The 66,865-nt window shown below is 34.1% G+C and overlaps 4 protein-coding genes and 1 pseudogene across 4 annotated transcripts; 2 read left to right on the top strand and 3 right to left on the bottom strand.

The window, feature by feature from the left end:
* Window positions 1-1,420: 1,420 nt before the first annotated feature.
* LOC129309683 (mediator of RNA polymerase II transcription subunit 33B-like) lies at window positions 1,421-13,948 on the top strand. The gene is given in 13 exon segments (XM_054951352.1): window positions 1,421-1,907; window positions 3,357-3,467; window positions 5,467-5,814; window positions 5,989-6,056; window positions 6,059-6,304; window positions 6,421-6,512; window positions 7,164-7,524; window positions 8,012-8,222; window positions 8,726-8,840; window positions 9,007-9,168; window positions 9,435-10,101; window positions 12,050-12,256; window positions 12,438-13,948. Coding segments are annotated over 13 exon segments (3,975 nt in total). The 5' UTR covers window positions 1,421-1,647; the 3' UTR covers window positions 13,565-13,948.
* Window positions 13,949-14,797: 849 nt separating this feature from the next.
* Window positions 14,798-21,780, bottom strand: LOC129318966 (CSC1-like protein At4g02900). Its single transcript, XM_054963989.1, has 12 exons — window positions 21,188-21,780; window positions 20,662-21,006; window positions 20,371-20,520; window positions 19,987-20,122; window positions 19,564-19,665; window positions 18,960-19,085; window positions 18,728-18,808; window positions 17,138-17,478; window positions 16,487-16,732; window positions 16,070-16,394; window positions 15,760-15,993; window positions 14,798-15,572 (listed from the first exon to the last, which is right to left on the bottom strand). The coding sequence occupies exons 2-12, from the start codon at window positions 20,970-20,972 to the stop codon at window positions 15,306-15,308; spliced, it is 2,319 nt and encodes a 772-aa protein (XP_054819964.1). The 5' UTR covers window positions 20,973-21,006; window positions 21,188-21,780; the 3' UTR covers window positions 14,798-15,305.
* A 434-nt stretch (window positions 21,781-22,214) lies between these two features.
* On the bottom strand, window positions 22,215-23,623 carry LOC129318973 (EID1-like F-box protein 3). Its single transcript, XM_054964000.1, has one exon. The coding sequence runs from the start codon at window positions 23,602-23,604 to the stop codon at window positions 22,723-22,725; it is 882 nt and encodes a 293-aa protein (XP_054819975.1). The 5' UTR covers window positions 23,605-23,623; the 3' UTR covers window positions 22,215-22,722.
* An 11,640-nt stretch (window positions 23,624-35,263) lies between these two features.
* On the top strand, window positions 35,264-46,832 carry LOC129310299 (protein HUA2-LIKE 2). The gene is made up of 12 exons (XM_054952114.1): window positions 35,264-35,663; window positions 36,434-36,510; window positions 38,748-40,829; window positions 41,424-41,880; window positions 43,790-43,898; window positions 44,042-44,154; window positions 44,260-44,447; window positions 44,551-45,043; window positions 45,145-45,577; window positions 45,678-45,845; window positions 46,336-46,405; window positions 46,503-46,832. Exons 1-11 carry the CDS (start codon window positions 35,541-35,543, stop codon window positions 46,359-46,361), a joined length of 4,269 nt encoding a protein of 1,422 aa, XP_054808089.1. The 5' UTR covers window positions 35,264-35,540; the 3' UTR covers window positions 46,362-46,405; window positions 46,503-46,832.
* A 4,871-nt stretch (window positions 46,833-51,703) lies between these two features.
* On the bottom strand, window positions 51,704-59,219 carry LOC129301881 (cullin-1-like; annotated as a pseudogene).
* Window positions 59,220-66,865: the final 7,646 nt, after the last annotated feature.

The raw sequence follows: 66,865 nt of genomic DNA on the forward strand, positions 1-66,865 counted from the left end.
GTTCCATGCTAAATAAATATCAATCAAGTAATATCTCAACAATATTAAATACTAAGATTTGTTCCCCTGTTTGGTGCTGGGCCAAAATCCAAATGGTGTGTGCAAATAGAGTTACAGCGTATTATGTCTGTGAAAAAGGTACATTTAACCTTTGGTGTATAGACTCCTGATATATTTAAAATTCATTCCTACATGCAGGCTTCTGTCATGTTCTAGGTGAGTGCAGTGCCTATGAAGCAGAAGAATGGGCTGTGCTAAGAAATCTTAGGCTTGTTTGGGATTTTGGTTTCAAGAAAATAATATTGGAATCAAATTGCAAGGAATTGGTTGACCAAATTCTTACATCGTCGGATAGGTCCAAGGGAAGCAATGTCCTTGCTGAGATCACCAATATGCTTCAATGGAGTTGGGAAGTCAAAATTTTCTTTGTCAAGCGGGAGCAAAACCAAGTGGTAGACAGACTTGTTAGGGAAGGAATCATCCCTTCTTTGTTTGAGGTTGCTCCTACGTTTTTAAGGAGTTTAGTTTCGTCAGATAGCTTGGGATTTGAATCCCCTTCTTTATAATTTACTTTTAATGTATAGGGTGTAACCCTCCTTTTTGGAAAAAAAAACAAATTCATTCCGACATAAAATAATTTTTGGCCAAGCACTAAAAATATTATACTCCCTCCACGCCTTAGATAAAATTATACATATTGATGAAATTTATTAAATACATTTTATAATTTTACATTTTTAAATAAAAATATAAACATTTAAAAATATTTTTTTATTTAATGTTTTATTTGCAAAAGAATATTAAAAAGAGAAAAAATAGAAGGTAATATTAAAAAAATACCATTAATAAAATTTTATTTTTATTAAAATATTTTGTATTTTAGAAAGTCAAATCTTTTTATAGGTGTCTTATAATTTGAGGTAAAAATAGTATTAAATTTATAATTTTATTCTAAAATTATTTATAAATTTTATTTTATTTATTAGTCATGAATGTTATGGAACGAACAGTATTATGGACTTATGGTACATGAATCAGTATATATATATATACACACACACACACACTTCCTTGATTAAAAAATATAAGACATTTTTAATTGAATCTCACTCCATTTAAATAATTATTTAATTTTAAATTAATATTATATTTTCATATTTATTCCTATTAAACATCCACAATAAATATAAAGTCATTATTAATAGGAATACTTTTTAAAAAAAGTAATCATTATCTTTTAAAAGATTAAAAATGTCTTATATTTTTAAATATTTAATTTTTTAAAAAATATTTTATATTTTAAATTTAAATGGAGGGAGTGTATATTTTCAAACGGAATAGGAATATGTCTTGGATTTTGCCGTTGGGCAATTAGTTTCGTTGTCCTCAAAGAGGGACTGAACATGGAAACTAATGGGAACGAGGAAACGCGAAAAGGAAAGGGTTTGGAAGTCTGGACAGTGAGAGAGAGGCAAAGAGGATTCGTAACATATACGCGCGCCTCCAAAGATGACTTTTCCTTTTCAGTCAAAGTACATGCACAGTTGCGCACAGTTTCCATAGTATTTCACTTTTTTGATAGCGTAGATTGTGTTCTTGTCGCTCAGTGAATTGGTCAATTCGTGTTCTGTCTGGGACAGAAGGCGCATGGCGAGCATCTGGGACGGCGTTCTGGAGCAAACCAAGTCGGCTCAGGAGAAGAACACTGATCCTCTCCTCTGGGCGATTCACATCAACTCCGCCCTTAACGCCGCCGGTGTTTCTTTGCCTTCAGTCGAGCTCGCCGACTGTTTAGTCTCTTACATCTGTTGGGATAATCATGTGCCCATCACGTGGAAGTTTCTCGAGAAAGCCTCGACTATCAATATCGTCCCTCCTTTGTTCGTCGTCGCACTTCTTTCTGCCAGGTCCCTGTTTTGACATCTCTCGTATCGTTTTCTTATTCGCTTAATTTGTTTTTTAGTTTCTCATTTTTTATTTATTGTCATCATTTCTGCTGAGGTGGGCATGATTGTGTGGTGTTGGATTAACGAGTTTAGGGAATTATTTGGGCATGCGCCTTTGTAACTGAGGCTTTGCTTGAATTTTGTTGTTTTCAACTCCTGTTTCGCAACCTGGGGAGGGAGGGTGGACTTGCAGAGTATATACAATTTCAATTTTGGAAAAGATAGCGAATATGAATTTTACAGAAGTGAAAGGTCCTTTTTGACTACCTCGATGCTGAAAGCCATGTCAACTTTGAAAATTAACCCCAATAATCCAAGATGCTTATTGACACATGAACATTGGCTGGTAACGTGAACTAAAAATGCAACAATGAATTGTTTGATTTATGAAGAGTTTTTCTAAAAAGTTTTTTTAGGTGAACATTTTTTCTAAAACCTTATTATTTAACTGTTGTAAGCAAGAACTACCCACGATTACAAAATCAAATATTATAAGGATGAATGGATAATTAGAGAAGTTAATTCTTTTGTTTTCTTACAGCCATACCGTATGACTCCAACATGCTTGTCAAAATCATCCATGAGTTACAAAAATCGCCCAAAGAAGCCTTATATACGAATTCAGCAAATAAATTTATAACTTCTGCTGTAAAAAAAAAATAATAAATCCAAATTTTAAGGCCACGAGCCTACAATATTTTGAATTGGGTCAATGTATCATGATGTGGAGAGTGTCTAAATTTATATAGAAAATAAAAATTGAGAAGGGAAAGGTTGCTTGATGTGCTCGTCAAATGGTTCTTGTTAAGATTAATAAATATTGTTTTCACAAGGAATGATTGGGCCGACATTTTATATGCATAGGCCTTGGCATGTCCTCACATTTTAAATTTTTCTGCATTTTTGTATGTGTTGTATGATGTCTCTTATCCCATGTCTCTGCCTATGCTTCATATTCTTACATAATCTTGGTTGGAATTTGCTGCTGTACCACACTTCTGTTTGATTATTATTTGGATATACTTTCTGTTGCTATTTTTCATATTTTATGTATTGATGATTGCCACTTTTTTAGGCCAACAAAAGATCCTTTTTGTTCAATTCAATACTGTCTTGTTCTCTAACATTCTAAAAACAAAAATATGTTTCCCATTATCCTCTGTGTCATGTAATTCCATCTATATTCTTCTTTCTGCTTTATTTCCCATTGTAGTAGGACATTAGGAGCCCTGATGGGATAATCTTAACTAATCCTGCAAGGCATGGGATAATTTTCTAACCAGTTTTCTTGTTTACTGACAATCCCAGGTTCCTCAAACAGAATTGTTGCATGACAACACCCTGATTTCACCGATTTTATTACTTTTTCCCTACTGGTTAGTTGACATATATTGCTTTTCTTGACTACAGGGTTGTTCCAAACAGACTGCTCCAACCTGCAGCCTACAAACTTTATATGCTGTTCCTCAAGAGATATGCCTTTTCTCTTTCATCTCATATCAGTTGTCCAAGCTACGAAAAGTAAGGCTCATTTTTTACTAGATTTGCTACGAAAGAAAATTTTAACTGTTTAAGTTGCTTTTGAAAACCCCTAGAATTTAGAGATTCTCTTGTTATTACTTAAAAGGGAAGTATAAAGAAGATAAGAGATTAAAATATGGTCAAAACAGGTTTACTTAAGGGAGCTCCCAGTTGCCTCTGTAAATCCACTAGGGAACCTCTCTCTTTGGAAAACTTTGAACTAGAAGTCTGGAACTCGCTGGAAAAAAGAATTTCTAGCTTAAGAAAAATTTCTGGCATTTTGTGTCATCCTCGAAGATGGAAGAGTTGGAAGAATAGAATCCAGCTAGAAGATCTTATACTCCTTCCTACTACCAAATCGTCTTAGCAAATAGAAAGGAGACAGCTCATTTTCTAACTCCGAAAATACATAGCATAAACAGGAAGAGAAATAACGTTGTGATACCTTAGAGTCTCTATATGTCGTCGTGATAATTTTATTGATTGTCTCTGTCCAAGAAAAACTTCGCCCAAGATGGGGGCCTTAACCTTATCAAAAAGACTTGTGTAAAGAAAAATTTAGAGAAACCAGTTCTGATTTTTTTTTCTTTTAAAAAAACTTTGTGGATTAAAAAGTACAAGTAACTTTATTTTTTAAATTTTTGCAACACTGTTTGTCTCATGTATTTCCCAACATCTTTAGGCCATCTATATGACGAAGCTCCTTATAATAGTTTGGTTTACTTTCAAAAAGGTGGTTACTGACGGACTATGCATCTCATTGAAATCTTCCATATGTTTGTATATTGTTTGATGTTTCTATGTCAGTAAAAAGCTTATTTTACTTTTTGAACGTGTCAAGTGTAATTCAGATGATAAATCAGTCTCTTCATTAATTTTTATAGTTCTGGATTCAGTAGTTAGAATAATGTAACATAATTATATAGAGATAGATAGAGATGTGACATTTGATAGCTGAGAGGAATTTGCTGCAGACAATTTCTCAACGCTTCAAGGAATTACTTCATTTAACAGCTAATTTTACTTTTTAAATGTGTAAAGCATATTATATTCAGATGATAACTCAGGCTCTTACTTCATTATTTTTTATAGTTCAGATTTATAAGTTAGAATAACTTAACATATCTGTAGAGATAGACTGATACATAGAGATAGGACATATCTAGCAAGAGGAGTGGTACATTATGGTAGTTTAGAGGAACTACTAGACACCATTTAGTGACACTTAAACGTTGAAATAAATGCAGAAGTCATTAATGTGAAAGTCAAGGTATTTTACACACACCCTCTCCCACGCACTTAATGAGTGTCTTCAACTGGCCAAACTATGTGCAAGCCTGCAAAGGCAGTTAATTGTTTGTAGAGTTGGAAAACCCTGTTAAATAGATCTGATTGCTGTTCATCTGAAGCTATATGTTACTATTTTGAGCAAATCCTCTGTCAACTGCTGTCTTGGAAAGAGACAATATTTCTGAATTGATATCATATGACTTCTACTAGGAATGAGATATGTTTATTTTCATTATTGTTGGTATTGATTAAGCTAATGTTAGGTGGTGCTATCTTAAGCATATAACAAAAAATCACATCTGGTGAAGTTTATGGAAAGTGTAGTTTTTACCCTTTTTTTAATTTAAACATTGTCCCTTGCATACACTCGAGCAATTTCTCTGAGATTTGGTATTTCTTTTCATGCACACTTGATGGTAAATTATTGAGAATAACAGAATAACATTCCTAGGAGCTAGTAACCAAACAGAGTGATTGACAGACCTTAAGAGACTCTTATCTATAAGAAAACCTAGGGATTGGGGAACATGAATCTGCCTAAAAATAGGCCTTGCTGTTTAGTGGTCTCTCTCTCTCTCTCTCTCTGTGCGTGCGCTTTAGTCTTCTGGTTGTTCTCTCTCTCTCTCTCTCTCTCTGGGGGGGTAGGAGAGTAGAATTCTTGTATATAATTAAAATCTGGTAATGACTGTTCATACTGATGGTATCACAGGATTATGAAATCAATTGATGATGTTCTTCAGCTTTCCCAAGTGTACGGCCACAAGGAGTGTGAACCTGGAGTTATTCTTGTTGAATTTATCTTTTCTATTGTGTGGCAGTTGCTTGAGGCATCATTAGATGATGAAGGATTACTGGAGAATGTCCCAGAAAATAAGCCTACATGGCTAACCAAGTCGCACAATATGGATATTGATGGTCCTGACTGCTTCAGTGGAAAGAACCCTGATCAGAAGGATGGGCTGCCAAAAGCAAACACAGCAATGGCTATTGAGATTATTGGAGAATTTTTGCAGAATAAAATAACTTCAAGGATCATTTCATTAGTTCGTCGAAACATGTATGTGCTTAATTTAGAAATACTTGTTCAACTATCATGCACATATGATAACACTGCTAATGTAAGTATAACAGACAATAGTCTAAACATGCCTTTGAGTAAATCTCTAATTTAGACTTTAGTTTGTTCATGGAATGAAAGTTATTTCACATGTAAAAGCTTTGATTTTTATAGGCCACTGCATTGGGAGTCTTTCATTCATCAACTGCAGATGCTTGCAACAAACTCTTCAGTTTTAAGGAACTGAAACATTTAAGTCCAGATACCCTTTTGCATTTTCCTTCCAACATTCATAAGGTTTTATATCATGAATGCAAAACAAAGCTGGAGCTTAACGCTATCATGGCTGCTGGTTCGCAAATATCTTCTCCGAGCCATTCTCATGGTGATAATTGGTCATCACTGTGGCTTCCTATTGATCTTATTTTGGAAGATGCAATGGATGGGGTAGGACAAGTTACAGCAAATAGTGCTGTTGAAATTATTTCTGGTACGGCCATCTTGGTGAATTTTAGCATCACAATGCTTCCAGCAATGTGTAGCTAGAATTGATGAGACATTTAGCATCCAAAAAAAATTATTATTTAGTCGAATTTGTTATTGCAGGCTTGGTGAAGGCTTTACAAGCAGTTAATGGAACTACATGGCACAATACATTTCTAGGTTTGTGGGTTTCAGCACTACGGCTAGTTCAAAGGGTAAAATCTTATCCAGGCAAAGTTAATTGACTAAAAGTATTTGCAGTCACTAATTGTTTTGAGGTGGAAAGGAGATGTTAGCTATTTATATTATGAATTATGATTTCAGGTGACGAAAGAAGGTAATTTTTAATATTTTTCAGGCAATTGTCATGGGAAGAGGTTGGGGGTTTATGGGAGAAACTCACTTGATGAATATGCGCACATGTAAGATGTGGTCATATGATTCAGGTTGGGCCAAAAAAAGATGTGATATGACAGTCTATCATCAATATGGAAAGATGATGCAGAAGATTGACATTTTTAAGAAGGGAATAAAAATAAAATGATAGCTGGATTTAGGATAGTTTCAGATTGTGTTAGGAAGGAGTTAAACCTCTAATTACCTGACTAGATTTACTTACAGAGATTAATAGAAATGAGGAATGCTCTGGGTAGATCATATTTTTGAGTAATTGTTGATGAAATCAACAGTATTGGGCACTAGACTTTGTTTCTCTGTACCACATTTGATGTACAGTCTATTAGTCTTCATTGGTGGATTTACATTTGACTGATTCTTTAGTTCTTTGTTGAAAATGCACACTTAATTGCATGCTTTAAGGCAACCTTTGCTTGTTTTGAGACATCTTTTTCCCCGTTGTTCTTTAGGAGAGAGATCCAAGTGAAGGTCCTGTACCTCGACTTGATACCTGCATGTGTATGTTATTGTGCACCACAACTCTTGTAGTCGCTAATCTTATTGAAGAAGAAGAAGGTGAACTAATTGAAGAAGCTGAACGGAGTCCAACTAATCGACGAAAAGAAAAACAAGCTTTGGGAAAGCGTCGTGGAGAGTTGGTTACCTGCTTACAGCTATTGGGTGAATATGAGGGCTTACTGACTCCTCCTCAATCTGTTAATCAGGTAGCAAATCAGGCTGCTGCAAAGGCTATCATGTTTGTATCAGGACATGCAGTTGGCAGTGGATACTTAGAGTGTTTGAGCGCAAATGACTTGCCGATGAATTGTTGTAAGTAATTGCTTTCAATGTGGTAATGCGAAACTGTTAAAATTTAAAGTCAATTATCGAAGGAAATTATGTTAACATTTGCACTATCGTTTGAGATCTATCTTTTTCCTTGGGGTGGAGCTGGAATTAAACTATTTGAGGTTCCCAAATTTTTAAAAGAAAAAAATTTAAGGGATTGAATAAACAAATGTTGCAAGGAAATTATAACTAGTAACTTAGAGTAATTTCCTTCATTTTGTCCCCTCTTACAAGTTAGCATGTGTGTGTGTGTGTGTGTATTTTTGGTGAGAAGAAGGGTTTAAAAGCCCCAAAGCCCCCAGTTAATAATTTAGGTCTGACTATTGCATCTCAATTATTAATGAGGCCCTTGGTGTGTTTGTGTGTATCTTTACAACTCTTTTAATTGTTTTTTTTTTTATAAATTCACTTGGGCATATATCCAATACAGTTTAATCTTGTTCATCGCATTATTGTGATTTTCCTGCAGCTGGAAATCTACGGCATCTGATTGTTGAGGCTTGTATTGCTAGAAATCTACTTGATACATCAGCTTATTTTTGGCCTGGTTATGTCCATGCACGCAGCAATCATATACCTCGTAGCATTCCTGGCCAGATTCCTGGGTGGTCATCGTTGCTAAAAGGGTCACCGCTAACTCCTCCATTGGTCAATGTTTTAGTTGCAACACCAGCTCCCAGGTATGTTGCTTCCCCATGTATATTTTCTGTACTGGCTGCCTTCATCCACAAACCCAAAGAAGAAAATGCCACGGTATTTGGATTTGTTCTTAGAATATAAGGGAATTTTTCAGGCTGCACTGTATTTGGATTTGTTCTTATAGAATGAATAGCTTCTTTTCTTTTCTGGATGTTCAGATATGAGGATCACCCCTTCTGGTTGTATTTTATTCTTTCTGGTCCAACCTTTTCATCTCTAGATAATATCAGCTCAAGCAAGTTCTTAAAAAGAATTCACCCTGCATCTAATTGTGTGTGATGTGTAAAAAAGATAATAGAAGATAGGAGGGGGGGAGAGAGAGAGAGAGAGGAAAGGAAAAGTCAGTCTAACTGTGCCTTATATCTGGTCTTTAGTTTCACCCTTCCTTTTCCTGAATCTAGTCATGTCAGATTTTTTTTTTTTTTTCCGGGTATGTTGGCCATTGGTTAGGCAACTGAATTTAAGCTTATGGTTTTGATGCAAGCTTAGCAGAGATTGAGAAAATATATGAAATTGCAAGAAATGGTTCAGATGAAGAAAGGATTTCTGCTGCTGCCATTCTTTGTGGAGCATCTCTAGTACGTGGCTGGAATGTGCAGGTAATCCTGACACCAATTTTATTTGGCTTTATTCAGAAAATTTTGAAAGGGAAGGCTAGGTTTTTTTTTTTTTTTGTGTTAAACTTACAGCTATCCTCTTGCTCCTTCCCTTGTTTTTCTGTCTGTTTCTTTCATTCAGGTTTGTAATAATTATCATTATTTGCAGGAGCATACCATTATTTTTATCACGCTGTTGCTCTCTCCTCCAGCCCCTCCTAATTACGCTGGGACTGAAAGCCATTTGATCAGTCAAGCTCCATTTTTAAACGTCCTTCTTATTGGAATTTCATCTGTGGACTCTGTTCAGATTTTCTCCTTACATGGCTTGGTAGGTTGTATGCACTCTATATGTTTATGGAGACTATCCTTCTTTCCAGGAAAAAAAAAACAAAATAAAAGAATTATAAAAAACAAAATCAAGTTTCTGTATGTTTTTTCCCTTCATTTGAATTTCCAATTAATCCACTTCTAACTGTAGTATCTTTTTGCGCAACTAATGGAGGTTGGGCAAGTCACTGGTGTAGTAAATAACTAGCTATTATCGTGTGCAACTTTTTTGCTGATATATATTGTGATTCTGCCAACTACTTGCAGGTTCCATTACTTGCGGGTGCACTAATGCCAATATGTGAGGTTTTTGGATCATGTGTTCCGAATGGCTCATGGATGCTTGCTACTGGAGAAGAGCTCTCTTGTCATGCGGTGTTCTCTAATGCATTCACTCTTCTGCTCAGGTTATGGCGTTTTAATCGTCCGCCTGTTGAACATGTGATGGGAGGCGCAGCAACCCCAGCATTAGGGTCCCAACTAGGTCCTGAGTACCTTTTGTCAGTTCGGAATTGTTTATTAGCATCCTTTGGAAAATCGCCAAGAGATCGAATGAAATGCAAAAGACTATCAAAAATTATAACATTCTCTGCAGAACCCCTTTTTATGGAGTCCTTTCCGAAATTAAATTTATGGTATCGGCAACACAAAGAATGTATTGCTTCAACACGCACTGGTCTTCCAACTGGAGGACCTGTTCATCAGATTGTTGAAGCGCTACTAAGTATGATGTTTAGGAAGATAAATAGAGGTACTCAATCTGTGACACCTTCAACTTCTGGAAGCAGCAATTCATCTGGATCTGCATTCGATGATGCTTTGATGAAACTCAGAGTGCCTGCCTGGGATATCCTTGAAGCCACTCCGTTTGTGCTTGATGCTGCTCTTACAGCCTGTGCTCATGGAAGACTCTCCCCTCGTGAATTGGCTACAGGTTTTCCCCCTTCTCTAAGATGTTTCTTACTTTTTTAACTAATACTCTCTCCATCCCAATTTATAAGACAATTTTGGAGAAGATTTGTCATTCCAAAATATAAGATACTTTGATGAAAATAAAATTTCAGCAATAATATTTTTCCAACATTATCCTTCCCATATATTCTCACTCTTAAATATTTTCTCATGAATGAAATATTAAATGAAGAGTATTTTTAAAAGTTTATATTTTTGTTTTGAAAAAGTAAGGCTGTAAAGTGGATTTCAATACGCTTTCTTAGTATGTGTAATTTTATCTAAAAGTGTCTCATAAATTGAGATGGAAGTAGTACACCTGAAGCTTTGAAATTTACGACTCAAATTTCTATATTTACAACTTGAAGGTCTTCATTTTGCACTAATCTTTTCAGTTTTCACAAGGTTCTTAATTGTCATTCTCCTCTGATTTTTTTTCACTAGTTTTCTTTTTAAGATATATATTTGACCTACATTATTAAGTATGTCGCTTATTGTGGAGTGCGGTTCTCATTCGGTCTTGTAGCAGCAATGACCACATGCTTATTACTGTGATAAAACTTGAACCATCCAAATTTAAAGTTTTCAATCTGTAATTTTTAAATTATAAGTTTATGTTTTTTTTTTAAAGGAAGTGATAGCTATAAAACTATATTTTAAATTAGATTTTGCATCTATTGAAATGAAAAATTGTTTAAATATGAAAATTAAATTAAATTAAATTTGGACTGTCAAATTCACTTTGGATAGCCCAAATTGATAATTAACACTGATGAGAATGGGATGTGGTTCCCTAAGGAGTGAGGATGTCAGAAGTACTTTTGGGAAAGATGACGAGATTGGATGTGACATGACTGAATAACTTATCTACTGAAACAGGACCTTTATATATGTTAATTGTAATTATACTATAATCATTGAAATTTTGGTTGACCCTAGGATTAGGGTATAATATTCATGGGATTAGCAATTCCTTAAGTTGTGGAATTTGTTTCTTACTCATTTACTTTGTTTCCTGGGATAATTCTCCTTTGTCTGTATGAATACCAATTCACCCTTTTATAATCATCAGAAACTATTCTTTTCAGACCTTTATAATGTTCCAACTGAATTGACATTGAAACTGGGGCATTTTTGGTTCCATTTTCCATTTTCAAGTTGTGTTTTCTCTTCTGACAATTGCAATTACCTCTTCATTCAGCTGTTCGGAAGAGGTTTATTTTGGGTTGTGAGGAGAGTCTTGTAAAAGCATTAATCAATCTGACTAGTGTTGTTATATTGATTTTGTTGATGGCAAAATGAGTTCTTTTTTTGGTACGTTGGGCAATCATTCGCTGGCTTGAACATAGGTAATGGGATCTCTACCCAATTATTCATCCATTTAGCTGTAATAGTGTTCAGTATAATTTTGTAAACACCCAACAACAATAATGGTAAGCCTTATCTCATTAGGTATGATCAGCTATAGTAGCAAAACAGAGCCCAAAACACTCATAAATAATAATAATTAACCAGAACCTTTTGTTGTTACAATGTTAGTCCAAATGCAACAATTTTAAAATTTTCACACCGTTCACAAAACATTGATCAAGAGACGGATGGCCAAATATTAGGGTATTTAAAGATTGAGTTAAATGGCAAATGTACCTTGAAAGTTTTCCTTTAGGTGCAATTCGTATCAACTTTTAATTGGCACAATGTTTCCCTGGAAGTTTCAAAAATGGTAGCATAAGTTTGGATAATGAGCAAACTGGAATGCTAATGCCTATTTCTCCCAAGTTTATGTTTATGTTTTTTGCTGTCTAATTTATGTTTGCTTTTTTATCTCGGGCCTTAAGGATCTTGCTGAACTGGAATGCTAATGCCTAATTTCTCCCAAGTTTTTATTTATGTTTTTTGCTTTCTAATTTATGTTTGCTTTTTTATCTCAGGCCTTAAAGATCTTGCTGATTTTCTTCCAGCAACTTTGGCTCCCATTGTCAGTTACTTTTCAGCCGAAGTAACACGGGGCATATGGAAGCCAGCTAATATGAATGGAAGTGATTGGCCAAGTCCAGCAGTAAATTTGTCCATGGTTGAGCAACAGATAAAGAAAATTCTAGCGGCTACAGGTGTTGATGTCCCAAGCCTTCCTGTAGGTAAAATTTAGTTCTAGTTTTGGGTTATCTTGTTGATTTTTGGAGTATCAGAAATCCCTATATGCCTTTGTTAGAGAGATCAACTTTTTCTTTGTTGCATTTATGTCAATTTCACTCTCTGCTAGTTTTATGTTGACACTAAATTATTCTGTTGACACTAAATTGTAACTCATGCAAGCAGGTGGTAACTCTCCAACTACTCTTCCTCTGCCATTGGCAGCTTTTGTAAGCTTGACAATAACATATAAACTCGACAAAAGTGAGCGCTACCTTGTCCTGATTGCTCCAGCTATGAATGCTCTTGCTTCTGGTTGCCCCTGGCCATGCATGGCCATTGTAGCTTCTTTGTGGGTCCAGAAGGTGAAGCGTTGGAGCGACTTCCTTGTATTCTCTGCTTCTGGAACTGTCTTCTACCACAGCAGGGATGCCGCAGTTCAGCTCCTTAAAAGTTGCTTCACATCAACCCTTGGGCTTGGATCGACCTCTATTTATAATAATGGTGGTGTAGGGGCCCTTCTCGGTCATGGGTTTGGTTCCCACTTCTCCGGTGGGATGTCCCCAGTTGCTCCTGGGATTCTCTACCTAAGAGTGTTTCGGTCTCTTAGAGATGCTATGTTCTTGACAGAAGAAATTGTGTCTCTTTTGATGCTTTCGGTCAGAGATATAGCAAGCACTGGTTTGCCCAAGGGACAAGCGGAGAAACTAAAGAAGACCAAATATGGGATGAGATGTGGACATGTTTCTCTTGCCACATCGATGACACGTGTCAAGCATGCTGCTCTGCTTGGGGCCTCATTGGTTTGGATTTCAGGTGGATCAGGTTTGGTTCAATCTTTAATGAAAGAAACTCTGCCTTCTTGGTTTTTATCAGAAAACGGGTCAGAGCAGGAAGGCGGAGGAGAATCTGGACTTGTGGTTGCTATGCTTAGAGGTTATGCACTGGCATATCTTGCAGTGCTTTGTGGGACATTTGCTTGGGGTATTGACTGTTCATCAACATCACCAGCATCAAAACGAAGACCGTCCATTCTTGGGTCTCATTTGGAATTTCTTGCAAGTGCCCTGGATGGGAAAATATCTCTACGTTGTGATTGGGGCACGTGGCATGCATATGTGTCGGGTTTTGTGAGCTTGATGGTGCGCTGCACTCCCTTGTGGGTCCTAGAAGTAGATGTCGATATGTTGAAGAGACTGAGCAACGGATTGAGACAACTGAATGAACCAGACCTGGCTCTTCGTCTTTTAGAGATCGGAGGCAAACGTGTCATGGGGGCCGCAGCTGAAATGATAATTGGAAAGGGGTTTTGATGGATCGGAGGCGCATATATGCTGACGAATCACATGATGTCCTGTCTGAGGAAGATTGTATATTCCTTTCTCTGCAGGAAGGAACAAAATGTGGTTATCCAATGCGACATTTTTGGCTATACATGGCAGTTCAAGTTTTTGATGGAACCAACGAAGACACTGGTCAGGATGGGTATCGTCCGGTAGAGAGAAAAACTTCATATCATGCACAACAATATGACCGGAGGTTAACTACACTTGGGCTGGAAATGATTTAGTTATAGGCACTGCTTGGGTATTACTCTTTTCACATCTCAAAAGCACTCTTTCACTCTTGGGATGTGAAATTGTTTGGGTCTAATTTAATAAGATTAAATGTGCTTTTTAAAAATTTGTTTGAGATGAGCTGAATGTGCATTATTAAAAGCTTTATTTTAATACTTTTAAAAAGTTAATTTAAAAAGTGGGGTTTCATTTGATCATGTTATCTTAAGTTTAATTTTTTATTTTTTATTTAAAAAATAATTAATTCATTAAAAATATAATTATTATTTATATATAATAAGTAGATATCAAGTTTTTAATATTATAAATTAAATAATTAATCATGTTAATTTTTAGTACTAATATATAATAAAAATTATAAATCTTTGTCACCTTTTTTAAAATTACAAATAACAAAGATCAAGTTTTTAACATTATAGATTAAATTTTATGTTACTTAAAATTTTTATCATAATTTTTAATTATTTTAAATATATTATATTTATATAATAAAAATGATAAATGATTATAAATTAATTTGTTTGATAATTATACATTTAAAAGTACATTTCACTATCATAATTTAAATAGTTTTCAGTTTATCAAATTGACTTTTGAAAAAATATATTTAAATATAAATTTTATTATAATAATTAATTTTTTTAAATTAACTTTTATCAAATAAATTTTTAATAAATGAATTTTTATCAAACTGAAAAACAAACATGCACATAATTTATTTTTTGGTCCTTACTCACACAGTACCCCAAAGCGTTGCAACTTGAAGCCAGGAACGATTTTCAATTATTAGTCTTCCCCCACCCCCAAAAAAAAAAAAATTTGGGTGCTCGAAAGGCAATTTCCATTGCTAGCTTTAGTTAATTAAAAAGATTGATTTAAATTTTGCACAATATACATATGTCCGGATGTTTTCTCTTGCTAGAAACGCTACTGGGGATGTTTAACGGAGGCGAAGAAGATATCTTTCCAACTTGCCCGGCAGACTTAAGTGACGCCGCCATTTTAAGACAAATTTGAATGCCTGAGAGAATTGCTTGACATGTATTAAATTTTGTTTCCCAACTTTCGATTCATCAATTGCAAAGCAATCACTGGCTTGCACAACTAAAGACTACAATAAAGAGAACGTGGATCTCTACATAAAACATATGAAAAATAAGAATGTCAAACATAATTTAAGAGAACTATACATAAAATCTTGTTCGTTCCCTACAATTATAATACAAAACATTTGTGTCAGGCCCAAAAAAAAAAAAAACACATTTTGTTTTTGTGGAATGAACTGGTTTGGCTCTTGATCCCCCCACCCCCTCTCGCGGTAGGTTTCAGTCCAGATTCTGTCTAAGAGTCAACTAGAATTGGAGACGGGATGGTCGTTTAGTGGTGCGGAATGAAGAACACACGCATGTTAGGGAACTGGACATGCTACGTAGTTCTTAAAATTCTACCGAACATGAGTAATTAACTACTATCGGAGTCATTCTTTGATACTAGTACATCTAATCATGTTGCCCGCCGTAGGCGTAATCGAAGCCTCGGAACTTCCGACCTCAGATTGTTGCTTACTACTCCGGCGAGCTCTTTTGGTTTGGATGAGTGGGTTGTTCTCTTCCTCGTCGATAATTTGCGGTTTGTCCAAAACACCTCCCTTGAAATCTGGGTGTATGTAAGCATCCTGAAGATAGAGTCTCATGTTCAGGGTTGGTTCAATTGCCTTTTCAAGTGTATCCTTCACCATTGCATCCTGTGACCAAAGTCATATGCATGCAATTGTTATATTCACCACTAACAATTTTAGACACCGTTCTCTTCTCTTTGCATCATCAACGATTAACTCCCATATAATTCCTCAAAGTATTGCGGTAACAAATTAATTTAAGTGAAATACAAGACTACAATTTTGTGACATCAGATTCATGATCGCCACCAACCTCTAACGAAAATTTCACGAATGCCGATTCGAAGCGCCCTTTGCAATACGAATGGAACCATATTGTAAAAACAGGTAGAGCCACAAGCGCAATCGTCGCCTTCTTGGCATCTTTTGTGCTCAACAATCCCATCAAAAGGATTTGAGATATGAACAAGCCAATTAGTACTCGACGATGGACATCTGGCCAAAATGCTGCTGCACTCTCATAACTCTGATGATACACGTTGATGATCTTGTGACAACAAAAATATGCAGTAAGTAACCGTAAAAATATGTATAGTCTTGCGAGAGAAACTGCATGAACTCACCTGGTGCCGAAAGACTAGGTAGGCAAAAGCGAAGAAGATGACAATAAAAGGGAGAAGCGCAGGCGTTACGGGAGAATAGAGATGGCCAAGCATAAAGTATAATTGAAGGCGAGGTTCATTAACAGCGAAGTTCAAACTTCCGGGATTCATAGCCTGCACTCTGTCTTCCTCTGTCTTCACCAAGAACGTGTTCTTCAAGTGGAATATAGCAAACGGAGTTATCCTTAGGATCTCTGCAGCGACTCCAGACCAACCATCGACCATTATGTATGTGATGTAGAATGTGGCTTTCATGGGGACTGTGGCGCCAGCCATTTTTGCGAACCTGCGATAGCAGCACCGTGTTACATCGATATTTGTCACTTGACATACATCACCGAAGATTAGAAATTGTGTTGGCTCTAGTCAAGGACTTACTTTGTTGAGTCCCCTTTAACAAACTCTTCGAGTTGTTGAAATGCCGTTCCTGCTACAATGCTCCCAAGGAAAACATTGACCAGAATGAAAAAGTAGTATTTCGCAGCTGATCTCCTCTCCAAAGATGAAAACGATCTATGCCCTTCTATTTTGGACATAAGCATGACAATTGTTGGGACCAAAATAAGAAATATCTTTAATGCTAGACCTGGTAGAAATCCCTGTATAAAAGACTTGACGGATTGCCTGTAAAAGAGCTCTCAGGGCACAGGCAAAGCTATTACTAACTGATATAAGACAGCACACACTCCGTTGTTTATTTCGAGGGAAAATAGATACAACAGAAATATAAAATGATTAACTGAATGAGCCCTTCATATAAAGAGTCAAAAAATATAAGAATTACACAATTCTACACTTAATATTTCCTATTAGAATCACACAATTCTAGATGCATGAACCACATGAATTTTAAACACATAATCATGCACATTATAGGCACACGCACAAACATTGCACTCAACCACTTCGAAAATATCAAAACATGATCTCTAATTGATCCTGCAAGTTTTGGATGCGCCCCCCCCCCCCCCCTTGGCGCTTGTGAAATCAAGGGCGTGATTTGTTAGGTGCAAGTGGGGAAGAACTTACTTTTGCAACAGTGGCCGTAAGAAAGGAAAACCCTTTTGAATTGACTCAATGTTGGCTAGACTTTGGACTAATGCTATTGGTATCATGAAGAAGAAAATTAGGAAAAATAGAGCAATAGCCATGAGCAATCTTCGAATGGAGAGCTCGACATATGGAATAGCAAGATTTTCCCAGCAGACATCCCGAGGCTCAGGAGCCCATTCTGTCAGCCAAATACTCGGATTACTAGATTGTTGAGTTTGAGCACAGACAGCTGCTCCCCATCGACTTCTGAACGAAACAAATGCTGCAGGAATTAGAGCCTCGGGATCCCTTGAAACCCTCGTTCTTTCTGCCTCTTCCTGTTCCATAAGATGAAATTTTTATGAAGAGACGGTCGAAAGATCACAATGAATGGAATGAGCAGTTAAACATACTGGCAAAGGCAATCGCATGTTACAGGTGAAGCTCAACAAAATCCTCACAAACTACATGTATTTTGATTTCTTATAACCCGATATATATTATGATCTCTTGCTGAAAGAGGAGTATATGCCCTCCACTATTTATATATAATGACTACCAACACGTTAAGTTGTTGCTTCTCCTGCGATTGTTCTCACCTGATAGACCCGCAACCATGCAGGCGTTTTCCTTCTGGAACATGTCCAATTTAATTAGCGGGACGGATAGACCTTCATACATCTGACGATATATTAACATATTAATTTCCAAGGAGTATTTATACCATTACCATATGATCAAACAAATTCTATAATACAACATGAGAGTAGTAATTGTATGTATGTATTAAAAGAAGTCCTACATTACCTAAATAAAGAGTGCTTCTAGTGTATAAACACTAAGAAATGAAATGAATTTGTAAAATAAGTTTGGAGGAGAAGTGAATTTACGTGCACGAAATAAGTCAATTTTGAACAATCACAATTCAAATCAATTGATTTGCCCTCCTGTGTACAAATTCAAGAGGCTTTAGGTTTTTTTACCAAATTATTTTTACAAAAAAATAAATAATTATTTAGTTATTTAATTTTTTAGTTGTTTAGAATTTGAATTCAAATCATGAACATTCTATGAATAAATTTCTTAAATGTGTTTGTCCCCTCAATTTCTTTAGACAAATGTTTAAATTGTTGTCTTGATGTGTCAGAATTGTTCTTGAAGATAATATCCAGCTTAGTTCTCGATTTACTTCTGTACAGTGAACAAGCTGGACCAATAATGATATAGACCATCCTATGACTTCCACAATACATAAGAAGGAAGTTTTCATCGAAACCAAAATGGCCCGGTTTTAACTTCAGCTTCTCGCTTGGAGACTTTTCAAAGCATCGCTTATTGTGTTCAGGGTGCAGACAACAATATAATTCGGATTGGGTTTTCTACTTTCAGACATGGCCCACGCCACTAATTTGTTTCTTTCTCTCTGCAATGTTTTGCGCAACAGAGAATCCCTCCCAGCAGATCATAATGATGATAGTCACTTTCAATTTTAGTCAATAACTAAATAATAATACAATATGAATTTACAATAGTTAATGAAGAAAGACGGTATTGACATGATCATAGTGAACAAAAGCCATCACTTACTTCTTCACTCAGCCTGGCAATCTCCGCTGCATAATAATCAATAGCATCGACTTTCTTTCCACAGAGACCTAGAAAGCCTGTCTATTTGCATAAGATTTCATATCGCGAAACATTGAAATCATTAGTCATGGTTAACTTAGACATTCCTGAGAAGAAAAAACTAATTAAAGAATCTCAGTCTGCTCTATTTGATAACAATATGGTAGTCCGTCATATAGGGAAAGATATATACCCGTGCAGTTGGCCTATATGATTGTGAACGACTTCGTTCAAATTTATTTTGGTAGTAAATTTGCCAATTTTGCAATTTCTTCTTCCCTGCAACTATTGATGCAAGCTTGTTCGCATTATAGACAACCTGCAAATTCGGAAGAAAGGATGATAATATTTTAGCAAACCAGTGAAAATAATAAGATGGAGTTTGATAAGTTGGAAAGTTTGATAAGTAACTGTATTTTTTTTTTAATTGAGAATCACATTTAAAGACCACTTAAGCAAATTATTTATAAACAAGAACTAGTAATGAGTCTCATTAAGAGGAAAAAAAAAAGAATCATATTTTCATTTTAATAACAATTCATTTTGTATTGATTTGGTTTGTGAATAATTTTCATTTGTGATTCTTGATGTAATTCTTCCTCTTTTTTTTTTAATAACAGCCTGTAATCTTACTCATCAGATTTTTTAGTGTAAAGGTATGAGTTTTAAATTCACGCGTGAACAATATAAAAATATCGGTATTCCAATCTGTCGAAACAACTGCAGACGGCATCGTCATATAATATATTACAGCTTAGCCACTAAATTATAGCACTGTAAGAAATCGAGTAACATACATTATGCAACAGATAGTGATCAGGATGATTAACGCAAAAGAAATGTTCGATATGCTCGCTGATTGTCTCGTCAGGATCCGGGGGAACATTCCTCACTAGGACCTGCAAAGACATTCAAAATGATTGTCCAGTAACATTCATGATGCATAGAATGCACGAAAGCGCACACAAACTATAAGGTTTGCCGCGTCTTTTTGGTTAGTTCTAAAATTTGCAGGTAAAGAGTTAGCATGTACACAAAGAAATTGAAGAAAGGGAAGCTACAAATATAAATCAACCCTCATAGAAAGTATTCAAAGAAAGCACTAAAAATACAATTTAAAACAATTTAGTCTGTTGTAAATACTAAATTAAGGATCCCAACTAACTGATCATAATGTATCATTGAACCCCCCCCCCCCAAAAAAAAAAGGGGGAACTTACAGTAAATTGGTCTGGACGACGATTTTCAGCTGCCAAAAATCTCAATCTCAAGTCTGTTATAATCTTGTATTCTTTGAACAGACAAAAGCACGTCCAAAATGTGAAGAGATATGACATGCCACTATGCACCCAAAATCTAAAAGATGGCATAAAATTTAGTGATATAAAGTATAGTCAGACAGCAAAACATGAGATAAGGTATGGAGTACGAAGCAAGAAGCTCTGCACCTCATTATTTGTTGTATCGCAAGAAAATATTCAGAGTTCAATATTCAGAATAATGAATGTAATTATAACAACACGTGTGATTTAATTTCCTGAAAATAGAGTGATTCGGATGAATAACGGGTTAAGGAAAGACAAAAGCTCGAAAGAAGATCTGACATGTTTGATCCAGGTGGAATGTTGGATATTGAAATCTTGTCGATATTGCTAAACTTCAAGTCTTTAGTACTTTCCAATGTTTTCCCCATCCAATTAACCGGAACCAAAACCGCTAAAGTGAGTAAGGTTACTGGGCCGAATATCTTCAAGCTGTATGAGTAATTCAGTTGGGGAGAGAAAAGTTCAGCATTAGAAGATGAAGTAAATAGATAAGAGTACGTAGATGGTGCTGTATGATCTCAAGAAAATTAGGTGTTTATAGTTTCAATTAGAAACATTATCTTGACTCACCCAAGAAGATAAATCCGAATATACACGGCAGAGTCAAGGCCTGCGTGATCTATAAGTTCTGGTTGCGGCATGCTCAATGCTGCGGGCATCCAGCTCAGAAATTTTATGTATGTCCTGACGTCTAGATTAACAAATCTGTTCACAACGTTTCTAATGGTCGGGCTGCCTCTTATCCCCTTCAGATACCATTTTGGAAAGTAAACCCGATCGTTAACAGGTTGCAATCGTAACATGGCAAAAGCAACCAAGAAGGCCAATGCCGACAAGAGATTGATAGCTGCAGAAAGGCCGATGTCTGAAAGAGTCGCCATTTTCTTTCCTTAGAAGCACTCGATCTGCAGTGATCTGCATCCAAATTTAAACAAACAAAGTAGGTTTTACAGTCTTATACTTGCATCCAAATTTATACTTGCATGCCGCATCTCATGTTTTGGACCGTATCGGTTAACGAGGTGAGAAAATAAATAGTAAGCAAATCTGTTGATTCGCACTTTATCGAATAGAGGACCTGCAAAACATTACTAACCGGTTTTTCTTTTCTTTTATATCGTGCTTTCGCTATGTCCAAACAGGAGGTAACCAGAAAAACAACGGAAAATGCCGAGCCGGCAACGCCACCTCCGAAAATTACGGTAACGAACCTCCTGTGAGAAATGTGAAGTCTCTCAGAATGTGAAGCGCATGACAACAGAGCCATTGAGCTTATGGCAAGAGGATCGGAACCGTGTGTCCTTGCTACCACGCTTTTTCTAGTTTGCCCACTCGCGAGTCAAACTACCTTCATTTCTATGACGAATTTAGGAGTAAAAAAACCCACCAATAATCAGTCTGTACAGTGTTGGCCACAACCACCAAAAAAAGAAAAAAAACAGAGAGAGTCTGTACCATGAAAATGTGAAATAATAACTTAAAAAATAAAATATTAGATTTTAATACAATATTATTATATTCGTTTTGTTATTTGCACTAAAAATGATAAAAATAATAACTTTTTAAAAATAGTATGATAAATTTGGTCAAAAAATATAATATGATAAATATATTATTCAATTGAAAAGCGAGTATATGATTATATATAGTTATAAAATTATTAAAGAATAAGCATCCTATGTTTATCATTTTGTGAATTAATAATTACTAGTTTAATTTAGTTAATAAAAAACACACAAATAATTCATATACTTTTTTAAAATAAAATAATCCATTGATTTGCTTCCTTCCTGCTTGACACTTTTTTTTTTAAATAAAAGGTCACAGAAAAACCAGACAAATAGACATTAAATTATATCAGCATATAAAAAATTACTACAATTAAAAGGTGAACTATCAAAAATTTAAACAATTAAGTTATAAAAAAAAACTTGATAGATCATCTAACTAGAAGTTGCTACTTGACACTTTTATTACAGGGGAATTGAGGCGGGGATGGATGAAGTGTAGATCCACATTCCACCACGCACACAGTAGCCGAGCGTGGGGCTTCTTTGGCGGGGGAGGTTTGAATGCGGCCGATTGCGAACCATAGCGTAATAGTAGTATAGGGGCCAGTAAGATCGCGTTAAATTGTAAATATACATGGAAATAAAACCTGGAAATACAATATTCTAGAGTTCAGTACACTACTGACTACACACAACTCCCCAAAGAAACACTGTTTACGTAAAATGCATGGCCCAGAATAATGAAGTACTTATACATCAACTTAAACCAAGAAGCTAAGTAATAGTCTACTAATTTCTAATGGGCCTGTCGCACAACACTCCATCATCACCTCATCGAGCTAGGCCCCGCCTCTACTATATGTACTCCACCTACTCCACCGGGGAACAGAATTTACATTAAGTGTCACAAAATAATGTACAAGAAGCCTTTCGCTAATCGCTACAAAAACTGGGGCAAGAAAAAGATACCGTCAAATATTCCATGTCAAGCACACCAGTGCAGAGTAATTAGCGACACTAGCATTCGTCTTCAGTGAAAAACTGGGCCGCGCTACCGAAGACGAGTCAGATTCCATGGTTCTGGTCAATGATTTGTCAATTGTGGCCGAAGAATCGCCCACTATGCGGGCCCATCTATGTCCTCCCCAATGGAGCTCATACTTCCATTCGTAGCCGTCCGATCATTCGGGTCAATCCTACGGACACCATCATGACCCTCGTTGTCACTTGCTCCGTCGTCGTCCTCGTCTCCGTCAAGATCATTCTCGTCCGACGACAGGGGTACTAGCCAACAAGCTCCATACAAGTGCCCGTTAACACACACGAAATACTCCAACCCTCCATCATGGGAGCCCAGCCTCCTCGCCGCGCTCTTGGGAACTAGCCCGGCCTTGGTCATGCTCCATACGCGCGCCCCACAATACGGACACTTAATCACTTGCTCCAGACCCACCTGCCGTCGGATCAAGCATGCTCTCGTCTTTGATCTCATAAATCTCTGAAATATCCCTCTGTATACTCCTAAATCATCTTCCATGTCCCCCATCCGGTGCTCACACGGATCGCTCACGTATAACAAGTCTCCTCTGCACTTCTTCGTCAAGAAGCTCTGACCCGATGTCTTTGAAAATCTGGACGCTTTCACCAAGTGACCCGCCACCGGTTGACTCACCTGGAAATGCCCGGTGGGCCGGCAGCCGCAGCAATAGAGCATGAGCTTCGCCAGCGCGTCCCACCCACCTCCAATTCTTCCATTCGGAGCACCACTGGTCAATGCAGCTACCATGCGCGGCGCGCGGTACATGCACATCGCTCGCCAGAGGAGTCGCTTGGACATCGCTCTAAGCTTCTGGTTTAACGATGCAGTTAGACAGAGGGTGCGCAGGTCCCATTTGATAGACTCGAAGATGAGAATGAGGACGCGCTCGTTGAGGATGTCCGAGTCGCCAGACTCAGATCCCTCGCCGGGAGGATTGGGCCGGAGTCGCCGGTTCGAACTCATTTGGGTGGACGCAGGCGTCTCGGGAAGGCCATGCTTAATATATGGGGTTGAATAGTCGGGTACGGATGATCATTGATTCAACACGTGTCGCGCAATGAATGGTTGATGTGCAGATCCAGCTGAGGAAAGAGACACGTTGCGTCTCGTTATTCGCTAGTGGACATGTGTTGGCCGCTCATATTTTGCTGAAATGCCGTGAAAGAGAATCGAGGAGGACCGTCATTGATGGGAGGAAGCAGCATTTAGTTGCCACGTGTCCAGTTGGACTGAGATCTTAAACTATCTTCTCTTTCATGCTTTGGCTCGAAAATATCAAGGGGTTACGTGGCTCGGGGGGAAGGCCTGGAATTATCCACATTAATATAATCGCACTGAACCCACTAATGGTGCTTGTGCACGTGGGGGGAGGAGAGGGGAACACGTGTGAGGGATGGAATGAGTATTGTTGAGAGATATTTTTGTTGGGGAAAACAGAAAAAGGAGAGAATTGAGATGATCACGTGGGTGATGGAATGGGCAAAGAGTGGGGGGTCAGTGGGAGGGAGGGGACAAAAATAAGAGGAAGTGATCGGTAACGGCCGTGAAATGGAGCGTTTGGGATGCCTTGCCAGGCAGCACATGAGGATGAGTAAGGGTGCGTTTGGTTTTTTTTTTTCGTTTCACGTTTAAAAAGTAAAATTTTATTTTTAAAAAGTTAAAAGTTATTTGAATAAAATATTTGGCAGAAAAATACATCTTGAAAGTAAATTCAAACAGTAGTTGAAAGTGAATTTATGAAACGTAACTATCTGAAGCTTTTGAAAAGTGAATTTAAAAAGTAGGATGTTATTTGACCATACTACCCTAAGTTTAATCTCTTATTTTTTTATTTAAAAAATAGTTAATTCATTAAAAATATAATTATTATTTTAATAATAATAATTAGGTATCAATTTTTTTAGTATTATAAATTGAGTAATTAATCATGTTAATTTTTAGCATTAATGTATAATAAAAATTACAAATCTTTATTACATCTTTTAAAATTACAAATTAAAAAATACAAATAATTATAGATCAAATTTTTAGCATTATAGATCAAAATTTATGTTATTTATAATCTTTATTATATTTTTTAAATATTTTGAATATATTACATTTGTATAATAAAAATTATAAATCATTATAAATCAATGTCCTTTTTGGTAATTGTACATTCAAAAGCACATTTCACTATCACAAACCAAACAACTTTCAATGTATCAAACTGACTTTTAAAAAAATATATTCAAATATAAATTTTATTACAACAACTGACTTTTATTAAACTGACTTTTTTAAATAAATTTTTACCAAATATATTTTTTACAAACTGAAAACCAGCACACTAAGCTAACGAGCTTCTTTGCGTGTGGCGGACGAATGTGTAGTGCTTATTTTAGAAATTTGCCCTTTTGCAGGCGTTGGGCAGGAGACCCACTCCGCGTATGGAGTTACTATTTCTGGATGTGCATGTGCAGGCGTAATCATTGAGGGGCAGGCGTGGGCTACGTTGTTTTAATTTGTTTTCTACTTGCATTTCATTATTTCAGTTTTATAAATTTCATTCAATTTTAAATTAGATTTCTCTCAAATTTTTATAATTTAATTTATCATCTATATTAACCTTCAATGTTAAAATTAATAATAAATTATTAAATTTTACAAAACAAAAATAGTATTGGAGTTTAAAAAAATAATTTAATACTTTTAGCCATAATTAAAAAAATAAAATTTTATTTAATATACTTTTTAATTTTTTATTAATTATTTTATGAAAATTATATATGTATAAAAAATATTTTAAAGGTCACCTAATTGTATAAATTTTAAATTATAAAAATTAGTATGTAATTAATTCTAAGGTCATACAATCATTTAATAAAAATATAAAAGTTCTAAATTTTTGTTTGTGAATGAAAAATTTGAGGATTTTAACCTTTCAAGATTAAAAAATTCAATTGATCAAAATACAAAGGTTCAATTAAAATGGAACAAATTATAAGAACTTAATTTAACATTGAGTAAAATTGTAACGATTTTGAGATATATTTTTCCTGATAAAGTTGGCATAAAAAAGAGAGACCAGCTGATAAAAATTGGTTTATTTAATAAAAATTGGCTTTTGACCAATACATGAGTTCAACCTTATTATATTAATATAATTTTATTTGTGAGCAATTCTTAATTATTTGTTTAAGTGTTCTTTAAATATAAAATATGTCCCGATTTAATAACCTTTACGGACTCAACTCACAACTAGAACTTCTTTTCACCAATTAAAAAAAAAAAATAGAGAGAGATCGCTTGCCGCAAGTATCTAGTTACATTTTGATTGGTTTACTTTTATATTTATATATTATCTTTCGCAAGTTGATTTTTGAAAATAAATTATTTGAAAATTGTATTCCAACCTTGTTTCAAATTTCAAAATAGATATCTCTTAACTTAAGGTTGTGCATGTGTATAATTTATAAAAGCTATTAAACAGTATATAGTATAGTGAATTTTGACATTATTTAACTAAATTATCCTTAATTAATAAAGAAAGATAGCATGTTTTTAGATTGCCAGACTTATAATTATTGATATTATTAAAGGATGAGATTGTACTAAAAATAATACTCATTGCAATTTTAAAATGATAATTATTTTGATAAAAACAAAACAAAATTGTAGGCCACAAGTTTTATAATGAAGTATTTTAAGCAAATAGTTAGAAGTTTAAATCTCAATTTTTGTGTATATGACAATTTAATTGGAAGAGATATAACCATTTATCTTCCATATTTTGAGAAAGATAATCTCTATTATCAGCGAAAATAACAGTGTTTGCATATGTTTCATTCATTGCATGTTTGATTCTAAAGATCTTTTTATTATCATTAGAATTATATATCTTTAGCTTAATTATATCGACTTGAATTCAAAACTCTTTGTATTAAACAAGATTTAATATATTAAGTCGAAAGTGAACATTGCCTCCCTTTTTAAAATTTATCCTCAATCAATCTTAAATCCATCAAATTTAAAATTAAGTGAAATAGTACTAAATTTTAGAGAATTGTGTCTTAATGAAACACTGAAAGTGGCATGAAAGTAAATATCACCCTTTATGCTATGCTTGCTTACACAAAAATAACCCAATAGTAAATAAAAATATCTACATCAAGCATGGTATATATAAAGACACGATAAAATATAACAACAACATAAATTGTTATCTTATTTTTGTCAAATTGTTCACCATTTCGTCGTATAGAGTACATAGACTGTAGACGTCATGGTATACAGTCGTAGACTTGTCGCCAGTACGAATAATGGTAAAGAGAAACACCAGTAGTGCTATGACAAAACAGAAGCACCAGCATCGCCACCTACCGTCTACCAACATAAAAATATGCATGATATTTGAAGCCATCCTCATAGAGCTGAGAATATATGGGTTAACGTGTATTATATGTGTCGGCACATTTAGTAAAAATAGGGATTGAATTCAATTCAACCTATTTATATGTGTGGAGATCGATGTGTTACATGGGTAAACCCACCAAATATTTTATTTTCTTTCAATATATTTTTTATAAATTAAAAATAAAAAAATTATAGTTAAATGAAAGTGATAATGAATTTTAATATGAAGTTCATTTATGATTTATTTTATGTACACCAAAAATATTAACCCATCTTCTACTCACCATATATGAACTGAGCTAATCAAGTTACACCAATCAATTTATCATAATTCCAAAATCTACCCCATTCTCCATTTTTTTTATTTTATTTTTTCATGTTTATCCCATTAGATAAGTTAATATGGTTTACAAGCTATTTAATTCAGGTTAAAAAAACTCATTTTTAGTTAAAATATATTTTCTAACATGATCTTACTCTTGTAATTAATCCATCATGTATAACTTGACAAAAAATATTTAAGTAAATCAAGTATATTGTGTCTTTTATAATCTGTTTAATTAAAATATTTTAAATAATTTAAATAAAATTTTATGTAACATTTTTATTAATTTTATTTTTATAATTGAATATTTATTTGATTTCTTATATTTTTTATATTAATATTAATATTAAAATTAATTTATATTTAATATTATCAAAATATTATATTTTTATTAAATAAATATGTAGTGCACCTAAATTATTTAAGAATTGCTCATGATCTGACAGCTAATCCTCAATCTATGCTTCACATTCAGTAATATATATATATATATATATACACACGCGCTTCACAGTAAAAACAATAAATAAATCACTAACCAACGTCAAGAGACAGAAGATATTTTATGACCCCGCGTCGGCAACACATCATAAGCAAATTAGTGGATACCGCACCCAATGGTTGGAAGTCGGAAACAGTACAAACAAAAATCAACGGAAAGTTGCCTTCTTTTTAAAATGCCACGTTTCTCGTCTGATTGGCCACTCCTGGAACACGTGGCGGTATCTCCATATTCTCATGAGTCAGGAGGGCATAATTGAGTGATTGGGAAGATTTGGGGAAAATATTAGCCAGGATCTCTTCATGAGAAGACACGTGGTAAATTTAGAATGCCATGCGGCTTCGTCCGTACACGTGGCAACGGTAGCCTCTCCTTTCTCATGCCACTGCCCGTAGTGCCACAGATGGACAGATCGTCAGATGCTGCTTGTCGTAGGTTACGCCGATTTGTAGGGGCACCACGTGGCGTCTCCTTCCTCTTCTTCTTTTCTGAGCACATCTGGCATCTTCTTAGTTCTTCAAAACTTTATCGTTGGAATTTTCCCTCATTTTAAATTATAAAATATTTTTAAATAAAATTTTATATATTAATATATTTTATCAAATATACTTAATAATTTTATCTTTTAAAAAAATATAAATTTTTAAAAATAATTATTATTTAATATATTAAAAAAAGAGACTAACATTACTTATAGAAAGAGAAAGGGTAATATTAAAATTAATATACTTAATAAAATTTAATTTACTTAAAATATTTTAAATTTTAAGATGAATTTTTTTTTAAAAAATATCATTTAATTTAGAATAGAAGTAATACGTAAAACTCTAATAGTTAAGGTTAATGAAGAGCCACTGACCCTAAAAATCTAGTAAGGTGGCGTTGGAGAGTGAGGGCTGAGAAAATTTGCAAGGAAAACAGTGCAGCTTTTGACATGATTACATTGAGGAATTAAAAATTGTTATTCAACATTAATTTTTAATATGACAGAATTTTATGTTTTATATTAACTAACATTTATATTGTGATTGTTATTAATATTAATCTTTTTAAGATATTCATATGTTTACACGTATGAAAAAGCAATTGGGGTTTGAGTTTGTTATCATCAATTTTTAAGATGTTTGTAGAATTGGTTTTGGAATTTGAATTTTCTTTTTATACTTTTCTTTAGATTTAAAATTTTAAATCTTCTACATTTACAATATTAACTATAGTGGATAAGGATGATTAAGGATATAATTTGATTCGATTTTGATCAAAACATAAACCAAACTAAACTAACTAGAGTAAAAGTATCCTATTAGATAAAAGTAAACATAAAATATAATAAAATAAGGGAGGCTATTGCTCCTTTCATAACCAAAAAAAAAGTAAATATAAAAAGAGAATATGATTTTAAAAACGATCAATAAGCTCATTGGAAGTATAATTTAATCAAAAATGTCATTATAATATTGAATGAAGTAAATTTATGTTGTGATTGACATTAATTTACACTTGTTGATGATGTTAATAGATTTTAAAGTATAAGACAGCAAAATAATTGAGCAAATTAGGGGTTGAGTTTGTCATTATCGATTGGTTGTTCTCTGATGAATGCATGCTCCTTGTGCCACGGCACGTCGCACATACACCACAATACGTGGCACAAAGACCTCCTTCCTTATATTTTCTTTCGTTTTTAAGGCTTAAGTGGCCCATTATCATTCTAGATTGTCACGAACTCTGAATTTGCAACGATAACTCAAGTCAATAATATTAAACCTTTCTTAACAGAAATTCCATCTCAAATAGATTTAAGAGTTTAGAACATGATGAAAGAAAAATATAAGGCTACTATATAACAGAGATGATGAACAGTAGCAAAGGAACAAGGAGCATAAGAGAAGAGAAGCAAATCTATAGTCTAGATGACTATGGCCAGAGGGAACGAGACACTAGAGGGAGAGTTTCTTGCAAAAAATTCTTCACACCTCACACTAGCCTTTTGGGATTGATTATAAACCTCTACTCTTCTGTCACAGGAATCTAGCCCATTAATGCAAAGTGCTAATAGATTCAAGCCTATATTAAGATCAGGCCCATTCATTACATTAAACCCCCCATAGATATTGACCTTGTCCTCAAGGTTAAAGGATGTATATGTTGGTTGCAAACCAATGATATAGTCATGAGTAACTCCTACAATCTAGAACATTTGCCACCTTAATAGGAAATACAAAAGGAGAAGGGTAATAGTGCCAATTGAAATGCAAACAAACTTTGACAACCCATCAACATTGCCACAGGTTGGACTTACATGGCACCTAAAATAGAATGCATTTATGTTTCCAAGATAATCTCCTTGCACTATGATCCAAACAAGGACTTGCCTTGAAGCATGCTATAAACCATTCCAGTAAGTTAAAATGTAGGAGACCTAAGAAATTTTATAGTGACTGAATGAGTTAATTTCATCTTTTATGATGCCAAATGTTAAGATGGCAATTGCAAACAAGACTTGTCTTGGCAGCAAGATGTCATTGCAGTAAAATAGATAAGATGTCATCCTTATACTTGGGACACCTACTTCTATACTATTAGAGCGATGAAGGACATTATGCCAATTTGGTGTATCGGAATGGATGTTGTCATCAACTACCTTCATCATATCTAATAAAGGATTGACAACTAAGAAATCTCTAAGAATCATGAAAACTAGTGCTATAATGTTTAAGACAATAGCCTTTTTTATCCATTTATTTTCCATACTTAGTCTCATAGGCACTCCTTTATAATTTACATGAAGCATATGTGAAGCAAAATATTTGTGACACAGTTAAGCCATTCCTAAGATGCTTAATAAATTCTGCAAGTGCAGCTTAGAATTGTTCTTACTCTTAAAAGTAGTCATGGATGAAAAACCATCATAGACATCATTTTGAAATGATATGGCGGAAGCTAGCCATGACCCAATTGAAGATTGGAAGAGACAAAAATGAGCAATTAGAATTGAGAAATTATTTTCACTGTACCCTTTAAGAGCATCACAATAGTTATTTGAAAACTCTTTATGAAATAAGGAATTATAACAATTAATAAGAGTGTATTCAACATAATCATTTCCTATCCTAAGAAACCCATCATGCTGTTAAGCCTATGAGAAAAACATATTACCAAATGGATTGTGGGCTGTCTAATAAATTAAAAATAATGAATTGTCCCAATCTGCAATAAGGAGTGTAATGATAATCTTATCAAAAAAGCCATATGTCTAATATTTGCTATCACCCTAGTTCTTGTCATTTCTTTTTTAGATCCATGTCAAAAGTAATGAATGAGAGATGAGAAATCGCCTTGTTTGCTCCTTGAAAGAAATATCAAAGCTCTACCAATTCACCCTTTGAAAACCAAGGACAATCTAAGAGCATTTCATGTATAGCGATAAAAGTAGGAAAATCTAAATAAGCTATAAGGATCCTCTCCCTAAAGAGAGTAGTAATGACATGACAAACATAATAGCCATATACACATATATTGCTAAGCTTATTAATTCCCTTTTTCATGATCCGATTCCTCATTAATACTAAGCTCATGCATTACATTATGTTCCCCCCCACAAATAATAGCCTCATTCTCATTGTCAAAATGGAGAAAAGCAGTTCGGGAAACACCAAGGTCAAAAACTAAAATTACAGTGCAGCCAATATCCTACAACAAACATTAAAACTCTTCTTGAGAAGAGAGGACAAACATAAAATAATGAATATATAGAGATAGATTCAATAGTAGTACCGCAAAGACAATTGCATTATTTGAAGCTATAAACCTATCAAAAAGTAACTAAGATGGAAGTCTTGGGATGAAGTTAGGGGCAGCTTGATTAATAATAAATGGAAAATCATCTAAAGTCTCCGTTATTGGAGGGTGCAAAGTCAAAGAAGAGTTTGGAGCCACTATGATCAATAGGTGTATGATGGCAAATTCAAAGAAGGTAACAACTATAGCAGAATCAATACTTGTGTTTGGTAATATCGAGGCAACAAGATTATAAATTGCTAATAAATCACCTAAAGCGTCAACAATTGAAGAAATCATAGTCCTTACAGCTAACCCAAGACCTTTAAAAGTTAGAAATTCATTTTAGTTACCAACACCAATCGAAAGTTTCATAAAGGTGATGTCATAACTTTTAAAGGCAAAAGAGAACGACATAAAAGGGGCATTGTCTTCATGGACAAAATTTAAGCTTACATGTGCTAAATTTGAAAGGGGAAAAGAATCTAAGCATGTCACCTTGATGGCTAGTCTCACATCCACCCCTCCAATCAATAAGGATAAATGCTTGTCTTCAATGCCCAAGTAATGATTGATGACAGCAAGGCGAGCTTCAAGACGGTCAAGCCACGAACTCTAAATTTACACAGATAACTTAACTCAATATTGAACTTTTCTTGATAGAAATTCCAACTCAAACACATTTAAAGTTTAAAACATGATGAAAGAAAAATATAAAGCTACTATATAATATAGATGGTGAACAATAGCAGAGGAACAAGTAGCAGAAGAGAAGAGAAGCAAATCCATAGTCTAGATGACTATGGCTAGAGGCAACGAGACATTAGAGGGAGAGTTTCTTGAACAAAATTCTTCACACCTCACACTAGCCCTTTCAGATCGATTATTAGCCCTTGCTCTTCCGTCATAAGAATCTGGCCCATTAACATAAAGTATTACCAAATTTAAGCCCACATTCAGATCAAGCTCATTCATTATATAGACTCAATTCTAAGGTTATAATCACAACTCACTAGGCCTATTAACCCTCTTAATCACACATCATACTAGTTTACCCAATTACCCTCAATTGATAAATTGAACTCATTTAACTTGATTAATTTGACGTTACATTACACAAGGAAAATAAGTTTAAGCACATCTTGATGAAGATAATGGCTTGGCTAGTTGATATTATATTCTCTTGTAATTGTACAAAAATCTGCACTTCATAGAGAATAGCCTCAACATTGGGATAAGCATGGTTGATAAGAGGCTCAGGAAGGGGGAATCATTTGCCATACCAAAAGGATATTTAGTTCCCTTACTTACTTTCCATCTAACATGCTTTATAAAATTATTATGGATACTATTCTAGGTCTATGTAGATGGGCCAAAACACAAATGATAAGAATAATGGGCTTGTTACAATTGTATTTGTCATAATGAATCCTAGCCTATAAATAGTTTGGTTTTGTGATTAAACCCAACAAAGCTTCATGATATAAGTGATGTTTTAACTTTTAAGTTTCTTGTAGTCAAGTTCACTAGCTTTTTTGTCATTAGTGATGTAGTCCTAAGATAGGACAGGAGGCTTTTTGGATCCATCTCAAGAGTCTTAGAGGAAGTTTTTAGAGCTTCTTTATAAATCAGCCAAAGCATTATATAGTATAAGCATATATAGTCTACATAGTATAGCTAGGAAGGGTAAATAATATTGAATTTATGAGAACAGATCTTCCAGCTATATTAAGATAGTATCCCTTCCAAATTGATAAATAAGAATTTGTCTTATTGAGAAGTAGGGCAACTGTTAGCTTTGAAGGCTTTTCATGAGTTAATGGGATTTTAAGGTATTTGCCAAGATTGCCAGTTAGTGGAATTCCCAGTCCTCACTAATTGCATGGTTTTGTTTATATCAACATTTCGAGCATAGAAGAGTTTGGATTTAGAAGTGTTGATTTTCTGTCATGATGTTTTGTAGAAATCAGAAAGGCATTTTTCAATGATCCTAGCTTGGTAAGAGATGCATCTACACAAATTAAAAGATTATCAGCCAAAAATAAATGAAAAACTAGAGGCCCATTAGTGGTTAACTTGGCAAGCTTCCATTCTTTTTTGTCTGTATTGCTAAGAATGTAATGACTTAAAATATTCAATGCAAATGACAAAAAGGTAAGGTGAGACAGGCTCCCCTTAACGAAGGCTGTGAGAAGGAATGGATTTGTGGTATGGCTCTCCATTCCAGATGTCTTTCATGTGCATTGTAGAAATAGTTGCCATGATAATGTTCCCAAAATGCTCATTAATTCTAATTGATTGGAGGGTATCAATGATGAAATCCTTAAGGAGCTTGTCGAAAAATTCTCTTTTAATTCCTAAAATGTTCCTAAATTTTTTAAGGTTTATTTTAAGTGCCATATACCCCTTCTTCCCTGTTCTATTTTACATAAAGTGAATGATTTCTTAAGCAATAGAGTAGACGCCTTTGGCTTTGAAGAGATGAGGATATATTATATGAAGGTGACATTTCTTTTCTGTTAAGTAAGCAACTATATGGGCGGCGTTTCATTAAGTGAAATAATGGGCTAACAGCAATCAACAAAAAGCGGAAGCAATATGGGCCGTGGGCCAACGGAGTCTGCAGGTGTTTTTCTCGGTCCATGCAGGAAGTTGTGACTACTATTTCCTTTGATATTTTGTGTACCTAAACGTTAAAAAACAAGCTGAAAGGGTTGACAAGACAAGTTTTCCAATGGACCAAGCCAGATTTTTGTAGCTTTAATCCACTGGAAAGCATTTAACGCAATTTAAAATTTTCAACAACTCAAATTATCCCCACTCCCTTCTCTTTATAATTTTAGATCTTGTGATTTTCATCAATTTAAAATTAGATTTTTAGTATTTACAGACAATGTTTTTAGTTATATATTGGCCTTTTTATTTCTATAATTTTAATTTTAATTAAAATATTTTTAGACAGATAAAATTATACACAGATATATCATAAAATTATGTCATTTTCAATCATTACGGGAAGTGCTTCCAAGCCTAGCTAAGGCATTTTATTGCATGTGTGGAGAAAAGAAAAATATAATTACAGTACGCTGGAGGGAAAATCTAAAGCCAACTTACTTAAATGTTACCCCACAATTGCCAATGCCCTAGTTGTCATGATAAGGCAATAAATTTGATCTCTGGCATCTGCAGTTGTCCATAATTAAAAAAAAAATTATCCCACAATTTAAAATCAAAATTTAAATTAATATAAAAATGCACTCGTTGATTTTTCTCATATTACATCTTGGATCTGCAAAGGATTTGCCACAAGCGTGGGCTGTGACCAGTCTCTGGGTCATCGGTCTCCTTCAATGGTCCTGAAAATGGGTTCAGAACTTAACAGAGGATGAAGTTATTCGTAGTCAGGCCAGAAGTGTCTATTGAATGGATCACGCGTTCACTGTTAGGGATGTATCAAAATCGAAACTTTCAAAGAGGAGGACGGGCTTGGCCCAAAAAAAAAAAGAGGACGGGCCGGGTTTCGTCGGCATGGAGCGCACGTTAGCTCACTTCACGGAGCAAGAACGCCACACTGCCTGCGCACCCTAGCTTCCACACACCTAACCAACACATATCTCTGTGACACCATCTCTTGTTTCACAAAATCTCTTCAACCCCTGCGCCCCTTTTTCTCTCTGAAAATTAGGGTTTCTTCCTGGCTCACTCCTTATCATCCTCCGTTCGTCTTTGGATTCTCAACGATTTCTTGTGTTTCAATGCCTGCGAATTTTGTCTGCAAATTCCAGGAAGTGCCAAGCCGTTCCATTCTTGAGCGATTTTGGCATAGAGCAGAGCCGGGCTATACGATTCAGTTAAAATCACTTGCTCTGATTTGACTATAGCCACGGGGGTCTTCTGATGGCGCCTAGCCGCAGGAAGGGCGCTAGCAAAGCAGCCGCCGCTGCCGCCGCTCGCCGTCAATGGAAGGTCGGCGATCTTGTACTTGCTAAAGTAAAAGGCTTCCCTGCCTGGCCTGCTACGGTAGGTTCTACCTTTTCAATTTCTGGCGAAACTCGTCGACTTTAGTATTTAGAGTGTACTTCTATTATTTTCTTTAACTGCATGTTGCTTTGTTCTGAGCGTTAGCTTTTATTTAGACTTCAATGCTTCATTATGATCTGTGCAAGGGTGTCTGCCTGGATTTATGAATTTTAATCTCAAATTCTTTAGTTCTTGGATTATTTGGCGATTAGTTATTTGTGAGCGTCTGAAATTGATTCAGGAGGTGGATAAAGAAGGGCTGTTCCTAGTTTCCTTGCCTTACATTTTCCACTATGTGGATTTTGACTGCTCCTTGGTTAAACCAAATGACAGACTTGTAGAGATATTTAGTCCAAAGTATGAACTGAAGCCTCGAATTAGACGAGGTTAAATTACGCCCACGCCCACGCCCACGCGCACGCACACACATTAAACATGAAAAGTTTGTCTTTTTCTTCGGATCAATAGAAATGCATCCTTTTAGGAACAACGATCTAAGAAGGTAGAGAGAAGGGATAATAAGCCAGGCTACATGGGGTACCTGTGTTACTTGCCCATCTTCCCCCTTCTGGGAGAGCAAACAAGATAAGAAGAAATTGACATGTTTAAGTAATATGCTAGTGAAAAGGTGAATATGTGCCTTGTACCCTCTAAGGTAATGCGCGATTGCCATATGTTAATTGCTATTTATTTAGTTATCTTTAAATTTTTCCTTCTAGGTTGTTAGGGGTAAATTTTAATTGGCCTGATAAGTTATTTGCTTGTTGCAGGTAAGTGAACCTGAGAAGTGGGGTTACTCCACTGACTGGAAGAAAGTACTTGTTTACTTCTTTGGCACCCAACAGATGTAAGTTTTTAATACCATATCTTTTTAATTGCTTAATATCAATTAGTACGCTTATGATTGTTGTGCGCTATGTCATTTCTGGAATCAAATATGCATTGCAAAATAGACACTTGACATTGTTTGGCAAAGAGCTGACATGCTAAATATATGGTGTTGAGATGGTTTTGTCGCTAATGTCTCAAAGATCTGGTATTTTCCTTTAATTTTTAGGTTGGGCTTCTAGAGTTCTAGTGACATAATCATATGCTCTTTTCACATCCTTGTTTTCCATGAACTAAACTAGACATGGGTTACAGGGATAAAATTGTGTTCGTATGCCAAAGCGATTTTCTTTTTGTTTCCATGCGTTAGTGGTTGGAGGCTTGGGATATTTTCTCTGTTAACTTTTGTTGAGGTTCAACCTGTTGGCTTTCAATCACCACAGATCACTTAGAACAACAGTAATAATTGTTGATGAGACGTGCCCTGTATTGTTACCAGATGCATACATATGAGCGTATATGGGGACTGCTAACCTCCATAACTTAGCATTTTGAATTAAAGTTCTCATTCTTTCATTGAAAAACATGATAAACAGCCTCTTTATGTCAATCCGAAACTATCCAGGACCCTGAGCCTCTTGAAAACACACCTGAGCCTATCCTTGGTCCTCTGGACAGCCCTGAAACAGTGTCTAACAACAACACACAGGATTTAACTGATGACGGTATAGCAGAAATTGATGAACCAGAATTAACGGAGGATAATTTGGAGACTGGTGTTGAGCCTAATGATCCCTGTAGCTGTCGGCAGCATTATATGATTCAACCTCAACTTCTGGCATCAGAATTTCTTCAGTAGTTAAGTTGATATTTTACAACACAAATTTCTAGGCAATTATTTGTTGAGGGACGAATTGAATACTGATTATATTTAGCACCCCCCTCACAAAACCCAAACACACATCCCCAAAGAAAGTTTAATGCTAATGTGATGCGTTATCTTTTAGGTGTAGGTCTGATTAAGAGAGGCGACCCAGAGTTGCAAATATCCTTGGGAGAATGATATTTAATTTAAACATATCTCCAATTATTTTCTGGTTCATTTATGTACCCAAGAGATAGGGATAAATATTAGGTTTTTATCCCAGTGGATCTTTTGCTTGGAGGTTTTTGGTATTGCTCTCAGCATGTTGAGAACAACACTAAGCATAGCATGAATGAATGTGGCAGCATACAATTAAAAGTTGTGTGACCTTTACTGTGAGTAATGCTGCTGACTGCGCAAGACTGCCTTATTATTTCATTGGCCGGAAATGTTTCACATAGTAGCTACCCTGACAAGCTTCGTGTATGTTCTCTCCAAATGTTTTGGCCCTCTCCAAATGTTTTGGCTTCTATTTTCTGCATTTTATACCCTTGAACATCTCAAGTCAGTTTTGGATTTTGTTAATGTGGCTGATGTTTTATGAGGAGATCCTTACAACCTCATGGGATTTGTTATGTTTTTTAATCTAATAAGCAAAATTCGGAGGTAGGGATCTGGTTTAGTCCATCTTATTAAGTTTTACTTTGAAATATTCACATAAAAAAGGATTGAAGTTCATTTTAGAATTACTCTTCCTGATCTATCAGGGGGGCCCTTACAGTTGAGATGTTATGTTGTAAGCATGAATGAATTGAAAATATATGCTGCTTTGAATTATTTTGAATAGATTGATCAATTGTACTGAATTATGGGGAATTGCTTCTTTCAAAGTTAGGATTGGTACAAACCTTCACTTTTAGCAGTTTCCTGTTTGCACATGAAGTAACTTTATTTGGTTAGGTGCTGGAATGAACGTTTTGAGCTTTCAGGAGCTTTTTCTTATTGACAACGATAATTGACCTAGGACTATGGCTTTGAGAACAAGATGATGATTTCATTAGATATGTGTTGTACAAATTTGAATTTCATTTTACCCGACTTGAAGAAGAGATCTTCCAAGCAATCTCTAGTTTACAAGAAGGGATAATTGCCTTAGGCACGCTAGCTTAAAAGGGAAGGGATAATAGAATTTTGTGGTATAAACTGTGTAATAAAGAATAAGCAAGATATGTTGAATCTCTGTTGAAATGTGCAGTATTAAAGAGTTTGATCAAGGGTTTGCATGTGTAATTTTTATCTTCATACCATTTCATTTTTCTTCCAATGAATGAGTGAATAATTTGCTCAGCTACCATGTCACATTAGGTTTGAAATGGTATGTTATCATGCAGTGCTTTCTGCAATCCTGCTGATGTTGAAGCATTCACTGAAGAGAAGAAACAAGCTCTTCTTGTTAAACGTCAAGGAAAGGGTGCTGACTTCGTTCGTGCGGTACAAGAGATTATTGATAGTTATGAAAAATTGAAGGAGACCCAAGTTGATATAACCAATTCTGATGAAGTGTCTGGTGTAAATGTTACAATTCCTGTTGATTCATCAGCCAAATCATCTTCCACCTTAGGATTAAAGGATGAGACACAGGCCCATGATTTGGTGAATAATTCTCAAATTAATACTTTGAATTCTTTCACTGATCAACCCGAGACAACTTACGCAGCTGAGGAAGTCTTGGCAGTTGCACCAAAAGATGAATCATCTAGTAAAGAGATTTCATCGAAGGAGCTTACTGATAATGCTGGTGCTACTGCAAAATCTCCTTATCCAGTTACTTATTCTTCTCGAAAAAGATCTATGGACTTGCGTCCTCAGGGTAATACCACACAGAGAAATGCACCAGTTCGAAAGTCTAGAAGCTCATCACGAATTCAAAGCTTCGTGATGCCTTGTAGTGATGGTGGAAAAAGTGCTGCTGATGGATTAGCTAGTGCAGTTCAGAATGTATCTTTGAGAAGAAATAAACGTAGCAGGAAATCACCTGATATTTCTGAATGTGATGATGTTGATCCATCTGCCTTTGTTTCTAACGATAGCATGGAAGACAATCGTTCTGAAATTCTCACAATTGATTCTGATCCCCTTAGCCTGAATGAGGGAAGTACCTTGGACTCTAATTGTAAAGTTGAACTGTTTGAGACTATTGAGTGCCCAGAAGGAGAATTTGAGTTGAACAAAGGATTTGATGAACTAAACACTCTAGTCAAGAAGAAAAAAAGAAAGCCAAATCGAAAGCGTTTAACTGATGATTCTGCCAAGCAAACCACTATGCTAGAGGAGGAGGCTTGTGTGTTGAATTCTGGTGAAAGGTCGCAGAATGTTTGTGAAAACCCAAAAGATAGATGCTCAAAGCAAGATAGTGATGAGCACCTGCCACTTCTGAAACGAGCTAGAGTCAGAATGGGTAAATCATCAGCAACAGATGTGGAACAAAATAGCATTATAGAATCTCAAGATAAAAGATCTGAGGAGAATAGTATCAACTCATTTCAGCATATAAATATGTCCTCAACTCATGACAATCTTAGTGCAGCTGAGGGAGACTTGTCTGTTTCAAACATAGTAGTGGATAATGTTTCTCCTCCAAAGTATTTAGCCCCATGTTCTGAAAGTGTGTCTCAGATTTGTAAAATTAAAGACCAAGCTTTCAGTTGTTCTGTGGATGGTGAAGCTGCTTTACCTCCATCTAAACGCCTCCATCGTGCTTTAGAGGCCATGTCAGCTAATGCTGCTGAAGATGGTGATGGTGAAGATCGTGTAGAATTATCACACACCACAATGACATCAAATAGTAGATCCTGTACATCTTCCATCAATAGATGTCCTTGTACAGCCATTAATAGTCAAGGTGAGGATGACATCGAAATGCTAGGGATGGGCACTTTTGGCGTTGATTCTTCTCATTTTAAAGCATGCAGTTTCTCAACCAGTTTAAATCCAGTAATTTGTAATCCTACAGAGAATAAGTTATCTTTGGAGATGGATAAGCAAATGACTGAGCTTCGATGCCGTGAAATTTGCAAGGATGTCCTACCAGATGGCAATGGCAAAGAAGTTGGCAAAGATCTTACAGATTCTGTGGTATGTCAGACTGATGGATCTGATGCCCAAATTCATTTACTTGGAAATTTGGCTCCTAATACTGAAATGAAATTCTGTGAAATTGGAAGCAGTCAAGATTTATCTGGTCCATTGTTGTCTTCAAACGATGAAAGCAATGTCAAAGCTGCTGACGTTTCAAATAAAGCATCTGGTTTATCAGAACATATTGGAACAGGACATGATCCTGCATCAGGTGCCAATGAAAGTGGTGAATTTTCAACCCAAAATTTTACTGATGTGCGTCAAAATGAAGTTCCTGAAAATACTGGGTGCTTGAAGGTGGCTGTTGATAGCAGCAAAAGCAATGTTAATGATATGTAAGCTTAGTCCTGCCTCACTTTAGTTTTTAGCCTTCGAACTCTTTGTTCCAAAGAACATAAACTCCAAGCAGAAGTATAATGGAAAGGAAGAGAGCTAATTTTGTATCATTAAACCACTTACTTCACCTGTCTGACCCTTATCTGTAATTATTATTGTAGAGTTGCTAGGATGAGTTGCTGTTGCCTTCTCTAGATCATCCCTGTGTCACTGTTTAAGTAGTTGCGGTTTTCAAACTTGAATGTTTTTGCGAGTTTAAAGAAAAATATGGGGAGAGGAGATATTTTTGAGTAGTAATGAATCATAAAAGAGAGCTAATTTTGTATCATTAAACCACTTATAGCACCTTGCTGACCCTTATCTGCATTGATAACGATAATTATTGTAGAGTTTTTAGGATAAGTTGCTATTGTCTTCTCTAGATATCCTTGCGTCACTGTTTAAGTAGTTACAGGTTTCAGCCTTAAATGTTTTTGTGAGTTTAGGGGAAAATATGGGGAGAGGAGATATTTTTGAATAATAGTGAATCTCAAAGGAGAAATTTGTCCTGCATTCTTTCTATTTAATGTTCATTATAGTTAATATCATTTCAGGTGTGAGGCTGTGAAAGAGGTCGCATGTAAAGGATCAAAGGAGGATATGAATTCTGTTTCAATTTGTGATGACTGCTTTGGTGAAAAGGATATTATAGGTCTTCAGCCAAGTCCTTCTTTGACAGATGGGGCAGATTGCCTTCCACAAGGATCCCCGCCAAATACATCTTTTTGCAATGTTTCTACATCAGACAGTAGCAATATCCTTCAAAATAATGGCAGTTGTAGCCCTGATGTACATTTGCACCAGAAGCATACTTTCTCTGGTCCTATTTGTGATGGGAAGGTGGATGGGTTTGCCACAACTCAACGATCAAAGAACAAGTCCACTGAAGCAGGACACGCTGCTCTGTTGTACTTTGAAGCTACGCTTGGGACATTGACTAGGACCAAGGAGAGTATTGGTCGTGCTACACGCATAGCTATTGACTGTGCCAAGTTTGGCAGTGCAGCTAAGGTAATTCAATAATGTTTTGTTTTCAGTTTTTTCCCTTCAGAAATTTTTTAATGATTAATTTTTCAATGATTTTGAGGTATGAATGGTTTTATTTATACTCTGAGTAATTAATCTTTTTCCCTTTTTATGTATTTTGGGTCCAACCAATTTGACTGTGAATTAATTTCTGCTATAGTAAAAGCTTTATATTGGCGCTTGATTTCAATTCTCTGTGGGTGTGAAGAGTTCGTTTGAGTGAATCATATGATGCCACCTACTTGAAACTTTAAAAACAATTTACTGCTAGTGGGATGCTTCAAATACTTCGATGGCACAACTGTCTTGTATACTCAGGTGGAATTTGGTATGCAAAGACAAATTGGGACTCTTTAAAATTCTGTCATTCACAGTGTGGTTCATACCCCATCCTTTTTGGATGCTTTATCTACCTTTCTCAAATATTTCTTCCTTTTTAAGACTTCATATGTTCAGCTCTGATGTTTGCTATCTGGACGTTGACTTAACAATTGCTGATTGGTCCCCTGACCTCTTAGTCTGATGGGACAATGAGCTTACAGAATCTGAATATGTCAGGTGCATGTATAATTATCAACAAGTAAAAATTAAAATGCAAAATCTTAGTGTCATTATAACGGGAGTAGACTATCTTGTTTACCTGGTAAACTGGCAAGCCAGCTGTTACACTATTTTATTCAAATCACTTCATTGACCGAAAGAAAAACCTGTTATAAAAGCAACTGCTCAACCTGTAAAACCTGCTGGTGAATGGGTTGACTCATTTTGAGCTGTAAGAACCTAGATGATGGGCTTTCTTAATAAACTCTTTATTTCCCCTTTCCTTTTGAATTATTGTAGAAGCGGTGGAATGGCAGTTTGGATTTTTTTTCAGTGGTAATAATGGTGACTGTATATAGTGTATTTGGAGATAGAGAGGTAAGAGAAGGCAAGTGTATTTGAGATTAAACGAATCCTAAACATAATCTCCCCCTTTTAGTGCTCCTTTCTCTTTGAGTACTTAACTGTGTGACTGTAAAGGTTCCAGTTTTGTGGAATAGATTGGGACGGCTGATGGAAAATTTTTTTAATTTGCTTTTGAGCTGTAAAGATTTGAATTTTGGTATCGTTGGTTTCATGCATGCCATGTGGCTTCTGGTTGAAATTTTGATTTGTTTAGCGAGGACCATTTTCAAACTTGAATTGGTTCTGTCAAGATTGACAAGCTGCAAGAACATTAGATATTTTGAATCTGGGAGTTGCATGTGGTTGACTCAGTAACCTCGGTTGTAGTATCCTTTTTTTTTTTAAATTTTTTTTTGATGTGTTGTTTTGCATGCGTTGTGATTGAGATGTTCTTTAACTTCAGGGTGGAAGTGTTTTGAATTGTTTGCTGCTAGGCTAGGCTTATTGGCTTTTGACTTCATTAAGGCCCCTCCCTACATTTATGTAGATAGGCTTTTTTGTGTATCAAAGATGAGGAAGGGTTGTGTTTCTTGTCAAATCAGTTCAGCAATGGGTTTATGCCTAGGGTAATAGCTTGTAAAATCAATTTTAAGGTCAAATGTGTGGTTATTTACTCATACTGCCTTCTCTTTTCGGTTAGCACTTTCTGTAATGTTTGAATAGTTTCTGAATTAGCATTTTTAGGAACTGTTCTTTTGCTGTTTTTCTATGTTGAAAAATTTACTAGGATCTGTCATGTAATTTTTTTTTTTTTCAAAATGTTCTTAAAGTAGGGGGAACTAGAAGTAGATATCTTGAGTTGGAAGTCTTTGTGATTCCATTTTTACAGAAGACTGGATTAATTGTTTTAATGGATCATTTGTTGTAGTTAAAATCATTCTACTGGTTTATATGTTATTTCCTTTGCAAACCTGCACTTTGATTTTTTTTTTTCTTGGTGATATTTTAGGTGGTGGAGATTCTTGCCCATAATCTGGAAACTGAGTCAAGCCTGCATCGACGAGTGGATTTGTTTTTTCTTGTTGATTCTATTGCACAGTGTTCTCGAGGGTTAAAGGGTAACATGTTTATCACTTGATGCTGCTTCAATCTTGTTGAGAAAAAATAAAGGAAAGGAAGGAAGGATGCTTGTAGATGAAATTCAATGACTGAGTGGGATATGTGTATAGTATTTGATGTTAAATTTCCTCTGAACTTTCAGGTGATGTGGGTGGAGTGTATCCTTCTGCTATCCAAGCAGTTCTGCCACGTCTATTGTCAGCTGCTGCACCTCCTGGAAATACTGCACAAGAAAATCGTAGGCAGTGTCTTAAGGTAAGTTGATGAAGTTCCCCATTTGCTTTGGTTGAAACCATGTGCTCTGTTGTCACTTGTATGTTTTGTATGATACATGCTAACCTTCCCTCTAATTGTGTCTAGGTTCTAAGGTTGTGGTTGGAGAGAAGAATCCTATCAGAATCCATTATTCGTCATCATATCCGGGAACTGGACTCGTATGGTGTGTCTGCTTCTGCAGGTGCTTTCTCACGACGTTCTTTAAGAACAGAGAGGGCTTTGGATGACCCTGTCAGAGAAATGGAGGGTATGCTTGTTGACGAATATGGAAGGTTTGAATTTGCTGAGGAATTTTTATTCTTCTTTACTTTTTATTTTTATTTGTTCATGTACTTTTGGAAGTGAGTTTTCTAAAATCATGTTTGATCTTTCCAGTAACTCGAGTTTTCAGTTACCTGGTTTTTGCATGCCCCGGATGCTTAAATGTGAAGATGAAGGGAGTGATTCTGATGGGGGAAAATTTGAGGCAGTCACTCCTGAGCGTGATTCTGATGTGTGTGAAATGACTCCTGCACTTGAAAAGCATAGGCATATCTTGGAAGATGTTGATGGTGAGCTTGAAATGGAAGATGTGGCTCCCTGTTGTGATGTTGAAATGAATTCAGTTTTAGATGTTAATGGAGGAAATAAGGATGCCACACAGGTGTCTAATTGCGTGTCAAATAATCTGGTGGAGAAGAGCATTCCTGTGTCCTTTGTTCGTCCTTTGCCTCAGGATGTACCTCCATCATCCCCACCACTGCCATTATCCTCTCCACCACCCCCACCTCCTCCACCCCCTCCCCAACATCCTTCCCTTCCCGTGATGCCAGTTATCTCCCATCCATGTAGCACTGGAGTTATTTCAAAACTTCATAAAGATGCACAGGTTTGTTTTACCACTTTGCAAGGTATCTTACACTCTTACCGTCACTTACATTACTGACTAGTCATTTTGTTCTCCCTCCGCACTGGGGCCCATATTTGCAGATTGTGAAAGGTAAATCACTCCCCTCAATGTCTGAGCCTTTGGGTGCACCACGGGATAACCAACCTTTGCATGAGGTTGTGCACTATCGAGTTCCAGAATGTAGGGACATGCCAATGCAGCTCCCTGAGTCTACTACTTCTTTCAGCAGTTATCCACTGCCACCTGACAATTTTCATTATTTTGATGGTGCTACTGTGCTTTCTAAAGGTTACCCCTTACGTCCACCTCACCAAGTGCCCTCCAACCAGTTTTCTTTTGTTCAGGGGGATCAGCATATGAAGCCACGAAGGGAGGTTCCACCCCCATCATACTCCAATAAGCACCACTCTATGCAAAACATGGAGAGAGAGAACTTCCGCAATAATCATGATAGATTAAAGCCACCTTCATATGATTTTCGAGAGAGATGGAGAGTTCCAGCTCCGTACTCTGGTAAGATTGTGATGACTTATAATGCATGTGGTATTGGATTATAGTTTGCTTTAATTTTTTCCTATATTAGCATTGATTATCTTGTTGATTCTGTCCCTAGGTTCTCGGTATCAAGATAGAGGTGCACCTACCCCTTATGGCTGTCATCCATGTGAATCAGCTAGACTACCAGACCATGGGTGGAGATTTCCTCCACGGTCAATGAATCACCGGAACTCCATGCCTTTTAGGCAACCCTTTGAAGATGCAATTCCGATGGCAAGTAGAGGTGCTTTCCTCGCCTAACAAATGTTAGACAAATTTGCTTCTGTCAAAAATCTGTATTTTGATCAGTTTCTTATTTAATTCTAGTGAAGAAAATAGCAGAGCCTGGGGCTAGTCTCCTCGTTTCCAGTTTTCATTTGCATTGGGAATCAAAAAATGGCTGCAAACATGCTTGTTAGAGTTTAAAACAACGTTTTCATTTAGCTTTTCCGTGAACTGGATTTGTTGTAATTTTGAAAGTCTGAAATAATTATTGGTGAAAGTAGTATAATTTCACGATATTGATAGTCAAACTCAAAAAATCAAGCAATATCTGTGGCCATTTATGTCAAAATTGATTTGGTTCCAAAGATGAACAAATCTTAATTGCAGAACGCAAATGTCTTTTCTTAAGAATGAAAATTTGCAAATGAATACATGTTTGAAGAGAAGTAAACGAAGATGGGGCAAATTTAGATATTGTGAAATTATACTCGCCATATATTGTGTTTCAGGTCCAGGCTTTTGGCGACCAAGATGAACAGAAATTACCAACAAACTGAGGTGGCAAGCTTCTATCTATTTGTAAGTGCTTTAAAGATTATCCGGCGTTTCTTGTATTATACTTCTACTCCTTGAGTGTTAGAATCAACTCTTTGTCGTGGGTTCTGGCTTTGTTCAGGAGGGGTGATTTCCATTCCGTCTTTCTGTACATGCTAGAACATTTGGAGGTGGTTGAGCCGAGTCTGCACAGGATATCGTAGTAATCTGTTAGATTTGTACATATGTATTTTAGCCTCCTCTGCAAAATGAAGGGCAGGGAGTCTTTGTAGTAGAGTGAGAGCTGTAACTTATTCAGGTTTTCATGTATCAATTTTTTAATCCCAAATTTTATTATTTCATGAAAGCCCTTATAGAACTTAGATTAATAGCGCTTACATATAAATTTTCTTGGGCTCTTTCTCGAAATTGTTTTTCTTGATATGTTAAATAGCTTATTTCCTCCGAGCAACTATGTTGTGTTATGTTTCCTTTTTGGGTGGGGTTACAACTTTGGAGTGCCCAAATGCGTTGTTCGTTGGAGCGTTTACTAAGAATATGTTCATGATAGAAGCTTGTCTTTGGTCCAAGAACACCCGACTTTGCCTTACGGGCCGGAAAAAGATTGCCCATAAGATTTACCACGTTCCTGTCGTACGTTTGGCCTAGAGAAATTTAGTCCTTCGCTTGCTTCATTTCGGTACTGGACGTGTTTGCTTGCTTCAGTTGCTTATTGATTTAATCTTTCAAGTTTAATATGATCTTCATCTACTTAGTCTATTGGATTTGCTTTAATTATCAGTTTGGTTTTCATTGTTTGAGGAGGCAACATCGTTCACATGGATAATGGAATATTCAGTTGGTAATATTGTGTATTAATCAAAAGAAGTGGCTAATTTTAAAAGATAAAAGAACAAGATGTACAAGAAAATAAGGAAAAGAAAGGATGAAAAAAAAAAGAAGGGAAAAAATAAAAATAAAGATGATTTGTTCTTATTTAATTTTGGTTAAGCTTGACTGGTTAATTTGAATAAACATGAAAAATTTTAATTGCAAAATGGGAATTACATTTAAAGTTTAAAAAATTTTCTTTATTTTATCGCACTGCTATCAGACCGGCAATGTTATATAGTAGTGAATGTTGGGCTCTAATGAGACAGCAAGAGCGTAAAGTTGGAGTAGCAGAGATGAGAATGTTACAATGGATGTGTGGACATACACGTAAAGATTAAATTCGAAATGAGCACGTATGCGAAAAAGTGAGGGTGGCACCTATTGAGGAAAAAATGGTAAAAAAATCGGTTGAGATGGTTTGGGCATGTACAAAGAAGACCAAGGGAGGCACCAGTGAGAAGAGTGGAACATATAACTTTGAGTCCGATAAAGAGAGGTAGAGGAAGACCTAAAAGAACACTCTTGGAAGTTGTTGAACGCGATCTCTTAATTAATAATATTCCTAAAAGCTTGATAAATGATAGAGCACAATGACGTCTTGCAATCCATGTAGCCGACCCCACCTAGTGGGATAAAGGCTTGTTGTTGTTGTTGTTATTGTTTTCTTAGACTCTTCACATTTTCTACTCCTAAATGAAGTTTTAAAGTTTAAATAATTATTTTTCTTAAATATTTTTTAAAAAAATATTAAGAAAAAGTAAACATGAGGTGATTTTATATGTTTTTTATTTATACTTTTTCAATTGGTCTCACTTTAATAAGATTAGAAAAATGTGGAGTGTAGTGTTATCTTACTTGAAAAATTTTAATTTTTAAGATCAAAACAAAAATTAGCTTTAAAATAAAATACTATTTAATAACTTAAATATTCAGGCCAACTCAAAAGCTTGGGCATTATGGTCAGGCTTGGTGATATTAGTATTTTTATATGTTCAAATATTTTAACTTTGATTTATATAAGCTTGATGCTTGCTTGAATTATCAACTCTAATTTTAATGGCCAAATTGTTTTTAAAATTTAAGTGATAATTTAAGAAAATATAAAGGATTAAATAGATATAAAAATTATATCTTGAGTAAAATTTTTGAATGAAAAATTTGTAAATATTGATTCAAGTAGCATTTAAAAATATTAATTATAAATAAAATATTTAAACTTTAAATGTAATTCTCATTTTGCAATTAAGGTTTCTATCTATAACTATTTGAATCAATTTTTGTAACTCATTTTTTTAAAAAATTGAGAACCTAACTTTCATTAATATCTTCTTTTAGAACTTTAAAGTCATCTTCCCAGCAAAATAAGTTTGTATTTTTTTTTTTTTGTGGCTCACAATGAAAATGTTACCTTATTTCCTACTTTTTTTTGAAATATGGAATAATGAAAAGGCAAGACTTATATATTTATTTTATATTTTTATCCAATCAAATTAAAATAAGTAATTTTTAATGTGTTAATAATTTTAATAATAAGAGTTTGTTATGAAATAAATAATATATAAATAATAAATATACCTTAATTTAGTTGAAAATAAGTAAGTTAAATATATAAGGTTAAGTATATACATATATTAAGTATTTTTATGTGAATATATTTTTTATTTGTTGAAAAAAAAGAACTATTTTTATTTAATACATAATCACTTTGTTTCGTGCATGTTATGGTTTTATTAGAAAATTTGATACGCTTTAGAAAATTTCATAACTTTTGTGTGTGTGTTTGGGTGGGGGGCCGGGGAGGAGGTTGCTGTACCAAATACGAATCTCTTGTTGGGACACGACAAAGTGATTTTATGTGCAATCAAAGGTTTAATTTTTAACCCAAAGAGGAAAAAAAGATTTAGATTATCTTAAATCCTCCAAAGTGATTTTAGGGTGTTGGTTGGTTTTAAACCTATAATTTACAAGTCAATTTACTCATTTACCTAACTGTTAATTGGATATCATTTATTAATTTTTTTTAAAACTTTGGATAAAAATATTAAAGAGAAATTAATTTTTTAATCCTTCAACTTTTAACTCATCTGTAACTCAATTTCTCAATTATGACTCGCTGTGACTCAATTCCTCAACTATAAATTGCTGTAACTTAGTTTCTCAACTTTTAATCTATCTATAACTCAGTCTTTATTTTTTATTTTTTTTAAATTTTTTTATTAAATAAGAGGGAAAAAAAAATACTCATATATTATTTTGAAATATCCTCTTCTTATTCATTAATGTGAGATATAAGCTAACATGAAAAAAAAAAATTAACAAAGGTTAAGGGGCTAATTTGTAAGTGATTCAAAAGTTGAGGGATTGAGTCATAAGCGAGTTATAATTACAGGACTGAGTCATAGCGAGTCATAATTGAGGGATTGAGTTATAAGTGACTTAAAAGTTGGAGGATTAAAAAATTAATTTTTTTAAATATTAATTTTCACTGAATGTTTTATTTGTCTTGTCATGTCAATTAAGTAGCATTCATATCTTGTCCGTCTGACTCTTGGGGGTTGTACCATGTTTTATGAATCAATTATCTTATCATGAAATTGGATTAATTAAGTTTATTTTCAAGTTATTTAATATGTTTATATTTCATTGCTTATATATTTATTATTATATATGTACATATAATATTATTTTTATTTATTTATCATTTAATCAATTCAATTATTTTGGTTGAATCCTGAAAATTGTGACTTGCTAGTTTTTTTTTTAATTCGATAACTAATTTGATTATTAAAATATTAATTATAACCTTAAAAATGATAAATTATTTTTCAATCACTAGATGTCATCTTAAAGCAACTTTATTATTGGTCAAACATCATAATTTGCAGAAATTAATTTATATGTGGTCCCAAAAATTCTATATAGAGAAGTTCTGTTATGGGCCAAGCAATATGGAAACCAAAAAAATAACCATAAATGTCAAATAATGTCTGTGTTAATCAGTTATAAGTTTTGAATAATGTAACTTATTTTTCAAATTTTACATCAATGCTTTTTCTCTTCCATGTCTGAGATGTTCTTTGGCGGGTTACTGATCATTGTTATGATTATAAACTATATTTGGATCGTGTACACATCAACTGTGCTCAAAAGGATTTTATATCTCCTAGATCTGTAAGAAAGCAGCCTGCCAATACGTTATTATCCAAGACATTCAGTTCTTATGGTTAGAATTTAAGCGTCATATATTCAATGTGGCTTCTGATGAGATTTTTTTTTTTTTTATGTCTGCAATTTTTTTCTTTGGTTTTTTAGTTCTACTTTAAAATTATGACATCAGATTGTACTTATTACCTTTAATATATATTTGGCCTTTTATAAAAAAAAATTATCTAAGTTTAAAAATAGAAAGAGAATATATTTGGATTAAACCAAAAATTTTGTTACTTTCACATATATCTGACCCTCTTACTCAGCATCTGTTAATCCCTCGTCCATGTGATGCGGCTCCACAGGCCAGGACCAACAATGATTGGGTTGAAACGTATGCTCAAATCTGAAAATGGGTCTATTTCTTGGCCGAGGAGAATGATAGTTAAGTTTGAAAGAGGATAATTAATTATAGTTAAGTTTTGGATTAACGGTCATTCTTATTTCTAAACTATACATGAAAGATTATAAATTATTTTAAACTCATTATGAGTCAATTTCATCTTTTAACTTTAAAGATTTTCTCCGCCATTACCCTAGCATTTTTTTACTGTTAATGGGTCCTACATTATATTTTTTTTAATATTTTTGTTATAAAATATTTGAGTTTAGAAGCAAAAATGACCCTTCAAATAGAAGTTAAAGAGTAAAAATGATCCTTAATCTGATAAAAAATATTTAAAAACTAGCAAGATTTACTGATAATTAATGGACGTTAAATGTTTTTAATGTTAATGTGATAACAAATGCAATCTTTAAAGTTTAGGGATAGAATTGATCTATAGTTGAGTTTAGAGGCATTTGTAACCTTTCGTGTATAGTTTAGGAATAAAAATAACCCTTAACCTTTAGGTTTTTGAAAGTTCAAACTGTAAATAAAATATTTAAAATTTAAATGTAACTTTTAATTTATAATTAGGTTTTTTATTTGCAATTATCTGAATTAATATTAGCAACTAATTTTTCAAAAATTTTTGCTAAGACCCAAGTGTCATTAATTATCTCTTTCGGGACTTAATGGGTATAATATAATAGTTCCCAAAAAGAAAAACATGACAATGAAGAAAGGAGGTGGCGGTTCAAAACTTGCAAATAGAAAGAGGTCAAAGATTCAATAGTAAGAGATTCTTGCAAGGTATAGATTATTCAAATTACAAAACTTAAGATACCTATAGGTAAAAAAAAAAAAAATACTACATACATGAATGATATTATCTCTATACATACATACATACATACTCATCAAGCCAGATATTTATAGGTGTTAGAATCATTTTCATCCCTTTCAAGATAGTCTTAAAGGATGAGATCTTCAATCCTCTTCTTGATTAATTTCAGCTCCGGCTTAAACATGTGACTCAAATACTCAACACATTCCACAACCAATTGTCAATGCCCCAATATCTTCGTGCTCTTCATAATCCTTACAATAGCAGCATCAATCAAAATATTTCCCGATATTTGTTAACATCTTCCACCACCTTCTTCCTCTAGTTAATTGGCGGAATAGGGATCTTGATCATTCTCATTCGATATGTAAATCTCGAGTTGAACTCAAAACTAACGTTTTGAGAGATGGTTTTTGTGTTTGGCTCTTTAGAAAGTATCTTGTTCTTTGCACAGGACAAGGAATGTAGTACACGAACCAGAACTTCGCAGCCTATGCTGAGTCATGATCTCTGAGTAACTCAATCTATTTGCGTTGTTGAATAGCAAAAGAGCAACAGTTTGATAAATTGTGACTATAAAGTTCAATGGTTTTATGTTGAAAGATTCCGTTGATGTTGCAAGTTCCCATGGAGAAAATCCATGAGAGTTTCCTGTGCTTTGTTTTTGTTTCATAAAACCCTTTGACAACTTCCATACACTTGACCATCTCTGGAGGAAGATTTAGCCCAAAAAACTTGTAACTAGGCCAAAAATCAGTGGTAAGAACGGTCACTGACAAGTCAATCTCATAGCTAGTTTGATTATCCCTAGCTATGGCCAAGTCTCTGATCATCCCCTCTATCTTTGAAGGGTAATGCGTCCCACACTGCTGCTTAATCTTTGATAGAATATTCTACTCATGATACTTATTGGCGCTCTGGTCGTAAAGTAGCCTCCAAGCGAGGTTTTTCAGGTAAAACTTGGCAAACAGATCCTTATCAGTGTTATATACAAGAAGGTTGACAACCTTCCCTAGGGTTCTATCTATTTCCTCATCACTAAGCTTCTAACTTCCGCCACCTTTTTAAGAACATTGTCACAGACGTAGTAAGAAGTTCTGCATTTGGAATGTTAACAACACTCTTATTACACAGTACTTCGAAGGCTTCTTTCATGGCGATGTGGAAGATAGTGTTATTCATGGAGCACCCCTTAACATAGGACATATGCTTCTCATGAAGCTTAATGAATATTTTCTCACAATGGCTTGTTCTTGAACCCCATATGAGCCATTATTACTTCTTACGTTATTCTGACTGCTAGAAGCAGCTTCTCCTTCAACTTGCTGCACTGATGTTTTACCCTCACTTATAACATGCTGCTTGAATACACAAGCAACGGGTTCCTAACTTGTACTTATTTCATGGCACAGTCTAACATTCTAGACAGATCTTCAACCTCATCGTCTCTGAGCAACGCACAACAACTACGAGTTTTCTCTTCAATCAACTGAGTTGTGTTCGTGACAAGCAACTTTTTTTGAACTGTCTATTAATTTCTTCTCTGTAATAGAGTGAAAATAATCAAATTTTCCTACTACTCTATCTCTCCCCCTCTTCAATGATTCCTTAGCCTTGATCATATACGTTGGGCCCGAGTTGCCAGCAATCCAGTTCGCAACCTTGATTCTGTTGTAAGAAGCAGTATCTTCAAGCATCTGAAGTTCAAAACCCTGCCTGTAATGTCAAAATCACTCGTACCAATGGCAAAGTAGATATCAAGAACCTCCTCAATAAAGATCCATCAATTAGCTCTCCCCCGCATTCTTGATTGATCAGAGAGATCACAACATCTGTGGCTTGAGCTTTCGCCTCCACGAAGATGAAATCACCAAATCTAGCAAGTCCAACAGTATAGAGCAAAGGAAAAGAGTGTCGAGCTGTATGGTAACAATCAAGATAATGGAAAGAGTGTGAAAGTAATTTGATATATTTTTTGTGATTGTTGTTGGATAAGGCTGACAAGATGAGGGTGAATTGGTGTTTTTAAAATTTTCACAAAAATTTTTCTCATCTAAAAAATAAAGATGAACTTAAAACAAATAGCTGTAGTCTGTAGAAAGCCTTTATGAAATATGAGTTTAAAAAATGAGAAAGCTTGACAGAAAGAATTTACCTAGCTCAATCCAACCACATGGCCTACTTTTAAGTTCTAAGATCACATTTAAAATTTTTTATTACAACCACAAGCTTCATTGAGTGCTCGTCATCACCATACAAACTATAAGACTACACCAATTTTGATTTAAAAAAAAAAAACAACTTACAACAGTTACAACCAAGCACTTAAGAAAATATCTTCCTAAGATTACAAATAAGCAAGAAAAAGGTTTTCAGAACAATAATTCTCTAAAAAAGTAAATATAAATATAATGAAAGGTTATAAACTAGTTAAGAGTTTTTTCACAGAATATTGAATGTAGGTAAGAATTGAATACAAAACATGCTTGAATAATTGCTATCCACTCACTTAAATGAGATTATATTTATAGCTTGGCATCAAAAGATGATGTTAGGAATATTCTGGGTAATGGTTATAGCTATTGAAGACGTGCATAAATGGAGTATATCAAAAAAAGAACTTTTTCTACGAACAACACTTTAAATGCTTGTTAGAGCTTGATTTACGTATGGATTAGCAAGGATACAGGCATGTATGGGCTTGACTTACTAAGGCTTAGTTTATTTCTTGCAACTTCAACGTGAAGGCTATAAGGTTCAAGTACATATAAGAGATTAGAAGCTCCTTGCTTTCATTGTGAGTTCAAACACATGTGGGTATAGACTCATTTAAATGTAAATTGAAAATGTACAATCTGCAAAATAAAATAGGCTTGAATTGATTTGTTTAGTTTCAAGGTTTTCCAAGTCAAACTTAAAAGAAACTAAGTATAAAAACTCATTCAAGCATGAATTACTAAAATGACACTTGTGAATTACATTAAGGTACACTTTAGGCTAACATACAAGAACAATTCAAGCATGCACAACATCTAACTCAAGCAAGAATTAGATCATAAAAGCATGTCCATGAGTAATGGCTAATTCAAACGTGTGCTCAAACTTGAGACATGGAAGTTTCAACCAGACTACATTAAAGGCTAAAACATGAGTGTGTCTAGTTCAAGACACACATGAATTGATTTACAGTGTTTGACAAAGCTTCTAGAGGATAATTCAAGCAAGTATCTTTGAGTCCTAACTCAAGCTTGAATTGAATTCACTAAATCTTATAATGCATGAGAAATGGTTGAATCATATGTGTGCTCTATCCAGAGCAAGTGTGGATTAGATTTTAAAGCACAAATACATTCTAAGTGTTTGATATTGAAGTTCTAAGGCTTCTGAGACTATGTCATGTTCTAATGTAATGCATTGTTAACATTTAAAATGTGATTTTACTTTCAATAGTTTTCACAATATCTAAGAGAAGAAATAAAAGAATTAAATGTAATAAGTCTAAACATTCTCTTGTTCTTTATGCTTTTAGAGGTTTTGTCATTTAGTAATTATAATATTGATATACACAAGTAATAAATCCCTTTCTCTTAATTTTGTAATCATCAATTCATGTGGTTTAACAGTTGTCCCATGTTGTGACGGGCTCTCTAAGTAAAAATTTATGGCGCTTGTTTCTTAAGGATGGAAACATGGTAGATCTGGTGTAGTTTTTGATAGTGACTATGTATTCATCATAAAGCTATTTAGAGTATTAACATAGAGGCTTTTGATTACACATGTCATAAATTATAGTATACAGCAATATGTGTTTTTCTGGACTGAGAGGCTCTACTGGTTTGCCTTCAATAATGTCCTCTAGCCACTTGATTCATTCCTACAAATATTTTCATCATTCTTCGAGCTCAATGGGGTTCCAGTCGATTCCTAGAAATATAAAATTTGGTTCTCACGTTTTCTAGTTCAAGAGATATGAGTATATATGTTTTTTTTTCATTTACTAACAACTAATAATATGTTTTTTTTTTCATTTACTAACAACTAATAATAATACCAAGACATGTCATTTTTATGACGATAAATAAGCCCCCCACACACATATCAATCATTGTTAATGATTTAATAATTCTAACAAAACCTTCAATGGAAGACACCAAATTGCAATATCAATTAGGGAAGAATTTATGTACTTAACCTTATTTATTTAAGAGGTTTTTGCACACATAGCTCATATTAAGACTTTTTAAAAAATAACTTATTCTTTTTTAAATCTCAAGAATGGCCTTTTTAATATTTAGTTGATTTGCTTTTTGCAATCATAACGGAAGAAATAAGTAGACCAAACTTGAAGACGAAAGAAAGCACATCATTGTGAGACAGCCACAATCACAATAAGAAGAGACAAATGTGAGGCGAGAGAAGTTGACGATACTTAATAGAATAAAGCACGTAGTCGGGGAAACAAAGCTACAATTTTTTTTCACAAACTGTATTTGATCTGTTTAAGCAAACGATTATGTGTTTTTCATATTACTGATATGCGATATATATATATATATATATATGTATGTATGTATATATATATGTATGTATGTATGTATATCAATGATAAACAAGTTTATGTTTGATTGTATGGTTATGTTGATTTGCAAGAGTATATCAATGATACACTATTGTATATCACTAATATATTATCATAAACTAGAATCACAAAAATAACATAATCATTTGCTCAAAACAGATCAAGTTAAGTTTGTAAAAAATTCTAGACACATTAGCTCATCACAAAAAATTAAATGCCTAAAATAAGAAAATAAAAAATCATGAATAATGAGAGAACAATATGTATTTTTTGGTTAGTAATTGAAACAAATTTCATGATCAATGACAAAAATAATAGATTACGAACAAATAATTTACGAATTCAGTAAAAATATTACCTAGATAAATGAAGATGATACAAAATTTGATGATATATAATACTCTTCAACTTTTAAAAAATAGAATACAAGACAACTTCAATTTAAATCTTGAACTATGCAATATAAAATGAGAAATTTGATGATAGGGTTCAGTCTTCAATGTCAAATCTCAATTTTGTAATATACCTAAGAAAAAAAAATTATATATATATAGAGAGAGAGAGAGGAGAAAAGCATTGGCATATGAGACTTCTCCCCTCTACAATGAAAGAATGATTGTCAACGCACAATTCAATCAGTTAAAGATTAGTTATAGGACATATATTGTGTTTTAATAATATATTTATTATGAGAATTAAAAAACAAAAATCAAATCAAATTAATTTTATAAATAGGTCATATTTTAAAATATTCAAAACTCTCATCTATAATTTATCAAAACTGTATTTTTTGAGACTATTGAACTAATTTACTCTATATTTAAGGTACTTTTTTTAATTAAATAAGACATGTGAATCTTTTATAAATTATTTACTTTGCAACAAATTCTTATTATTAATATTATTAACACTTTAAAATTCACTTATCTTGATTTGATTAGATAAAAATATATTAAATATATAAGGCTCAGTTCACAAGTTTTGCACTCTCAATTATATTATACTATTAAGACAATCCTAAATATTAGGGGCCAAAACAATATATGTTTTGGTCACTATAGTTTAAATAAATCTAACAAAACCTAGAAGTACAAGAAGTCTGTTTCAAATACTACAGAAAATATTAATTTAAAATTCTTCAAAATTTTTAGTTATAAAGATAAAAATTGGGATATAAAACTTTTAATCTCTCAAATTTATCTCAATTATCAATTTAGTCCTTTAAATTTAATTTTTATTAATTTAGATCTCTTATGTTTTTCTTAAATCACCATGTTAGTTCTTTAAGTGTTAAAAACAAATTCACTCTCAAATTAATCTAATATGTAAAGTATTTTTGATAACTTGACATGCATATATAGTTAAATGAGAATAAATTAACCTTCAAATTAGTTTAATTTTAATTGATGTAGTTTCTTACACTGCATTTTGTTCTTTTTTTTCTTTTGTAAAATTTGAGTCTGTTTTTTTTCTCTACCTAAATAATTTTACTTTTTTTTTCATTAATCTACATGGATGCTATCAATATTTAATTATTTATATCAACCAATTTTAATAGTATTACTTCTTATTTAATAACGATGCCTAAATTGATAATTAGAGCAAACTTAGGAGACCAAATTGATAAAAATTAAACTTGAAATATCAAATTAATAACTGAGATAAATTTAAGAGATTAAAAGTTTTACTATCTCATAAAACTTTTAAAAAATGCATACTTTTTTTTTTAGGTAACCGATGTAACTTTTTCTTAACATCAAATGTAGTCTTCTAAATTTTATTATTTTCCAAAACATTTTGAGTTTCCACAAAATATATACAAGAAACCAACGTCCTAGCAACAAGGTTAGTATAAGAACTGGGTAAAAAAGCATCAAGGTTAATAGAAGAGACCATCATGTATGTGACAAACCACACCAAAAGACATCCAAAATTGATATAGATTTAAAATTTTAACTTATAAGTTTTCATGTAAAAAATTTAACAGTGTAACTAATATAAGATTATTTTTATGTTAAACGAATAATTTATTGAAAATATAAAAAATATATTATATATGGATCACTTTTATCATTGATACCCACAAAAACAATCAAAACAAACATCAGACAATCTTGATGCATGGAATTGAACCGAATGGGCGATTAGTTTTCCTGTGTGGTCATGTTCCATCATCTTGTTAAATGGCAATCCTGATGCATTGGACATATTTGTAACATTTGGTTCGGCTTTGTAATGAAAAGGGGATTACATCATGTAATCCTAATTCCCTCAAACTCCAGCATCTAGATTACATAGCTAGACCATATGAATGGGAATTACAGGATAAGGAAAAGAAATTATTACCCTTGAAAAAATGCACGATCGACTTTCCCCACTCTCAGACCCCTGCCAACGCTCTTTTGCCTTCTAGAATGATGTTTGATGCAAAGGAGGAGGAGGAAGAAGACGACCTCAGATCTTGAATCACTTCACCGCATCGTCCACCTTAGATCTCGAATCGCAACACTCCATTGTCCACATCATAGATCATTGCATCACCTTCCAAACATCATATGCAACAGATTTGAACACCATCACCACCGTGGAATGATTGAGGGTTGCTGCAAATTGAAGATAAAGTGGCCCAAGAAGACAAGCCAAGCACGAATCACAGCAACAGAAGACTTTGAGAGGAGTGGGTTTCAGTTTGCTGATTGTTGCCAATTAACCAAGCATGATTCACACAAGAACATCCCTCTTCTAGTCTTTTTCTCTAGGCTTTTGCTAATTAATGGTTGTTTAATATTCTATTTTGGATTTTGATTTCATTTTTGCTGGGATATCAAGATGGGGATGAAGAAAGTTATTGGGTTGAAGATGGCGGTTGTGAGGCAGACGAAGGGGAGACGAGGAAATGAGTGAGTTTTTAAAGGGCCTTTTTGTCTATTTATATTTTTATTTGTATTTAATTAAGTCTAAAAAATAGTTTCAATCCCATTATTCCCAAATACTAACCAAACAAACCCATGTCATCTTAATTACATTACATTTTATTATATTTCATTATATTTTATTTCATTTAGTGAACCAAACGGGCACTAAAGGGAAAAAAGAATGCATTTGTAATAAACTTAAAATATCTAGCAAAGAATGAAGGGAAAATCACAATCAAGGACCCATAAAGACAATTAATTACGCTATATGATCAAATGATTCTGATATTATTATGTATGATCAAAGTACCTATTTTTATTGTAAAAAGACAAAAAAACCCTTCATGTGTATATCATATATTCTTTTAACAACACTCCATTCGAAAAAAAAACAAGTCTCATTTACATTTCAACAATAATCAAATCATTTATTAATAATTCTAAAAAATTAACTTGATAGTAAAGAGGAATAAGTGTTGTGATTTGGTGAATATGAAAAAAACAAGTGTCATTTCCATTCCAACAACAATCAATTAACAATGCTAAAAAATTATTTTCATGGTGGAAAGAAATAAGAGTTGTGATTCATTGAACAAGTCCTTATTCAAGAATAAACAAGTCTCATTTTTATTCTAACGATAATTAATTTCTTTATTAACAACAAAAAAACATTAATTTGGTAGAGGAGCTATTATAATTTGGTAAACAAGTTTTCATTTGAGAAAAAAGCAAGTTTCATTTATATTTTAACAAAAATCAATCCCCCCATCACAACAAAAATATATTAGGGATAGTTTTGTCTTTTCATAATATATTTTAATTACAGTTAGGTCTTTTGATCTTGCAGAGTAATATTAAAATCATTTGATATTACAGAGTAATTAATTGTCTCTGGGGGTTTTGGATTGTGATTTCCCAAGAATGAAACTATGTAGAATTGAGAAAAAGAAAAAAGAAGAAAAAGATGTATGACATAATCTTATATCTTTAGAATTTTATGTTGCCTGATTTACTTTTCACAAATTTTGTATCTTATATCTTAATCATCGTTAATGGATTATATATATAACCTGCAAATGAGGGATACAAAATCGCAATTTCAATTATACTATTAAAAAAACAATCCTAATTATAGAGGCCAAAACATAAGTTGTTCGGTTCACTGTAGTTTCAATAAATCTAACAATAGAAAATATTAATTTAAAATTTTTCATTTTTTATTTTAATACAAATTGAAAAGTTCATGATTAAATAATTGTTATGCAGGTAAATTTTTTAAAAACGAAAATTTATTTATTTATTTTGATGGGGGAGCAAACAATGTAACCTTTTCTTAAGGTCAAATCTAGTCTTCTAAATTTTATTATTTTTCAAAACAATTTGAATTTCGATAGAATACATACAAGAAACCAACTCCATTGAAACCAACATTAATAAAAGAGATCATCGGCGAAGTGACACATCACACCAAAACAGTGTGTAAATTGATATAGATTGGGTTGAAAGGCAAAATTATTCTGAAACTTTTTTTTTAAAGGTGCCTGGCACCTTGAACTTTTTTTTGGAACATTTTGATCTTGAAATTTTAAAAAGAGAGCATTTTTGTCTCATTATTAGAAATTACAAATGTTAACTGTTAACTAAAATTTGACCAATGGTTAAATAACATATTTGTCTTAAAACTTTTTTTAGGGGTGCTGGGTATCTTGAACTTTTATTTGGAACTTGTTTACCCTGTAAATTTTAAAAATAGAGTAATTTTGCCCTACCTTCTTCATCCTCCTCCTCCTCTTCTTTCTCCTGCTCCTTTTCTACTAGCAAGCTTCCACATTACCATGGATTGGAATCCAAATGTGAAGCTAGGAAAAATAAGTGTCTAAGATTTAGGAGCCTTATAAGAAGTCTCGTATCTAGCTCGACACTTTCACTTCCAGAAATGATCACTTAAGCCCGCGACATCGCTACGTTGTCCATCAAAGGCAAATCTACCATTCTTAACTTTTCCTATATTGCCTTTATTCTCCCTCAACAATTGCCACGTGCTCCTTGTGTAACATCCAAGCTGCTGCTTTTGCTACCATCACCATGGTCAATTTTGATGTTGTGAAGCCCTCAAAAGAGTTCGAGTTAAGGTCAGAGTCTACGGAATCATCATAGTTGAGTGAGATAATAAAATTGTCAAATATAGAAAAAGAGAGCTTCTACATAGCCGAGTTTATATGAATTGACTCAATGAATAGTTAATTATTTTCAGGTACAGGTATGGGTTTGAAGATTTGAAATTGCTTGCTATTCATGGAATTGTTCTTGTCATTATTATTGATGTTAATGGAGGTGTTCTTACTATCTAGGCAGTTTTTTTTTTTTTTTAAAATGCTGCATGGCTACATATGATAATTAAAGTTAAAGTAATGGTCAATACTGACGGTAGGGCAAAATTACTCTCTTTTTGAAACTTTTCGAGTAAACAAGCTTCAAACAAAAGTTCAAGATACCTAACGTCCCTAAAGAAAAAGTTTCAAGACAAATATATTATTTAACCTTTGGTTAAATTTCATTAATGGCCAACGTTCATAATTTTTAATGGTAGAGCAAAAGTGTTCTCTTTTTGAAAAGTTCAGGGCAAAAATACTCTAAAAAAAAGTTCAGAGTACTAAGCGCCCCTGAAAAAAGTTTCAGGGTAATTTTGCCCTTAGATTTAATATTTTTAAACTTATAATTTTTAAATAAAAATTTAGCAAAGTAACTATTATAATATTATCTTTATATTAAAAGAATAATTTATTAAAAATATAAAAATTCATATTAATTTTGTATCGTCCAGAACACACTGATTCTCACAGCACAAATGTTCAACATAAGGATGGAACATGACCACAAATAAACTAAAGAGAAAATAGAATACATAAGTGCCGGAGTCCGAATTGAAAATCCAAATAACAAATAAGAATAATGAAACTGTGCAGAATTAAGGGAAGGAAAAAAAAAAGTGATGATAAATAATTTAAGGAAAAATTGTGTATAGGTCCTAATAGAAAATGGAAGAGGAGAAAGCACACCTGAATTCGTTGTTTCACCGGGGGAGACACTTGGAGTGCAAGAATGGAGTCACGGGCTTGGACTCGACTTGGAAACACAGCAAGAGTATAGAGGGAAGAGGGAAGAGAGAAAAGAGAATTTTCCTGTGAATGCAGAGCGTGCGCTTTTCTCTCCAGCCTCTCCTTTAAATCACCAACATAGTGGTTATGTGGAAAACGTGGGTTTTCACTCAAAATTTTAAAAATGAACAATAGGAATATTACATTTATGGTCCCAATTTTATTATGCACAAAAAGCCATACTTTTGATAGAGTCCCAATTCTTATTTTAGGCTTTGATCTACTAAAGGTGAATAACTCAACAGGTCCTATTAAGCAAATTTATTTATAAATGACTCGTGAAATTCAAAAATCATAACTAAGTTGAGACTTGAGTATAATTTAAAATTGAAGTACAAAGTCAATAATGCCTATATTAAAAATACATTACGTCAATCAAATAATTTATAACTACTTGATCATTAATTTATAACTATCACTTCAATTTTTTATAAATATAACTTCAAATATCACTTCAACATATTTTTTATCTGTTGGCAAAAAAAAAACATATTTTTTATTCAATACATAATCACTTTGTTTCGTGCATATTATGGTTTTATTAGAAAATTATTTGATACTCTTTAGAAAATTTCATAACTTTCTTTGTTTTTTTTTTTTCCGGAAGGGGTTGCTGTTCAAATATGTTGTTGGGACCAGATAAATATTATTTTATATGCAATCAAAGGTTTAAATTTTCACCCAAAAGAGGAGGAAAAGAATTAGATTATCTTAAATCTTTCAAAGTGATTTTCCCCCTTTCCTAAAGAGATCCAACTTATCAAGGACATTCTTAGGAGGAGTTATTACTCTTTTTAGTTTTTTTTTTAAGGCAGATATATTAGCAATAAAAAGAAAAATTTACAATGTCATATGTAAAACAAAGACAAAAAGAAAAATGAGCGAGAAAAGATAAGCCATGTAGACCACATTTCTAAACGGTATAACTATTGAAATTGTCCAAAAGCTTGGCAACATCCTGATTCATGGGGCATTAACCGCTAGAGCAAAAGCAAACATCTTCATTATATCTTATTTTTAAATTTCCAAAACTCTCAACCCTTCCAAAGTAATTCAAAGTGAAATGCTTGATTAGGATGATGCCAATACAAAAAGCAAATAGAGGTGTGGAGTAATAGCATAAGATTTGTTGAAAAGCAATCTAATCCAACTATTATTGCTGAAAGATAAAGAAACAGCATGGAAAGGGATTGGCGGGGAGAAAGAAGGGAGAATGACAGAGAGGTTCTAAAAGAATTAATTAATTTAAGTTAGGTCTCAAGTGCTAAAGCAACATTGTAATTCATGAGATATTGACAGCTAAAGCAAAAGCAAACACCCTCATTATATTTTATTTTCAAATTTCCAAAACTCTCAACCCTTCCAAAGTAATTCAAAGTGAAATCCCTGATCTAGATTAGGAAGTTGTCAATACAAAAGACAAATATAGGTGTGGAGTAATAGCATAAGATTTGTTGAAAAGCAATCTAATCCAACTATTATTGTTGAAAGATAAAGAAATAGCATGGAAAGGGGTTGGGGGGAGAAAGAAGGGAGAATGACAAAAAGGATCTAAAAGGATTAATTAATTTAAGTTAGATTTCAATTGTCAAAGCAACATCGTGATTCATCAGGTATTGACAGCCAGAGCAAAAGCAAACATCCTCGTTATATCTTATTTTCAAATTTCCAAAACTCTCAACCCTTCTAAAGTAATTCAAAGTGAAATTTTTGATCTAGATTAGGAAGTTGCCAATACAAAAAGCAAATACAGGTGTGGAGTAATAGCATAAGATTTGTTGAAAAGCAATCTAATCCAATTATTATTGTTGAAAGATAAAGAAACAACATGGAAAGGGGTTGGGGGGAGAAAGAAGTGAGAATAACAGAAAAATTCTAAAATGATCAATTAATTTAAATTAGATTTCAAGTGCTAAATTTTAAAATTTTGTAACTCAATCTCTCGATCTTGCAACTCTATTGTAATGAATTTATAACTTGTATTTTAAATTTTAACAAAAAAAAATAATTTTTTTTATTTTTTAACCATGTTAAAATTTGGAAAATAAATTAGAAATTCATCACAATGCAGTTGCAAAATTAAGAGATTGAGTTATAAATTTATGAAGTTTGGCACTTAACATCTAACTTAAATTAATTATCCTTTTGAGACCTCTTTATCATTCTCCTAGTAAAAAAAAAAAAAAAAAGGGGCATTTACGTAGTGAGAGGTGAGGGAGTAGCTATATACACATATTTCAAAAATCAAATGCTAAAAGCCTTATTTTATCTGTGTATATATAGACATAGATACAACATGCAAATGAAATTGTCATTTTGGCAGAAAAGCCACTTGCCTGTGAGTCGAGTAACCTATTTCATTCACATTCTAGCCTATTCCTTCCTAGTTCCTATGTTCTAAAATATGGCATGAGTTCCTATATTTACTTACGTTACCTTCCTGGGACAGTTCTTGTTTCACCTTTCTAACTTTTTACTCTGATTGTTCAAGCCTTCAATGGTTGTGTGCCGTCTGGATTCATCCGCGTTTACAAAACAGCAGAATTAACTGGTTCTAATTGCAAAGAGCACTGGCTCGCATTTTATTTTTGCTAAAGATTCTGCTTCTGCTGCATTTTGATGATGCTCTGATGTATCTTGTTGTGGTCGATCAACTAATGACTTCAAAGATTAAAAGCAAGACTATTGACTTAACACAAGAAGGAATCTCATCACTGTCTACATACATACTCACCATTTTGAAGGACTCTAACATGATAATATTCTTCATTATCCAAGTTGAAGATTATTAGAGTGGCTTCCACGTCACTAAGGTGAAGGTGAATTGACCCTTTGACATTCTAATTCTTTTAGTTTGCGCTTCTGAATCTCATCTTATTAAGAGGTTTGTTGGTTATTACTAATTTTCCAACCGAAATAGTCTGTCTCAACATCAACTCTACCATGCTGAACAACTTTTCATTCTCCATTACAGTTGAACAGCATGGTTGTGCATGGAACTGATAATGGCGGCAACAAGAGTTTGTGGCATGAAACCACTCTCACGAAAAAGACAGAAAATTCTAACAACCAGTGTGTTTCTGTAAGTTGGTGAGTAAATGAACTAGTTTAACTAGAGATCTTGATCGAGTTCAAATTTTGAATATTTCTAAAGTGGGTAGAGTGGCAAATTCCTCATAGCAAAGCAACTTAAATTATACAGTATTTTTCAATCTCGGTCAAAGCAGTGTCATCTAATGATTAACATATTAAATTTATATCAAAACCACGTTATTTATAAGCCACAAAAAGTACTGGCTATTTAACAAATTCCGTGTAATAAAAAACAACCACATTTAGTTATTTCAGTGGTTGATAAACAACATTTTAACTACCAACACGTACAATTTCGTGATATTAATTAATCAAAAATAAGATTGAGTCCTCTGTGCAAAATCCATGTCCGTTTTAATACTAGGAAAATTATAAAAATATTAAACTGAAAGTTTTGAACCGATTTATCAACATCGCAAAAACTAATAAAAATATGTATAAATCGGGAAAGATATTACATTGAAGTGAAGGTTAGAATATTTTACAATTCCAGTTTGAAAGTTACTTTAAAAAAAAAATCATGGAACCCCGCCATCCATGCCCAGCCAGCCCCACCATCCCATTCAAGACATAGCTTTGCACGTGGGTCGGGCCCATTTAGTGGAGGCCCACAGGTCAAGACCCGATTCATACATGGATTGGTCATAACCACAAACTCAGGGAGGGTGGCCCAATGATATCCACTATATCTACAAAGTGGGCCACCCTTCACCTTGAAGATCTTCACCAGTAGGAAGTTTCTTTCTATTACAAGCACTAGGAAGGAAGTTGGAAGCAGATGAACTAAAATGAATGTGAAAACGAAACTCGGGGCGGCGGGGCCGACGTGTCCGCCGGAAAACGACAAGGTTTTTGTTACACTTTACAGAGACATAGTACACGTGACCGTAGAGCCTCTTGGGGAAGCAGCAATGGACCTTCGAGCTTTCATTCTATGGAGTTTACATGATTTCTGGCCTCGTGTGAAAAGCCGTCTTCTCTTTAGCCTCCACAAGATTCTCTCTTCAGTCCCGAGAGCTCGCATAGATTTTTTCCTTCTTTACTGGTTAGGTCGTGATTAGTGCATTATTCATGGGCGGCATAATAAAATGATGAGTCTTAACTCATCCCAGAATAGCCATGAAAACTTTTTGAGAGTTGTTGGCGGATGATAATCATACCATGTGTATGGATAGTTGATTGGTGGCCAGTTTAATAATCACGTCTTGAAAGTTCATTGGAGATGTGTGTGGATTGTGGAAGATCTTTTAGCTATTTGTGGTACACGAGCGTGATGAATCTGAGTATTTGATGTTTGTCTTGTCAACCAAAGTCTGAAACCCACTTCTCAGTTACAATAATTTGAGTCAGATTGAGCCATCAACTGTAGTTAGAAGCTCCACCAAAGATTTTGGCCTTCTTTTCTTCTTCTTCGTCGAAGCCTCTGGATTCCTGCTGCCCATTACTTTGTGATAAACTCGCTAATTAATGAATTTAAAACACAATAAATA

This window comes from Prosopis cineraria, unplaced genomic scaffold (genome assembly GCF_029017545.1).
Source record: "Prosopis cineraria cultivar Desert tree isolate PC_DT_omini unplaced genomic scaffold, ASM2901754v1 PC1, whole genome shotgun sequence".
Taxonomy (NCBI): domain Eukaryota; kingdom Viridiplantae; phylum Streptophyta; class Magnoliopsida; order Fabales; family Fabaceae; genus Prosopis; species Prosopis cineraria.

What these genes read in the sequence shown, in the direction of transcription:
- LOC129318966 (XM_054963989.1), bottom strand. Translation starts at nt 20,972, where the DNA reads ATGGCGACTCTTTCAGACATCGGCCTTTCTGCAGCTATCAATCTCTTG. An exon ending in ATTCCACCTGGATCAAACAT is followed by an intron (nt 20,123 to 20,370) that starts GTCAGATCTTCT and finishes GCCATCTTTTAG; the next exon opens with ATTTTGGGTGCATAGTGGCA. An exon ending in CATATAGGCCAACTGCACGG is followed by an intron (nt 18,809 to 18,959) that starts GTATATATCTTT and finishes TTATGCAAATAG; the next exon opens with ACAGGCTTTCTAGGTCTCTG.
- LOC129310299 (XM_054952114.1), top strand. Translation starts at nt 35,541, where the DNA reads ATGGCGCCTAGCCGCAGGAAGGGCGCTAGCAAAGCAGCCGCCGCTGCC. An exon ending in AAAAGCAATGTTAATGATAT is followed by an intron (nt 40,830 to 41,423) that starts GTAAGCTTAGTC and finishes ATATCATTTCAG; the next exon opens with GTGTGAGGCTGTGAAAGAGG. An exon ending in ATCGTAGGCAGTGTCTTAAG is followed by an intron (nt 44,155 to 44,259) that starts GTAAGTTGATGA and finishes AATTGTGTCTAG; the next exon opens with GTTCTAAGGTTGTGGTTGGA.
- LOC129318973 (XM_054964000.1), bottom strand. Translation starts at nt 23,604, where the DNA reads ATGAGTTCGAACCGGCGACTCCGGCCCAATCCTCCCGGCGAGGGATCT.